The sequence below is a fragment of the Erigeron canadensis genome, chromosome 7 (genome assembly GCF_010389155.1).
Source record: "Erigeron canadensis isolate Cc75 chromosome 7, C_canadensis_v1, whole genome shotgun sequence".
Lineage (NCBI taxonomy): Eukaryota > Viridiplantae > Streptophyta > Magnoliopsida > Asterales > Asteraceae > Erigeron > Erigeron canadensis.
The window spans coordinates 25,811,306-25,883,394 of NC_057767.1; the positions used below are offsets into that span (position 1 = coordinate 25,811,306).

Genomic DNA, 72,089 nt, shown 5'->3' on the forward strand with positions numbered 1-72,089 from the left:
ATGTATGCACATTTATGAGTCTTAAAAGCTACATTTAATATTTTTTATTATTATTATTAAAAATATGACATCATGATAGTGAAACATTTATTATTTAAAAAATTGCAATTTTTATTCGATTAAATAAGACTTTTATTTAATATCTTGCCGTTTTTTAACAGTTCTCTACCCCACATGTCACATGACGTAAATAGTCAAACTCTCCAAATTTCACCAATTTTCATCCTTTTTCAATGACAACTTTTTATTCCACAAAAATTACATGATGCAAGTCACTCATCCCTTCTTCCATCACCACTCCTCTAGTCTTCTTAGTCTAAGGAGTAAAATGGATAATTCACATATTTAATTTTTAAAAGATCAATAAATGGTGTTATTATTATAAGAGGTTTGCTAAATACACCCCTTAGAGCTGTGTTTAAGGTGCATAAATTGTTTGTATATTTACCATGAAAATCAGGGGGAGGACTTTTAATATGGAATGTACAAGTTTTTTTATGCACGTTAAATATAGCCCTTGGGGTTGTATTTAGCATTTCCCTTATTGTAATTATAAGAGTTAATAGATTGCTTTTGTTATTATAAAATTTTGATTGAGTATGTATATTTTGATTCTCCCAAATTTATTTAGGGGGTACTAATCGTAACTAACTATGATTTGACAGTTAGAAAGAAAATATATATGTAGAAGAATGTGTAAGATAAAATACTCTCTGTAGAGTTTCCTAATTGTGATTCCTAATTGTGATTGTGATTCAAGTACGTCTACAGGTTTTGTTGTCCTTGACAAAAACAGAAAGAAAAGAGAACGTTGTCAGGAATAGTGGTTTCTTTAAAAGGAACCAATGGGAGGAATGTGTGAGAGAACTTCTCCGGTAACCGTGATGTCAACATGGAAGATGGAGAGGTGAATTTAGAAGAAGTGGAAGAGGGAGAAGTTGAGGAGTTGCATGGGAAACATAAGACCGATTCAATGGGGAGAGATTTTTCCACTTTTCCCGTGCAAAATAATTATGGGGTAGAACCCAAGGTAGCCGTTTTTGTTTCTGTCCCCACTAGGAAAAAGTTAAATAAAGTCAATTTAAATAAAAAGAAAAATGAAGAATTTTCTGATGCTTGGGCTGATAAACTAGGTGACCCAAACATGAGGCCCAAAAAAAGACGCAGGGATGGGGAAGAAGGTGGGCTTGAAGACTTGGCAACCCACTCATTGGTTGGTCAGACTAATTCAGGAGAAAAAGAAAATGTGAAGGTCAGTACGCAATCAAAAAAGATGGATCTAAATAATAGCCCTAAATCACTTAACACTTCAGACACTCACATCAGTAACACAAAGGATGGAAACCCCGAAGAAGGGGGGGGAAGATGAGACTGCTGAAGTTAACAAAATAGGAAGGAACATTGAAGAAGAATTTAATAACACAATGGACATGGGAAAGATTATTTGGGTTAATCTCCAACGCCAGGCTGACAAAGTGAAAGAGAAGATAATCAATGAAGGTATTAATGTTGTTAATCAATGAATTGTTTATCTTAAAATATTCGGGGAATAGGAGGGACGGGGAAAGCTGGATGGGTTCAGGGCATTAAAAAAAGGGAGGGGGTGTCTTTTGTTTCTCTTCAAGAAATTCAATGCTCGTCATTGACGGAGGTTTTGGTTGAAAGATTTTGGGGAAAATGTAACATGGGTTGGGAGCATGTCGATTCTGTTGGTAAATCAGGTGGTTTACTCTGTATTAGGGATCCCGGGGTGTTCTCTAGACTGGGAAGTATAAAGGAAACCAATTTTTTGGCGATTAAAGGAAAGATTAAAGGATGTTGTGATACTGTAACTATTGTCAATGTCGTGTCACCCCAAAAACTAAGGGACAAAAAAATATTGTGGGAGAAGTTGGCTGAATTAAAAAACAAGGAAGGGGGTCAATGGATATTGATGGGTGATTTCAACGCGGTGAGAATTCCAGATGATAGAAAGGGATCTGCTTTCAATCCTCATTGTGCCAGGGTGTTTAATGATTTTGTGTATGAGGCAGATTTACATGAATATGAAATGAGAGGGAATGGTTTTACGTTTATGAAAGAGGAAAACGGGAGAAGGAAGTTGAGCAAAATTGATAGATTTCTGGTAGGGAATGAAATTATCGACAGATGGCCTCTTGCTTGTTTGAGAGCTCTTCCTAGACTCTTTTCTAATCATAATCCGTTGCTCCTATCCTTTAAGGAGTCGAATTTTGGTCCTAAGCCATTCAGAGTTTTTAACTCTTGGCTGGATAAAGATGGTTTCGAGGAGGCTGTTAACAACGCGTGGAAGGAAGCTGTGGTTTATGGACCAGCAGATTTAAGACTTATGATGAAGATGAAACATGTTAGACAACAACTAAAAAAATGGAAGGAGGGGTGTTGGGATAGAGAAGGGGATGAAAGAGAACAATGCAAGGAAGAACTGGAAGAGATCGACTCTATATTGGAAGAAAGGGATTTAAATGAAGAAGAAAGCTGGATTAGAACGGAATGTGTTAGGCATATTGTGGAGATGGAACAATCAAAAGCTAAGGATTTAAAACAAAGGTCACGGATCAAATGGGCAATTGACGGTGATGAGAATTCTAAATTTTTCCATGGGATTATTAATAAACGGAAGACGACCAACAATATTCCTGGACTCCTCATTGATGGATCCTGGGTGGAAAAACCGAAAATGATCAAAAAAACACATTCTGGGCTTCTTTCGTGACAAATTTAGTGAAGATTGGGTCAATCGACCTAAATTCACTGAATGGGATGGCTCGAAATTAAGTAATAATGAGGCACAGGGGCTAATCTCGATCTTCTCTAATGAGGAAATCAAGAAGGCCGTTTTTGAATATGGGGACGACAAGGCGCCAGGGCCCGATGGATTCCATTTCAAGTTTGTGAAGAAATTTTGGAATTTGTTCGAAGGAGATTTTAGGGAGCTGTTTAACGATTTTCACAAATCGGGTATAATTAACAGAGGATGTGGCTCCTCCTTTATAACCCTCATCCCTAAGTTAAAGGATCCAAGCGGCTTAAATGACTATCGACCAATTAATCTAATCGGGATTATCAACAAAGTGATCTCGAAAGTCTTAGTCAATAGACTAAAAAAGGTGGTGGGGTCGGTAATTTCTGATGATCAAACAGCTTTCCTTAGTGATAGACAGATTATTGATGGGCCTCTCATTCTCAATGAAGTGTTTGGATGGGCTAAGAAAAAGAACAAGAAGATTTTTGCATTGAAGATCGACTTCGCCAAGGCTTATGATAACGTGAATTGGAGGTTTTTAATTTCAGTTATGGAGAAGATGGGTTTCCCACCCAAATGGTGTGACTGGATTTTCGGTATTTTGTCATTGGCAAGGTCCTCTATCCTTGTCAATGGATCTCCTACGTTTGAATTCCAATGTCAAAAAGGTATGAGACAAGGTGACCCCATTGCTCCTTTTCTTTTTATTATGGTCATGGAGGCTTTGTCGTACATGATAAAGAAAGCTGTTGCCCATGGTTCGGTGAAATGAGTTGAGATAGGTAAAGATGGTTTGGTTATCTCACACCTTTTGTATGCCGATGATTGTATCGTTATGGGAGAATGGTCTTTAGATAACATCAGACAGGTAGCAAATGTATTAAGAGTTTTTAATATTATCTCAGGACTAAAAATTCATCTTGGGAAATCCAATTTGTTTGGAATCGGGGTTAGCAATATGGAGGTGGTTGATATGGCAAGAGAAGTTGATTGTGCGGCCGGAAACTTTCCTTTTAAACACCTTGGCATCTGGATTGGAGCTAACATGAACAAGGCAGCCAACTGGAATTTTTTGGTCGATATTTTTGAAACAATGTTGTCTAAATGGAGAGCGTCTAGTCTATCCATCGCTGGTAGGCTTACTCTCCTCAAATCGGTTTTGGAAAGTCTCCCATCTTACTCCTTTTCCATCTATAAAGCACCAGGCGTGGTTATCGATAAGTTGGAGGCCATCATGAGAAAATTTTTATGGGGAAGCACAGAATCGGGTAGGAAGATTCATTGGGTCTCTTGGGATACTGTCGCTTCTCCTAAAAGTATGGGGGGGACTGGGGCTATGTAAGCTTAGGGAATCAAACATCGCTTTACTTTCTAAATGGCTTTGACGATATAAAACAGAACCCAACAGCCTCTGGAGGCGGGTTATTTGCGCAATTCATGACACTAAACGGCGTTGGAATCATATTCCAGTCAATAAGTACCTTCCAGGGACATGGAGTAATATAGTGAAATATGTGGAAGCTCTAAAAGTTAAAGGAGTCGGCTTTAATAATATGTTGAGAGGTGAAGTGGGAGATGGAAGGGATATCAAATTTTGGCTAGATAATTAGGTATATAGTGATCCTTTAAAGGTTCTGTTCCCGTTACTCTTCAAACTTGAAAAGGATAAGAAAGTATTGGTGGCAGAACGATTTAATAATGAACAGGGTTGTTTCGATGGGTCGTGGCAATGGTCGAAAAGACTTTCCAGTTTGAAGGAACTGTTGGAACTTGATAATTTAAAGAGAACTCTCGTTGGGGTCGCTATTAGTAATAGACAAGATAAATGGGCTTGGATGGGGGGCAAGGATAATGTAATGTCGGTCAGGAATGTAAAAGAGTTCATATTTGGAGGCTTGGATATGGGTAATAGAATGAAGTTTGAATGGTGTAGTTGGATACCTAAAAAGTGCAATATTTTTATGTGGAGGGCCGCATTGGATCGAATCCTGACCATGGCTGCTTTACAGGCTCGCAATTGTAATGTTGGAAATCAGACTTGCGTGTTTTGTGGTGAGGTACTAGAAACGGTGGAACATCTATTTTGTGAATGTTGGGTAGCAGCAAAAGTGTGGTATGCAATTAGTAAATGGTGTAGATCATCTCCATTCTTTGTCTTTAATGTTAAAGACTTGCTGGAGTATCACAAGTACTAGGGATGCAGCAAAGAAGTGGCACAAGCTATTAGAGGGATTATTATGATTAGTTGCTGGAACATTTGGAAGGCAAGGAATGACATCAAGTTCAGAAAAGCAAAAGAAATGTTATAAAAATTATTCAAGACATCAAAACGCTAGGATTTTTATGGTATAGTACAAAGTCAAAAAACAAAAGTATATCTTGGGATGATTGGTGTAAATTTACTTATGTGTAAATTCTTGTAAATATTTACCGCTGGTGTTTTGCCAGGGTATGGACTAATAGAAATTTTACTTTTCAAAAAAGAAAAGAAAGTAGTAACGTGAATTTACATCTGAGATAATTCAAGAAGTAATAAATGCAATAGATCGCATATGTGTCCTTGTTGAATAATCGTATTCCAAAAGGTATCCAACGATAAGCTTAGGTCATTCGTGGGATAATTTTTTTTATTTTAAATCTAAAAAGCGGTTGATCATAAAAACAATAATATAAAACTTCGTATTCACTTTAACGACATTTAACAATTTTCATGTACTAATAATAGTTTTATTAATGCAAAATCACTACTACAAATTTTGAGGAATAAAGACCGGTTGAAAGAATAGAGACCGGTTGTTCTTAAAATAGTGATGTCTAGATAGATAGGAATAAAGACCTGCTGTAAAAAGAATAGAGACCGGATGAGTATAAAATAAGTGGTCTCTAAACTTTAAAAAGAATAGAGACCGGTTGTTCTCTACCCAGACGGTCTATATTCCTCATATTTTTGTTCAAAAAGGTTAAATCAATACATAAAAAAAAAAAAAAAAATTCCCCAAAATTTCAAGCAACCGCCATTAGTTCTCACTACTAACCCAAAAATATTTCAATTTACTTATTAACTCATTTTCCCAATTTCCAATTCTCATATTTTTTATCTCTCATCTAAAAAAGACCCTAACTCTATCACCACCACCAAGTCGCACCACCCATTTCAATTACCCTTAATCCCCAGTCGCGATTGCTCCCATCAGATCCTTAACCCTGCTACTTTAAGCTCCACTACAGTCGGCAGCCGCACCATCTATCCATAAAAATGGTAAAGTTCACTGATTTTTAACATTTAAACTTATCTTTTGGGTGTTAAATTATCTATGCATTGCTGCAACATCTATTCATTAATGCGAAAAAGTAAGAAACGTAAGGGTGCGTTTGGTTACAAAAAACAACTCATGTTTTCCATTTTTGTTTTCCATGAAAAATGGAAAACAGAAAACGCGTTCTAATCTTAGTTTTCAAAAAAGTTTTCCAAGAAAACAAAAAACAATGTTTTTCACTTTTCTATAGAAAACTTGAAAACAAGTTTTTCTTGTTTTCCATTTTCATTTTCCATTCTCCTCCCCTCCCTTTCTACCATGTTTTCTAGTTTTTTAATTAGAACGCGTTTTCAAAATTTTTATTTATTTTCTAGAAAATAAAACTCTTTTTATTTTCTAAAAATCTAGAAATGAAAACTTTAAAAACATTCCAGCAACCAAATGCACCCTAAGCTTTTAAGTTTTCTTTTTTTCAACTATATTATTGTTTTCATCCCTTCTTTTTCCTTTTTACAAATCGTGAATCTTAATTGGATCTTCCTACAAGATCTGGTATAGTTATTAAGAGTTTTTGGTTAAAATCTAAGATCTAGGATCTTAATCTTCTTTTTTTTTCATATATAATATATTTATTATATATGCCTACCTTTAAGATTGTAATCATTCCCTATTCACAGGATGTGATATTTTAGTCTGGCTGATTCAGAGTTAGAGTTACCTCAAGAAGAAGATTAGGTCGGTTTAACATATACTTTTTGAAGTTTATTATATCTTATTTATCTATCTATATATATATATAGTATATATTTCATCCTATATCTTATTTTTATTTCTTTTGGATTGTGTAGGAACTATTAAAGTTGTTAATGTATTTTTTTGCTTTTTCTAAGCAACTATCGATCTGTTTTAAAATATATGAAAGAAAAAGCTTAAGACTCATTTTCTTAGATGCTATTTTTGGATACGAAGGTTTGGAGCAGAGTTTCCACATATGTTAGTTACTTTATTATCTTAATTATTTTTGTTTACATAATATGAATCGATAAATGTTTGTTTAAATTGTATTCTTTGGATCGAATGAAATTGGTTTCAAATTGAAATTGGTTTTGGATCTGTGATTCTGTGAATTGGTTTTGGATCTGTGATTCTGTGAATTGGTTTAGATGAAATTGATTGAAACATTAACTAATTTTTTTTTAATAAAAAAAATAGAATAGATACAGGTTTGTATCTATGTAAGTGGTCTCTATAACTAGTATAGAGACTGGTTGTCAACCGGTCTCTATTTGAGGGACCACGAGTCATAGAGACTGGTTGTACAAAAGGTCTCTATTCCCTTTATAACCGGTCTTTATAAGGATTTTTTGTACTAGTGAATAATGGTTTTTCGATAATAATAATTGTAGAACATTTTACTATAAGTTTTAGACTATCCATAATAAGGATGTACATGGACCATTTGTGGTGACATTTAGGGATGTTTATAGGAAGGATTTTGTTGTGGGTGATAATGTAGAGGAAATAATCTATCCTTAGGTGTTTGTAAGGAAGGAGAAGAGAAAGGATGTTTGTTTGTGTGTATATTTAATTGAGTATATGTGAGAAAAATGAATATGTTATTGTTGTGAATAAAAAATGTTTTTTGGGAAAGATAAGGTAAAGTTGATATCGCATGCTGATTAAGTTGTTTGTGGGAAAGACAACCTATAACTGATGGGAACTGTTACTTGTACCACAAATGTTGATACATGTATCACACATTTGTTTTACTGACTTGTACAATTTATTATAAGAGTTGTATTGTGTGGTAAATTTATCAATAATAATGGTACGATAATCACTTGTCATAAATGATATGGACAATCTTATAAAAAAAAATGGATACAAAATAACTAATCGTTCCAACAAACTAAGGATAAATAAAGTTTTTGACTTTATATGTTGGTTGGCGATATATAAATGAAGAAATTAAATTACATCAACTATTCAACTGCTTCTATGATTGACTGTAGACAATAATCATAAATAAAACTTGGAAAATGGTACAAAACGACAAGAAAAAGAACTACAACACCAAAAAAATATATAAAATGCAAATAATAAATTGGCATTAACCTATCCCCTGATATACTAAACACTTCTGCCAACACCCTCGGCTGCCAAATCGTTACACTCTCAATGACCTACCTAGGTTTACAGGTCGGCACCAATATGAACCGTATTAAAAATTGGCTCCCAGTCATCCAAACCTTTGAATCCCGTCTCTTACAATGGAAAGCATCTACACTTTCTCTCGGTGGTAGGGTAACTTTGATTCGATATGTGCTTGATAGTCTACCAACCTACTTCTTCTCGTTGTACAAGGCTCCGGTAAGTGTTATCTCTAAACTTGATTCAATTCGAAAGAATTTCTTTCGCGGGGTTTGACTGGTAATAAAAAGATTGCTTGGGTGTCTTGGCATAGGCTAACTTTGCCTATCGAATCGGGCGGTATTGGGTTGGTAATCTACACCTGAAAAACCTTTCATTACTTTCAAAAAGGTGGTGGAAACTTCGCATAAATCCCTTCTGCCTTTGGGGTCGAGTCATCACCTCCATTCACTCCTCGAAAAGAAACTATAGACCTCTTCCACTTCAACCCAATTTGATGGGAGTTTGGAAAGTTATTGCCAATCTAAACTCCCATCTCGATTCTTTTGATGTTTCTCTTGAGAAATTGTTTATAGGAAAAGTTGGAAATGGATCCCATATACGCTTCTGGATCGACACTTGGAATGGTGAGATCCCTTTCTCTGAAGCCTACCCGGATTTATTTAAACTCGAGAAGTACAAAGATGCCACCATCAAGGCCAATCTACTTGGGTGGAGACTTGAAATGAATAGAGTTCCAACAATTGATCTCATAATGAAAAGAAACGTCCCTGTCAACTCCACTACATGTCCTCTTTGCAACCAATATGATGAATCTGCTGAATATTTATTCCTGCGGTGTAACTTTGCAAATATCTTGTGGAGTCATATACTTTCCTGGTGCAAACTACCTCTCATCAACCCCTGCAGCTTCAAATAACTCTTCGAGATGCACCGAAACATCCGTTCAAGCCTAAAAAATGCGAAATCATAAGCCTTATCATCTTAGCTTGTTGTTGGATTATTTGGAGATGTCGCAATGATTCCATATTCTCCAACAAACATCCGTCAATCCATTTTGCTAAGAAGGAAATCAAGACCTTAAGCTTTTCATGGATCACAAATAGATCATCAAAACTTCAAATTGAGTGGTCAAATTGGAATAGTTTTAATCTATAGTCCTATGTCTTTCTTCTTCCCTGATTTGTACTCGTTTGTACTTCTAGCTTCTCGCTAATTTTATTTAATAAAAGACTTTTTGAATGTTCAAAAATAAATAAATAAATAAAATAGATAGAGGCAAGTTGCCAAATTAACCTTAACTGCATAGAACACTGGTTTTCTTTTATTGCGTATTTTAACATTTTATGATGTACTTCTTTTAACATTTTTCTTAGATCGCATGTTACATTGTGTATTATCTTGTTTCATTTTGTGCCAAACAAAGCATCCAAAAAGAATACGAGAGACTTGTTGTTTGCCCAGCTATGAGAGAACACTTCTTTTTGAATACTTTGTGATAAAACATTGTAATTGTAATGGTAAAAGTTTAAATTTTTAATTACCGATTAGGAAATATCTTTTAAATAAAACATTTTGATATCATTGATTCATTGAGGTAAAACCTTAGTGGTATCCCAGTCATCCCATGAGGCTTTTGTGCCTGGGGAGACCCAAGTTCGAATCCTGAGAGAGTAAGGTTTACTCATATTAATTGTCGTGCCGTTTGGTAGATTAATAAAAGGTTTTCTACCTTCGTGGTTCCCTGAAAATTCGTATAGCATCTTGCCCGAAAAACATAGATGCCGATAAATGAGACGAACAGACTCTGACCATTCGAATGTTAAAAAAAAACTAAAACATTTTGATCGGTAAAAAAAAAAAAAGGTTAAATTTGAATGATTGTATTTTGCTCATAAAATATCACACCAATATCGTGGGCATTAAGGTTGCCATAACAGGTTCGACACAACCTGTTAAGACACGAATATGTTAAGACACGAACCTGTTAAGGTCAAACACGAACACGACCTGTTAAGAATTCGTGTCATTTTTCCAAGACACAAACACGACACGAAAATTAATAGGTGCACCTTTTAAGAGCCTGTTAAGAAACCTGTTTATTTATTTATTTATTTTCTGGAGATAACACATTCATATTCATATCTATCAATCTTTATATCTATATTAAATCTTTATATCTAGAAATGTAAACAAAAATAAATACACGCAAAACACAAATTCAAAAGAAATTCAAATTCATACAAACACAAAAATATACATACAAATAATTTCTTAAAGTTATTAATATTATTTTTGATTAACTTTTTACTAATTTATGAAATACATGGTTCTAACAATGATGAATCATCAAGTTTAAAGTGATAAAGCCTAGATCTATAAAAAAATAAAGCTTAAAAAAGAATAAACCCTAGATCTATAGAAAAAAAATAGAAAGAGGAACGATCTTGGTGGTGTTGAAGATGGCGATGGTCGTTGCCTTTCCCAATCAGAAAGTAGAAATATATCTTCTTATGTATATAAATACAAAGTAATATGTATGGAAGAACTGATACAAATTAAAAAGAAAAAACAAAGTGAAAAGGATAAGAATGGGGGCGTGGGCTTTGGGGAACTAAATGTGAAAGTCAAAAGTGAAATTGAGTTCGTATCTTTTTACATCAACTTACCATATTATATTATACATTTATATAAATATACATATATTATTATGTTAAAAAATCTTAACAGATCCTAACAGGTATTAACAGATCTTGACCTATTAAGACCTGTTAAAATTCGTGTCTTAACAGACCTGTTAAGACACGAAACCTATTAAAACAGGTCGTGCCGTGTCATGTTAACAAATTTCTTGTCAAAATTGCCAGCTTAGTGGACATAAGCTGATGCTGCCATACCTCAATAACAGGAATTAATTAATAGAGCTAGAAACCACTTATGAAACATAGTTACATACTTGCATATATTTAAAGAATAAAAAAAATATATTATATTACATCACCATTTTTGAAATGTTATTATTTGGATTCATATAGTTCTTCTTTTGTTTATTTTTTTCATACATATTATTATTCCTATTGTTTTGAATTATATTTTATTTTCATTATTGCTACGTTTTATTGTTTTTTTTTTATTTTTAAATATGGGTCTGGATATATGACATAATGTATTTGTATTACACTAATACTTTTATATATAGTTTTTATCTAAAATTTTATCGCATAAAAACATGTCTGGTAAAAACGCGTGAATACAATGACTAGTCATATTAGTTTTGTAAAAGTTTACCAGCAATTTATTTGTAAAACTATTATTTCTTGTTTAAAAATGAGAAAGAAGTGGGAAGAAAAATAGTTTGATTTGTAACTAACGATTAACGAACTATTGCTTAATTATAGTTAACGGAGGTGACTGAAACAGATTGTGATCGTTCGAAGTTGGATTTTTCTCAAGTTCTCTCAAAATTAGAAATAAAAATTATTTGAGGAACAAAATAATGGGTCCTTATTTTTAATTGTTCGTTGATCAATCATATTTGAAAGCTTTTTGATTGGTTCAACTTTACATACTTTAAAAATTTCGACTTTGAATCATCACAATCCTAACTGAAACAATGTTTAGTTTCCATGCTTGATCAAGAAGAAATTAGTTAGTATGCTACACATTTGGGGAAGTTAGATATAGCAGGTTATTTTATACCAAGAACATATATACCATGTTGTAGCATTATTAATAATAGATACAAATCCGAAAACTAGGCAATCCAAAGAAGCAATATACAGTGTACTACTTATCAACTTGATTAAGTTTGCCTAATCCATTGCAATTAGCACAAACAATCTGCGCCTGGTCCTTCCTCGCAGCATTCGCCCTCAATGTCACACCGGATTTCCTCACGAACCCTGCTCCATCGCATTCCGGGCATCTATCACACATGTATCAAAGCATCAATCTCTATTATGCAACACTTTAACATTATTTTTATAGACAAAACCATTACATTTTTATATAATAATGATCACATTGATAAGCGCGAGAAACTTAAAATATATATGTAAGTGTAGAGATTAATTTGTAACACTTACGTATCTTTTCGTGAAAAAAGTATAGGGAAGGCGGTCCCCAAAAGCGCAATGGCGGCAGCCCCAGCGATTAGATAGGTTGTGCCTTCTGACGAGACATCGCCAACGGCTGCGACAACCGTAAGTGATCCTCGCCTATGGCTCGTGCCTAGAGATTGAACTCTAGGTGCAACCAACTTGTGACCAAAAGTAGCAGTTTTGTTGCAAGAAGAAAAAGTTTGTAGAGGTGATATTGAAGCCATTTTTTTTGTGTACGTTTATTTTAGACAAGTTTGCAATTTTGTAACATGGATCATTGTCTAATGTCCATAGATATTTAGGATTTGAGGATAAGGCTAAAAAAATCTAATGACATATGATATAACACATAGATATTGTTCTGGAACAGATAAGGATGGGCCTACATTGGGCTGTCACACTATGACTATGTCTATTCATTTTGTGCTTTATCTTTTAAGTAAAAAAAAGCATCAAAATAAGTTATTTTCAATATTTTTGTTATGTACTTATAATTTGACACACATTGAGGATGATGTATATATATATACTCCATAATATATCGGATGAAGTCAGCCATTTGTTGTGGTTTTCACATAAATAATAATAGTTTCATTATTTATTTTTTCGACCGATAATTGGTTGATTAACATACAAACTATGTATCATCGTCAAATGGAACAAGAAGAATATGTAGACACAAGTATACCTGATAATCTGCATTGAAAGACGATCTTTGATCTGTTTTTACTACATCATGTCATATTCTTTTAAACGATATTCGTATAGGAATCGTAAGATATATATTAGATGATAATATCTACTCTTAAATCTATTTTTAGTCTTGTAATTCTTTAAGCATCTCGACTTGAGTTATCCGTTTCCCTTTGATAATAATGTCAATCACATTCTTTGTAATTGCAATGTCACTAATTTTTCAAGACGCAAACTTTTCGTTTTAAAATTTGTTAATGGCACAATTAGTTAATCATACCATCTTTTACCGAACCCGTTTGTTCACCAATCCGGTTGTTTAGTTTATTGTTCCATCTGTCACAGATTCATCGAACCATAGACAGCATACAGGACAGCCTGTAAATTCTGATGGGTACATTTCAAGTGATGTTAACCAAGTAGTAGCCAACGAATATTACATTATTGCTATAACAGAGTAACCCACTTGAATCGAAACTTGATACGTGTTATTTGAATTTTCATAGGTACATCTCTGTGTTTAACACATGTTTTTATCACTGGAAGCAGCAAGGACAAGTTCAAACCATTTACACACACAAGGTGACTTGGGTAATGTCTTGTCTTTATCAGAACAAACGGATAGATCAAGTCAAACTAGATGGAAGTCATTCGAATTTCAAATATATGCATCAAATCTACGAAATTACTTGATCAGAAGGAAAAAACAAACGTTCAGTTTGTCATAATTAAAATTTTGTAATCAAATATAACAGTTTGTCATTATTTAAATTTTTATATGTAATCAAATTACTTAATCCGAATATCTCATGTATTTTTTTTTTTGTACCGTTTATATGTTTAGGTGGGATCTAGGAGTGTTATGTCGCTCTTATGTGATTGTTGCATGTTGCGAGGTCGTTGTACTATGTCATTCTATCATCTAGATAGAGTGCCTCAACTTTATTTTCTAATTTAATTTATGAACCAGGGGTGACGGCCTTTACCGAAAAAAATATAACATGTTGATTATATGTAAATTTTAGGGTTTACTTTCCAAGCCCAACCTGGGCATTTTGACCCAAAGCAATTTGACTTTTTACAAACCCGCACATGGTTCCATAACTAACTGAAGGCCTGAAGCCATGAACAGGGGTAACAAAATCAGTTGCTATTTCTTGGTAAAATTAGAAATCTAAGTTAAAGGAGCAATCAATTAGATCATCCTACAATATAATTGTAAAAGAGATACAATTTACTAGGATTTCACCTACAATTACTAAACTGCCAGAAGAACATAATAATGAATCTGTCGCACTTACCTGAGTTCTAGTGAATATACAGCACTTTCAATGTTCTGGCTTTCAAGCTCCATAATTACAGAGCACACAACCGTTTGAAGCTGCGCAAGCAATCAGCTCAGATTTTCTTTTTCTTTCCTGATGGCACAACCAACTCCGCGGATACCTGAGAAATGATAGCTTTAGATTGATCGATTCCATGCTTCCTTGGAAAGAAAGATGTGAAGTTGAGTTTTATTAGAGGTCAAGTACGTTAACTAGTTCAAAAGTCGCCTTATGTGTTTTAATACATATAACCTCCTAAATCATTTTATTTGAAAGATTAGATTATTGCTAAATAATATAACTTTGGTAATAATTATCTTTACCACACTAATTTGTTTCAAAAAAACCTTCGAAGTTAGAAGGATAACATTTGGGTCAACCCATCCCATCCATTTTGCAACCTCTACAGCTCAATATCCGTGTTCTTAAAATACAATAGGTTTAAATTGAGATTTATAAACGATATTACCAATTCCCAATGCCAGATTTGACATAAAAATGTTTGTTATAGAATTCAAACCACATGCAGACCACTTTAGTTTTTCTTATGTGAAATGCTCACAAATAGCAAGCTACCTTTCTGAACATGACCTAGTGCAGGAATGACAACAGTCCTCACAGTTGGGATCATGATTTAGAATCTTCATCAATACGAAATAATTGTCTTCTTAGAGATTTAACCAGATTTTCAGAAACACTTTCATTTTGAATCAGATAAGTTTCGGCTTCCATCTTACTGTTGAACACTTCTCCATTCATAAAGTAACAATTTCCTTCTTTCAGAACAACCCCGTGTTCACAAGCCAATTCTAGGACCTCAGACGCACGAGATATGCCTCTTCCAAACTCAATCTGTAAATCAGCCTTTTTCATTGCCGGTGCTAGTTTATTCTTTATCACCTCTATACAAATGCCAAGACCAGTAACCTGAAAACATATAGCACAAAAGTGTATATGATAAAAACTAAAATAAAATTTGAGTTTAAGAACTACAGGTGGGATTGGCAACTAGTCAAAATGGGTTCAGGCTGGAACAGATCAAGTTTTCAAGTAGGGATAATTCAAAAAAACAATATAAAATAAACAGTTAATGCATAAATTATGCTTGTAATAATAATCTAAATTTTAGAACAAAGTTATTTAAAAGGTTGTATGCATAAAAATATAATTCATGTGGCTGCAGCCCGTCAGCCTGCTCCCCTTTCAGGTAAAACTTTTGCTTTGACCCATTAGAGATGAAAGCACAACCCGATTTGCCTCTTTTATAAGCATATGGGTCAAAAGTTCCACGTAGAGTTGGCAACCCAGCCATCTTGCCAACTCCAAGAAACAATGAGGCCCCAATTCCATTAAAATGGGATCACCATTTTCCACCACTTCTGCTATATTTATCTCATGGTATTCATTTATTATCAAGTAATACCTTGTTATCTTCTCATGATTACAGAATGATAATGACTTAAGAGAATGACAATGCAGATCTTTACTAGAATTTCCATATAACAATGGTTATTTTGAAAGTTATCTCTCAACAATAAGTAAAAATGAAAAGATTTACCAAAGTTATCGCCCCAAATTACTTTTACCTTTTCGTGAGTCTTGAGTAACCCCTTTCTAGCAATTCTTAAACGCACGGCAGAATAAAATGGCAAGGCATTTCCGCCACAAGTCACCTCATTAACATTTTTAATTCCTTCTTCACGTGCTTTTACATTTGATCTCACCTGGGAAGAATTAAGTGAGTTATTGGACACAGTATATATAATTGAATAGACAAGTTTCTTAATTATATCCTAACCTGATTTATAAATATAATAAGAGTGTCTGAACGACACAATGAAAATTGAATCCTGCGGAGGGCCTGTGTCATTATTCGTGATTGTGTCTCAACGTAATCGTCACTTATTACACCCATAATTTCACGCTGAGGGATGAGTGCGGCTACCTACAAAAAGGAAAGTTGATGGCATTATAAAAGAGTTAAATCAATAAAAGCAAGAAACTACTAGGTGCAAATTATTATTCTAATGACAGGGTCCACTCATACTGTGTTCTTGCCACAAGAATAAGCAAAACTACAGATCTACCACGAAGAAAATATCAAATAATAATGTATAAAACTCCAGATACAATACAACTTTGAATAATGATTAATGACAAGATACTACGAATTAGTGAAGATTACAATGTAATCTATTACGTAGGGACTGTTTCAATCCGTTTATGTTTAAATGGTCGAGTGATGTTATATAACTATACGATGATGGGTATAAATTAAAACTCACGAAAAGCATACTTGACTCATTAATACAAACCAGATTATCATTTTTGCAAGAGTTATGTAGTTTAGTAGTTATATTTGATATGCTAAATAATAATCCAAACGACAGATAAACAGAATTGTTGGCAGATCAATGCAACAAGTTTTGATCTATCTTAAGAATTAAGCTATTTTGACCCAGAACCACTTTTACACCAACTCATCCGTATTTGACACCTACAGAATTACAGATTACAATGATGCACAGTTCCACCAAAGAAAAGAATCCCATACACTGTCAACAACAATCACATCAACTGCTCCACTTTTTGCAAGAGTATCAACAATACTCAGCACATTTTCCGCAGAAGTTGGCTGTGAAATGAGAAGACTTTTGGTATCTACACCAACCATTTTCAGCAGCACAGGGTCCAATGCATTCTCCACATCCAGATATGCACAATAACCTACCCAAAAAATCTTCTAAATGTAAAAAATAATGAAATTTGTTCCTTCCTTTTACTGAAAAAAAATATTGAAACCAAAGTGGAAAAATTTAAGACTTTTTTTGTTTTTGGAATTAGAGAACATTGTAGCATACCTCCAACCTTTTGAGCTTCCCTGATAACATTTAAAGCAAGTGTTGTCTTGCCTGATGCCTCTTGCCCATATATCTCAACAATTCTTCCCTGAGATGTACAAATTAGGTGTTATCTGGAGTTCACAATCATTAGCTATAATGCATTGCAATACAAAACCAAAATTTGTGTATGTATTACATAATAACACAATTCAATGACACGGGTTTAACTATACAGAAATTTCAGAAAAGATCATTGTATCGTCACCCAGAAAAGAACAAATTACCTTTGGTAATCCTCCAATTCCAAGAGCAAGATCAAGCTTCAACGAACCAGTGGATACTACAGGTTTCACTCTTGTACGAAAAAACCTCTGCAAAAACATCGTAGCCTCCCCATCATAATCACCTGCAAGTTCTGATAGGGCTGAATGTAGAGCTGTATGCTTTTCCGCAACTTTAATATCATCATGAAGTTTATCATCTTCAACATCTGAAGCTCCAACTGCAAAAACACGACAAAAGAATTAGACCAATGGTAAGACATGTTAGGCTTCTTTAGGGATTCTCTTTGTGTGGAGGTTGGGGGTTCGAACCCCATGGAGTTTATTTTGGTGTATTACTAACTTATAACTAACAAGATACTAACATTAGCCGTTCAAAAAAAAAAGACATGTTTAATCACTCATATTTAACTTCTTTAGTCTTCATGCTTTGCTTAGTAAATTTGTTTGGTAGGGTATCATATATTTTATAGCTAATTGAATTTGTTGTCAATGAGATAATTATGTATGGTTATAATTGCATATGTAAACGAACCTACTTGTTGGTATCAAGACATCAAGGCAATCATTAAGCTAAAGCCTTGTAGCAAGAAAGCTTATTGACTTCATACATATTCTATTTTAACAAATAACCTCTCAACAGGGAGGATTCAAGAAAGTAGTTGTATTGATGAAACATGGCCTCAATTTTGTTTTGGTCTGGGAATCTGCAATAAAGACAGGGGCCTTCACCATGACTATTTTTCCGATAACAATGAAGTTTTTGTTGCATATTAGCATATATTTATAAATATTGTGTTAAAGGCCACCAAAATCCATGGGCCACCATGTTGCTTAATCAGTGTGTGAAAGGTGAATACCGCAGGTGCCTAGTACCTCAGCACATGCCTTGAAAGCCAGGTTTGCTTATGACACTCAGGCTTTGCCTTTTCCGGTAAGGCCGTGTAGTTGTAAGGTGCAATAATATCACTAGGTTGAACCAACTCGAGTATTTTCAATTTACTTTAGAAAAGAGCAAATTTTCCCTTCAAGGTAGATGATTTAGATTTTAGATAGCCATTTGACATATAGTTGAGGTCACGGGTCTACTATGAATATAATTAGAAAAGAGCCATCTCTTGTTCTTTATCATACCTTATCTATCCCCTACATACTTGTACCAACAGCCATTGTTTCCAGACCAAAAAGATATCTAGACAGCGTGCGTACAGATTCGAAGAGTAAAACTTAGACAAGCGTGATTACGATTATAGAATACATGTTTCTAGTTAAGGGAACGTGGAACTACAAACGTTTTAGACCTTCTAGTTCGATTAAGACTTATCAGTGCTGCTAATTTATCATTATGAACTTTTTCCGTATCAGAATAGAAGATATATACGTTCCACTTCCATTACTTGATACTTATGCAATTACATTTTGCTATACATATCCATGTCAATTGTGTAATTTTCACAACCCATAAACTTTTACCAGCTTATTTCACTCAAGTCCTTTCCTTTTTACATTTCTCACCTAAAAGCAGGGACGGCTCCACAATGGGGGCAGTGTGGGCAACTGCCCCCATTCCAATTTTGGTACAATGTAATTTTTTAGAGGTATATTTATAGTTTTATTCCTAAATAATACTCGTAACAATAAACAGAAAATACATTATACATACAAATGTCACCATCGTTGTCATAAGCCTCTTCTTTGGAAGTATGTTACTTATGTTGGGAGCATTAGTTTTGAGATAAAATCTTCTATTGGTAAAGTAAAAATCTTCAGTTATTTTGAGTTTTAACGAAGTTGAAAAATAGAAGTTGAAGGAAGTGTTTTATTTGTTTGGGTAATTGTATCAAAATTTATCACATGCTCTAAAATTGCAAAGAACAATGTTCAAGTTAAAGATAGATGTTCTCATAACTGGCACCCAGACGAAATTATTTTAAGGGTCCATTTTTTCTAAATTCTCCGTTGAGAGTTAATTTTTGTTTAAAAATTTTTTTCCCCTCAAAGATGACTCTAATAAATATAATAAGAGACTTTTAAATTTGCCCCCTCACAAAAAAAGTTCTGGCTCCGTCCCTGCCTAAAAGGCGAGTTGAAGGAGAACTCGTCTCAGTTGCACTTAATCACGAGTTACGTATTGTATATGACATGGAAAACTATTCTAGAATGTATCAAACTTTCAATATTCCTATTGTATGCAAACGACTGACCCGTGTAACAAAAATTAAACCGATGACATGTCATCTGTTACGACAATATGGTAGTTAACGAGGGGCATTATATATGGTTTTCACGTCGCTTAAAAAAACAAACGACCCGACGAAGACGTCACGGGGTAAATATATAATACATACATAATACGAAAACGTGCAAAGTTCAATACATCCCCAGATAACTTTTACTTATACCATAACTGATCATATATATATATATATATGGAGTAATATGATAAATGTATTTACGAAATTATACTAAAATGATAAAATGAATTAATTACCTGAAGATGAAAAGTAACAAGTGTTTTTTATTATTTTATTCCAACTGATGCTTCCTCCCTGCCAATTCTGAAATCATTAAATTAAAATTAATATATAAATGAATAAAAATGTGATTAGTAAATAATTAGGAGGAATGAGAAAGTAACTAAGACCTGTTTGGGTTGTAGTTTGTGGGATGAAATGAGATTAAGGGATTTGATTAATAATGAAATAGGGGTTTTAGATGACGCCATTTATTTAAATTTATATATATATATTTATCTAATATATATTCTAGCAGGGTGTTTGGGTGTGTTCGCGGCGTTTTCTCGCCGGAGTATCACACGGCTGCGAAGTTGAGAACAGGGAAGGGAGTGAGACTACTAAGGGGTTAATTTTCTTAAAATTCCTCATAATATATCCAAATATATTCACTAGTTCACTAATTTTCTTTATTAATTTTACCCCAATTTTCCACATTTCACAATTTTATTAATTTGAAAATTTTTTAGACTAAACAATTAAAAAGTTTAATCATTACCCTAATTTCGTCAACTCGTATTCTACGTGTAAGCCGAAAAAGAAAAATAGGAAAAAAAAAAAACACTCACCCATTAACCGATTTTGGTCCAAGCACAATACATTGGTAATTATGACGGTGACGATGTGGTAGGAGGACCCTCGTTGGTGGTAGAATCGACATAGAGTATTGTTAATAATTATGTAACATTAATTAATTGATATAAATGATTAATTGGGATATTTTAAAAAATAAATGATTGATAGTGTAATTTAATCACACAATTTATCCACGTAACTTTCAACAAGGAGTTTATTTTTATAGTATAGTATAAATAACATTTTTTATTCTATTTTTTTAGAAAAAAAAATATGGTATACGCTTTCTCTTATCTCTTGCATCTTACGTAATGCAGTAGACTCACCTTGTGGGCAGGTACAAAAAGAAGTCAATGATCCATTATAATTAGTGTCTTTTATTATTATTAGCTTTTATTCGTCATTATCTTTTAGTATTTGTTTTAGAAGATATGTTTGTTTCCTTATTTGTAGGCTTAGAATTAGTATTTATATTGAGTTTGTTTTCAATTGTCAGATAGATTTTTTTGAGTTTATAAGAAAATTGACATTTTGTCAAGAAAACCTATATGATTTTGTTATTTGATTAATCGAGTATTCTTGAGCCATTTAATTGCTAAGAGAAATTGCATCATTACGAATTTAAACCCGAGTAATCTTTTAGTTATTGGTGGGGGTCGGTTCTTAGTTGGTAACACCATTTGAAATTCATGTACCACTTGAATTCGAATTCTAGTAGTGTCTTAAAAGGTTTCCTCTTTTATGTCTTGAGTGAATATAGTATTATAAATGTCCGATCTTTAAATGTTTTTGATAGGATTTAAACTCATGATCCTCAGGGATTAAAACCCTTAGGGAAAAACACCTTGACCACTCGACGAAGACCACAATGATAATATCATTTAATTTTGGATAATTAATAATTTTAAAAAGGTTAGTTTGTCTGATTATAAAATTAGATCTTAATTGATAAAGTAAAGAATTAATATTAATCTATATAATTATTAAAACAGTAGAAATCCTAGCCATCTAAAACACTCTTCAAACTTAACATTATGCTAAAAAATTGCCACGTATGATTTATTCTATGTGGCATCTTCAAACTTTTTTAACAATATTTTTTATTTAACAAAATCCAACATATTATAAAAAAGTTTAAAAGATCCTGTACATATTACGAATAAGAATAGCCCATTGTTTGGTAAAGATATCATAAACCAATATAATGAATAAACAAATTATCAAATAACCAAAAAAGACATTATCAAATCATATGCGTACTATCAAATCTTAAATTATAAGAATTAAAATCTTACCATGTAGCCGATCCTAAATTCAATGTACTTTGTTTCATATTTTGTTGATCGTTGTTCTACTTTTGTTGTTATATATAACACATAACGGAAATGCAATGACCAATGAAATTAATGCAAAACACTTTCTAATCTAGATTATTTTTCCAATTTTTTTAATGATATTTTAAACATCTAATACGATATTTATATAGCTGCACATCGTGCGGGTAAGAGACCTAGTATTAATATATATATAGATATATATATATTCAGCAAAAAGAAATAAAAAACTTGTAATTATTATAGTACTTTTGAAATTTAATTTATAATTTGCTTATAATTTATAAAGTTATATTTATTTATAATTTGTTTGTAATTTTAGTATTTTTTGTAAGTTCCAAACACTATTTTCACGCGACATTATTGAATCGAAAAGTGGTGTGTTTTTGTTGACTAAAGAAAGTCAATCTCCTCAAAATTACCCACCAAACACGCAGAAAAACTGTCCAGAAAGAAAACCCACCCACATTTCCCATTAAACATTTGACAGAGAAAACCATTTCCAAGATTTCAAAAATGTCATCAACAGCAACATCTCAATTATCATGTTTTGCCACCATTCAATACAACAACAACAATAGAATTCATCTCACCCATCGATCACATCTTATCCCTTCTCAGGTACACACACATATACATATATATAAGTATAGTTATATATATATATATATATATTTTTATGCTAAAGTCTTTGACTTTATTATGATTAAAATGATCTTGTATGACTATTAATTGGTTTTGTATTAACTTTCCATGTTGGTACCTTAGTTTTCCTGCCTGTTTTTTTTTTTAAAAGATTTTTTATTTTATTTTTAAATGATGAATTTCCTAGTGTCCCTTTGTTATATAGTATATTATTATTATTATATATATATTTATAGTGGGTAAATTCATAACTTTTTGTTTAGATCATGCTCATTAAATCTAGGCTGTTTCGATGTTATTTTGATCATGATCCGGTTAATTATGTATGTGAAATAGATTGTCAAATCTAAAGTGATATAAGACAGGGTAGTAGTGTAGTTATTCGGCGGATAAATTTGCATTTTTAAGTAAAGTTTGACGGCATTTCGTCAATTTGTTTTTTTCCCCCTAGTTTATGTAATATAGTACATGAATTATTTGGTTAGAGTAAAGTGTCACTTCTTAACCTCGAGGTGCTGGGTAGGATCTGATTATATTGATGCGGATTGTTACGTGACAACTTACTACATTTTTCTAAAAAAGGGACTAACTTATGTATCAAAATTACCCAAAATGTGGGAACACGCAAAGTATGTTAGTATGTTACCAACAATCGCAAATGGAAGACCTGGTTACAACGATGCAACATACTGTTGTCAAAAGGGTTTGGAAATCTAATACTTTCAAAATTTACCTCTAAAAATTACAAGTAGGTTTGATTCAACTTTTGGCCACTTGACCTCGCAACTTATAAGAAAGGATGCAGTAATTTATACGTCTACTTGTCTAGGCTGCCATGGCATGGCTGTTTAGATTGAGGAGTAATACATTTGCTAAAATATCAACTTTTTCTCCTCCCAGACTAGCATACGTATCAGTTAAATAGTTACTTTTTTTCCCCCATCATTTTCTGGTAGGTCTTCCTTAATAATTTCAGATGTGTTATTAATTTATTATTACTGTTTTTGAAGATTGCAAATGTTATTTTTGCAGTTATCCACTGTTATCAACAGTGACCGACATGCCATAAAAGCATCCCGTTCAGGTAGCAAGTTAACTGTAAAGTATATAGCAAAAGCATCACAATCAGACAATGATATACTAGTGAAACCCAATTCTAGTGTAGAAGAATATGTCAATGGAAAAGAGATTGACCAACCAGAAAGAGCATCAAAGATTCATGATTTTTGTTTCGGAATTCCATATGGTATGTTAAGTATTATTTGTGAAATTTGATAACTTCGACAAACTTTTCTGCACTTCTTCTTACTTTATGAAGTAGTTAAAAGGAAAATCAAGTAACACATGAGTTATCGTCAAATCAACAAAGGCTACAAAGTACTTGGAACAACATATTGTCTCAACTAGTCAACCTTCATAATGAGCAATATTAAAAAAAAAGAAACCAGATCTACATTTATGGATGGATAAGATGCACAAATTAGTGAAAGACTTGATTCCTTAATGAAGTCACCTCAACTGCTGTAAGGTAGGATGACCTAAATGACATTTAGAATTGCTCCTTGCTACTAAAAGTATTTCCCAATAGTCCTAGAAGACATGTCCTTGTCAGATAAAAATTGAATAAAAAATTTCAAATAAACGGTACACGTGTAAAGATCTTTCTAAACATATGACTAGGGAAGTGTACTAAACTAGTGCTCTTTATTCTTTCCTAAGACGAACTCCAACTTGTATATTGTTGCTCTTTTCATTGGGAGATGTTTAGGGGCAACAACTCTGACAGAATATCCTTGTCATATGATTTGTATCAACATAATTAAACTACTATACTATAATATTCTGGAGCACCTGATTATGTTATTGATGTCCAGAAAGCATTCACTTAACTTAAGTGTGATCGGACTGAAGGAAGTTGCGCTTTTTATGCCGAATTTGAAAGTTTATGGTGAAGGGTAGTGCATCTTGCTACTTAGAGGACCTTCTCATAACTTAGCCCTACTTCACAAATCATAGTCACTATCAGTTATCTGTCATGATTATTAGTCAATTGACTAAGCTTAGACCATATAAAATCATGAGATACAAATACACCACCTGCTCCAACACATTAGGACTAAGCTGGGACCTTATAAAATTATGAGATACAAAATCCTACATACATCTTAGAGTGAGCTTATCTTTCTTAAGTGTCACATTATTTTGGAACAAATGGAATTTGTACAAAAAATCGGAATCCGTAGGAACTGCAGTTGAATTGAATATGGTTTGATCTTGTGTTCGGTGAGTAGAGAGAATGGTGTAGTTTTCTGTTTACTTTAATACTTTGTGTGTATGGAGCTGGAAGTTCTTGTTTGAAAAACATATTTGAACATGATCTTTAAATACATGTAAAATTATTTTAGTTCATATTCATGCTATTATGTAACTGTTTCCAGAATTTTTATCTACAAAAGCTAATGTGATTGCAGTTATTTGTGGGTATAGTCTAGGAAACACATAGGTAATTTCTAATTTTATAGTTCTATATAACTTTAAGCAACATTACCCCTCATCAGTCAAAAGATTAAAGGCATGATTTTTCTATATTCTTACGTATGCGTATCTGACTCGCAGGTGCAATTGTTTTTAGTGGGGGGCTTGTTGGCTTCTTGTTTACAAGAAGTCCTGCTACTTTGATATCGGGTGGACTTTATGGTAGTGGTTTACTGGCCCTCAGCATGTTCAGCTTGACAGTCTGGAGACAAGGACGATCTAGCTTACCATTCATACTTGGACAAGCAGGTACCAAATATTTTGGCAGGCTTTATTCATATTCTATGTTGGTCATCTCGTCTCGCTGTCGAGAAATCGAAACTACCTTTTGATAATTATATTTGTGATAAGTTGTGAAGTGAATTTTCATTGTAACTGTAACGAGTGACACCACTAAATCATGATTATTATGTAGGTCACGTTTCATAGTTTTTCTGAAGTGACAAACTTCTTAGATAGCATACACATAGAGAGGTCAATGTAGGAATGATGTATAATAAAGGGCAATGAAATGACTTTGTCTACCAGATGAGAGTCATGTGTTCCAATGAAATGACTTTGTCTACCAGATAGCATACACATAGAGATGTAAATGTAGGAATGATCCATTTTTCTTTTGGGCGAGTTTACTGAAAGGCCCCTCTTATAATGTGTACAGAATAACATATCAATATAGACGGTGTTGCGGTGCCAATAAGGTCTCGATTGTACAGTTGAAACATGTTTAGACTTTGAACACGTGTTTAAAACTTTTGGAAGAAATTCATTATTTGGGTGTAAGCATAGAGATGAAATTTGTAACTTTAATTTCACTTTACATTTCTGTTTTTTATTCACGAAGGCAATGCTACAAGCTTTCATGTGTTACCCTTCTACATTTACTTTATTTTACTTTACATTTCTGTTTTTTAGTCACGAAGGCATGCTGCAAGCTTTCATGTTTTACCCTTTTACATGTTTTCCTTCTCATGATGCAGGAATCGCTGCCGCCCTTTTATGGAAAAACATGCAGACTTATAAATTGGTATTACTCCTCTTCCCTTTTTAATGCTAAATAGTTAAAGAAAACAGAAAAAAGTTTGTTTACGAGTTACTATTATTTGTGCTATGCAGACGAAGAAAATATTACCAACAGGCTTGAATGCTGTCATAAGGTGAGGAACCCAATCTTATATAAATTTGTTCATAGGTTGGCCTTTTTGCTTCTAAAGTTAGTCTTGTTTGGCAGTGCTGCGATGTTGTGCTTCTATGTGTATGTGGTGGTATCTGGCGGAAACCCACCTCCAAAGAAGTTGAAGACTGCTGCTGCGGCCCCATCTTAGTGACGACCTGAACTCAAAATATAGTTGAAAGATTACCTTTCTTTTGTTTTGTTTCTTTTTCTCCTTTGGACCGGTAGAGTAATATTTTTTTTTTTAAAGTTAAATGAGGTTTCAGCTTTTTTTATAAGAAATATGAGTGCATATATAGACATAATGTTCTTTTGACAACTTTGTTAACTAAGTAACCCATAATCTGTCATCATCATTTTTTTTAGGTATGCTGTGAATCGTACTTGTAAGACATGCAAAATCTTTTCCTCGAATAAGAAGTATGGTACATGTTGGAACTTCAAAATTCATCCATTTCACTAGAAAAGCCAAATTATAACTAGCTACAATTGCATTCTGAGTTCAGTCACTAAAACTTGTCTAAGAAATCGGGTCTGACAAACAACGGGTAAATGGAGAGGTACTAGATTGATCCCAAATTGATTGTCAACCAGAAAATCTGTAACTCTATCACCCAGATTCAGTAACAAGCACGATATCTTTCGGTTGACATGAGTAAATTAAAAGAGATCATATTCCTCCCAGTTGGTCACACCATTTATGCATTTACAGATGCCGAAATTAATTATATACAAAATATAGATGAAATTGCCGACAGAACAAAATACAATAAAAATCCATGGACTCCTTTTGAGACGACTATATAAGTTTTTGAAATATACATCTAGAATTTTATAGAAGCAAAATCTGTTGGTAGTTAATAGCAAATCAAGAGCTCATATTCTCAACATTGTAAATTCTGAAAATCTAAATTCTTCCATGGGTCTACAGTATACTATATGCATAACATAATTATAAAAAGTCAAGTAAAATACATACATATTACCATACAGTTCAGTTTCTAGTTTGCCATAAAGGTTGTGTATGCAAGAAAAACCAGCTTTAGGGTTTTTCTTGGTCTTTCGCATCTTTCCAGCCTAGACCTGGTCTACTGATATCCTTTTGTGGCTCTTCATAGTCTCGAGCATCACGTAGAGTAGCTTCAAAGTCAGTTGAATCACTTGCTACAGGAAGAAAACTACTTATATCATCTCGAGCACCATACCCACCTGCCCGCATGACATCGTCAGCTGAGATGGATGCCTCCATATTTACATCACCAGAATCCACATCTGCATGATATTCACTTTCACGTGTGTCAACTTTGCTTCCTTGATTTGTGTCCATAGAGGAATGATGCTTTCTGTCACCAGCCAAAACCGTCTCCAGTTGAACAGGATCTGAGGTTTGATTCTTTATGCTGCCATCATGGGTGTCTAGAGCAAACAGTGTAACATTCTGGAATTAATCAAAAAATTTAACATTTTGAAAAGAGCATCTATATTTATTATAGTGTTCTTCCAAAGAGATTACACATAGAGCTGCAACCACTAATTTTCTATTTTTGGGTAGTCTATGGCAATATGGCATTAACACCACCTTTAGAGGGGCACTAATACATGGCATATATGCGACGTTCCCATTATTTTGATCATTTCTAAAGAATTTGTCAGAATTGGGTGATAACTGCACTCACTGCAGTATCTTGTTGTTAGGGTCAGTAAAGGATGATCGATTTATAGAAGAATTTGGCTTTGCATAATCTTTGAAATGCATTTTAGTATATAATTTTAAGTGCAAAGTTATATTATATATGTCGAGTACATTTAAGATTCCATAACATAGTATGCATCAATGTGTGCATATATCCCTGTCAGCAACTGCTAATAGGCAGGATGGACAAAGCGTTGACTAATGAGTCTATACATTGCTGTAAGCAAGTGCTAATATAAAGTGCGACAAATACATTCCAGATGGATACGTGGTTGCAGAACTCGTGATGCTACTAACTCGGCTGACTAAAGAGTTGCGAGTACTCGGGCCTACGCGGGAGTACTCTGGGAGTCGAATCAACCAAGATGGGGAGTACTTGGCCGACTCGGCACCCTAACGAGTAGCAAGTACTTGTCAAGTACCCGGCCAATTTGGACAAGTATTGCAACATTGGATGGTAACTACATCCTTCACATCTTGTATCAATTAAATACAAGCTTGTAAAACTAGCTAGGAGGTACTCGGGCTTCAAGAACCATATAGTGAGTAATTGGACTAGTCAGGGACTACTCGAAATAGAAATTTTGTTTGTATTTATCAAAATTAGTCAGAATTTTTATATATAAGTTACATGTATTTCATGTTCTGATCCCTAGATCATAGAAACCTAAAAAGTCTATAATTATGGTTGCTTCTACCAATTCTATCTGAAATATAATAGAGGAGATTTAAACCGATTTTCCTGAGATTTAGACTAAACCTAGTTTTGAGCGGTGCCTGGCCTTTAACATCTAATCGAGTACTCAACTTCCTAGGCCGAGTTTCATAGCACTGACTAACTGTCATTTTACCTTTTCATAAGTTCATCTAGCAAACTCCTTTGGCAAAATTATTAAGTTAGTACTTGTAGCACAGTAAAAACCATTTCAAGTATTATTTTAATAGTTGATGCCAAACCCAAACATACAAAGAAACATCAGTTAACAAAATTTTTTTACAGAGGAACTCCGTAAGCAATTGCAAACTCTTCTGCACAGAACCACTAATATAACAGTTATATATCACAAATTAATTCAAATTTCCAGTTGGACATTATAGAACTAGCAAGTAGCGCCCCCTTTTTAAGAATACCGGCAAGAAGTTTTTGCTCAGAAACTAATTACAAGAAAAATTAGGGTATAAGCATATACATAGAAGAGCTTGACAATACCTGTACCATGAACAACGTTAGCAGAACCAAACTCCATTTTGTTAAAACTTCTACAAGAACACCAATTACTATCTTCTGCTGTCGTATAAAAACCCTAAATACAACGAGCAAAAGCATGTATTTAGTTAAGAACAACGTTTTGTATCGTAGCTACTATAAGCAACCGAGGATATGACAAAGAAAGCAAGAAGATCAAGAATATACAAAATATGATAATACCCAAGAGTTTCACACATGTGAGCTCAATGAGTTTTACAACACGAAAACATTAAAAGGAATCCTACTACATTAACAGATGTGGGTTTGGCTGAATATCGGTCCTAACAACTAGTAGCCGTTAATCCGGTTATGGATGGATGTTGTATAAAACCCAACCGGGGACTACCCCAAAATGGCCAATACATCCTACATCTCAACTCATAACGATTTCAACACACTGCCAACTAGTTTTATTTTATTAATATTCCGATTTATAACGATATGCATCAAAATGTCGTCTTTACAAACAACATCAAGCTCCACAAACACAACACAAAAATTAATGAAGAAACAATCATTCATCTATACTAGCATGGTACCCACGCAAATGCGGCGGCGATGGCCACAATGCGATGGTGACGGGCGGCGTTGGCGATTGACGGTGGTGACGACGAGTAGTGTGGGCTATTATGTAAATCTAATTAATATAATGGTTGGTATAGTTATTTTAAAGGTTGAGGAACTAATGGTGTTTTTGTTTCATTTAGAGTGGGAGGTATTGTTTTAATGGAGGACAATTCTGACAATTATTCTTTTTAACAAGGAGTATAAATATATTTAAAATAAAAGCTACATACTTATTATTATTATTACAAAATTTATGTATAGTTTAATTGACTTTGAGCATGATTCTACAAAGGGTCCGGTAATGGTAATACTAATACTAATCTATATATATAAACATATATGATTAAAAGTGAACTTAAGTAATTGAAAAATCTATATGCAAAAGAAGGAAAAAAATACTGTAAAATAGAAAGTAAAGATTAAAAGGGTTCAATTTATTAAAGGTTACCAGCTTAATTGAAGATGTAGTAGTAAATATTTGCTCGTCTGTTTCCGATCTCTCAGATGCTCGGTCACCGTGCTATATATATCTGTTATTGCTACGTGTATAAAAAGACTAATAAGTGTTTAACCGTGTGCGCCATGAATACTTTGTATATATATATATTATTTTTGTTTTGGCGGTTTTTATAGCGACGACTGAGTGGTGAGGTGGGAGTGCTGTTGGTGATAGTGTTATATACGTGGATTAATGTTAATAATTGATGTAAAGAGTTAGTGTGGATATTTAAAAAAAAAGTTGATAGTGTTATATACTTATTAATGGTATTTTAGTCATTTCCTCATGTAACTTTCAACATAAAAACTATTTTTTTATTATATATATGGGAAGTAAAAACCGAACCGGAAAATTGAAACCGAAAAACCCGACAAAACGAACCGATAAAACCGAACGGTTTAGTTTTAGTTTTATAAAAATCGAACGGATCGGTTCAGTTTACGATTTCATATACAAAAACTGACCCGAACCAAATACTATATATATGTATATATTTTAATTTAGTATTTATATCATTTTGTATCTATTACTAGTTTAGCTGTACAATACGAATACGAAAAGTTAATTTGTTTTTGCAACATAGTAAACTTACATAAATAAAAGTTATAATGTTTTTTGCAGGTTACACATTAACATAAACCGACCAAAACTAAACCGTCTAGCTGTAACGGATTAGGATCCTCTAAAGTTATTACAACTTTATAGGTAAAGTTGAGAGTATCCTAACCTTTGGATTAAAATCAAAGGTCAAGATTCAAACTTGGTTTTTTGAATCTTAACCCTTGATTTCAATTCAAAGGTTGAGATCCTCTCAACTTTACCTATAAAGTTGTCAACTTTAGAGGATCTTAATCCAGCTGTAATACCCAAATTTTAAAAGGTATATTTTAATTGTTCCTAGGTAGATAAGTTATAAGTATTATAAATACGAGGTATTATGTAGTTGGAACCATAGTAGATAGGGAATATATATATTTTATATAACAAAAACACCACATACATGGCCTCAATTGTGAGATGCAGACAATTAACACATACATACTATCATCATCTCTAAATCTCTAGCTTCTTCCTTTGTTAGAATAAACATGATTTGATTTAACTAATAATACTCACCAAAAAATCATGTGTAACTTGTAAAGGCATTAAACATAGTTGCCATTCGTTTCGGGTTCTCAAAACAAGGTGATTGAGTAATAATGGGATGTGTAATTCGGTTGGTACTTGATGCACGAATTTAGAGAAGAGAGACACACAAATTTTAGGAAAGAATATAGTAAGTGAGTAACCTTAACTTAGGGTTAATGACTCTCTATTTATAATGAGAGTATTTTGATGGTATTTTTTTTTTAGTGTTTAAATTTATAAAAGTTGTACAAGTAATTATCTCAAAAACACACACTCACCTTAACGGACAGGGGACCCGATCATATGTAGTATAGTCTAGTGATAAGAATAAGATCGTTCGCAGGGACGCGTTGCTTTACCTAATCTAGTAATACGTGTAATTCTATCGGTTGTGGGGTTGACACGATTTCCTATTAAACTAATTAAAATACTAAAAAGTAAATAGAAGCCGCAACCGCTTATTCAGCAAGAGGCTTAGTTTGAAAATAGTTTAAAAAAACAAATAACAGTAATCAAATTAAAATACTTGTTTGGCATCTCAGATCTCATGGTATAACCAAATATCATTCTACCACTTGCTAGATTGTTGGAAATTTAATCACGGCTCAAATTCTCGTTAGATTCACTTTACCTAAGTAACTAGTGTTGTCCCTAGACTCACACTACTCTATAAACAAGTTCTCGTTAGATTCATTGTTTAAACATTAATGAACTAAAGTTTGTGTTACTAATTCAACTTTAAGTTACCCGGCTCTTAAGCCATAACTAGATAGTAATTTTCTCCGGTGATCACAGTGCTCGTTTCCAAGTCACTGGATCGCGTCTGACATTGTTAAGCATCATGTTCTATTCATCCTAATTACTATGATTCTGGATCCCTCGGTTACAAGTTAATCACCTTTTACACGTAGTTAAAGACCGACTAGTGTTTTCCATCCTTATGTATTAATCATACTGTATGATTATAGACCGATCATCAGAATTAAACTAATACATGCAGATATAGAACCAATAATCGTATGAAGAACTAGTAAAACATGGGTCTACGATAAACAATAAAACACACTCCAATAGATCTAACAAATAAAGTAAAATAGATAATCGCCTACATGATCACATCGATCCAAACAAAGGAATAACAAAGTCTGAAAAGATGAAAGACAATGTTTACCAACTGAAAGTAAAATAAAAGAGTAGATCTAGGTTAAGGATGAAGATCAGAAGGTGTTAGAAGCTCCAAAACCTCATTGGAATCTGCAAAGTCGACCCAGGGTTTGATGTGGGCGGATAGGGCTGCTGAATCGGCTCTCTTTTAGGGTTTTGAGGGCTGTTTCGGCTTAAATAAGGGTTAAAGTCGGTTGCTGACTGGGCCGCTCAGCGGGGCTGGATGGGCTCCAGCAGCGCTGAGACTAGGCCAACGGCGCTGGAAGCTTCTGCTGCTTCTTGTTTCGCTTTGTTCGGCTTCCGAATCACCTCCTTGTGTCTTGTAACTTCATAGGCTTCCAGTTTGAGTCACTTGATGCCATTTACCCTCACTCGCATCTTCCGTGAACCTGCGTAAACATAGAATCCATTAAATATCGATAGTTCCGGAATATTAACTCAATTAAGACATTGAAATAAAGCCTTTCGATAGAGGTTTTTATCACAAAATGAACGCTCATCATATTTACACATTCAGCCCCTTTGGTGTTTAATGTGCACACAGTTAGTCCTTTTAGCTACAATCACCTAATGGGAAACCCTATAGTATGTCTTTAAGAGTAAATAAGCCCATCATATATTTACTAGACATAGGGATTTCAGTTATCGTCAATTATCATATTAAGAACGATAAACAATTGGTAACGGTCACACTAACGTGGTTCCAACATTCTCCCACTTGTCCGAGCGATCATTTATCTATGAATATTCAAATAAGTCCGGATTAATACTCATTTTGTTTCAAACCGAAATCATAGCGAATAAGTACAGTCGTAGAGAAGAATATTAACATAGGACCCCCACTAGTCAAACTGTGACTCAAACTTAAAATTAATAAGCAATGATCCTAAGACAAATTTTGTTACAATAAGGTCAATACACCAATATGAGTACTCAAAGTATAATTAATAGACAAACAAAATCTGAATAAGGGGGAAAATTTTATTAAAATAATAATAATAATAATGACCAATAAGTACAATATGCTATTAAATTAAATTAAGTCTTTAGTAAGCCCCATCTTCAACACGTGTCCTACGAAAACATTAGGAGGAAGACGTTTGGTCATCGAATCCGCTAGCATATCATTTGTACTTATGTTCTCAATGCAAATAACATTTTCCTCAACCCGTTCACGCACAAACAGATACTTTGTATCGAGATACAACCCAACGCCAGTTGAACTGTTACTGTTTGAGAAAGTTACGACAGCTAAGTTATCACAGTAAAGCTTCAATGGTCTAGAAATAGAGTTGACGATTTTGAGTCCACTAACCAAGTTCCTAATCAACATCCCATGACAAGTAGCATTATAAACGGTAATGTATTCAACCATCATGGTGGATGTTGCAGTCAATTTCTGCTTATGACTCCACCAAGAGATAGGTCCGCTAGCTAACATGAAAATATACCCAGAAGTAGATTTCTTATCTTCCTTGCTTTTGGCAAAATCGGAATCAGAATAGCCTACTACTTCTGTATTGCCACTTCTTCTATATTTTAGTTTGTAGTCTTTGGTCCCTTGCAGATATCGAAGAACCTTCTTAGCCGCTTTCCAGTGTGCTAATCCGGGATTAGATAAGTAATGACCAAGCATACCAGTGATGTAAGCGATATCTGGACGAGTACAGACCTAAGCGTAAATAATGCTCCCAACTACTAATGAGTAAGGTATCATCCTCATTTGCTCCTTTTAAATCTCAGTGCTCGAACTTTGGAAAGTATCGAATACGTCTCCTTTAACTACTGGAGCTACAGTGGGTGCACAATGTTGCATGCTATAGCGTTCTAAAATCCGCTGAATATAGGCCCTTTGAGAAAGACCTAAAATACCATTATGTCTATCCCGATGTAATTTAATACCTATGACATAAGAGGCATCACTGAGATCTTTCATGTCGAGTTTCTGAGAAAGCATCCGCTTCGACTCATGCAACATATCCAAGTTGTTACTTGCTAGTAGAATATCGTCTACATACAAAACAAGGATTATAAAATTACTCCCACTGATCTTGAGATAGGTGCATTGATCCATTTGATTCTTTATGAAGTCTTGTCCTTTAATGACTTTATCAAACATAAGGTACCACTGTCGTGATGCTTGCTTCAACCCATATATGGACTTCTTTAACTTGCAGACCATGTGCTCTTTACCTTTTGGAATGAATCCTTCAGGTTGCCACATGTATACGTCTTTTGGCAAGTCTCTATTTAAGAAAGCTGTTTTGACATCCATCTGATGTAACTCAAGATCAAAGTGAGCTACTAGTGCCATAATGCTCCTTAAAGAGTCTTTACGAGACACAGGAGAAAAGGTCTCTTGATAATCAATTCCAACCTTTGAGTAGCCTTTCGCAATCGATCTGGCCTTAAAGCGTTCGTCGTTTCCTTTCTGGTCTAATTTGGTTTTGAAGACCCATTTGCAACCGACAGTTTTAGATCCTTCAGGAAGTTCAACCAATACCCAAACGTCATTATGCTTCATGGAATTAAGCTCGTCAATCATGGCTTCATTCCACTGAGTGGCCTGATCACTATTAATGGCTCCTCGATAGGAAGTAAGATCAGTAAGTTTTCCAATATCCTCAACTTCAGCGAGATAAGTTATGAAGTCATCAAAATTAGTGGCCCTATGTGAGCTTGATGATATCCTGAGTTGATTTTCTAGATTTCAGAAGATCCTTCATCAATAGCGATCTCGTTATTAGTATTAGGAGGAGTTGGATCAGTGACATTCGGAGCAGCGTTTTGTACAAGAGGAATTATCGGAGGAGTAATAATAACCGACGAGTCGTTTCCCCCCGCTTCTTTTACTTCTTGCAAATCAAAGTTATGATTTGTCGTGCTCCCATTGATCTCTAAGTTCTTAGAAACGTGGCATGCTGCGTATCAATGATGCAAGTAGTATGGGAAAGACAGTAAAACCGATAACTTTTTGAGTGATAGGGATAACCGATAAAGAAACATGTAACAATTTTAGGATCCAGTTTCTTTAAGTTAGGGTTATAGACTTTAGCTTCGGCAGGACAACCCCATACTTTCATATATTTAAGACATGGTTTCCTACCTGTCCAAATCTCATGAGGACTTTTAGGGACAGATTTTGAAGGAACTCTATTGAGTATATAAACGGTTGTTTTTAAGGCCCCAGTCCAAAGGAAAGTAGGTAGGTTAGTTTTGGCAAACATCTCACCATGTCCATTAGGGTTCTATTTCTTCTTTCAGCAACACCATTTTGTTGAGGAGAACCAGGCATGGTGTATTGGTTAATTATGCCATGATCCTTGCAAAAGTCATGGAAAGGACCAGCGGCTTGACCAACATCAGTATGTCTACCATAATACTCACCTCATCTATTTGATCTTACAACTTTTATTTTACGATCAAGTTGGTTTTCAACCAAAGTTTTAAAATCAATCAAAGTTTGTAAAAATTCAGACTTTTCCTTAATCAGATATAGGTGCATATAACGTGAATAATCATTAATGAATGTAATTTAAATTATGTATGTCCTGTAATGGAAATGGGATAGGGACCACTGATATCAGTGTGAATTATTGCCAGCAAGTTGGAACTTCTAATGGCTCCTTTCTTATCCTCTTTAGCCATTTTGCCTTTGATGCACTGAATACATGTTTCTAAATCACTAAAGTCAAGAGAAGGTAAGATTCCATCCTTTACGAGTCGTGTCATGAGATCTCGTGAGATGTGGCCAAGACGTTTATGCCACAACATGGAGGCTTTCTCTTTCTGCTCAAGTGATTTTGTCTTTGTTTTATTTATATCATCAACATTAAAAGACAACAAAGATTGTGAGAAATTATGATTTAGTTCTAATTTATAAAGTAATCCATCCAATAAACAATGACCAAACAAATCATTATGAAGAGTAATAGTAATTTTGCCGAAACCATGAATTATTATAAACCCTTCAATGTCTAGTCTAGAAATAGATACAAGGTCCGAGTAATCCTCGGTACATATAAGGTATCTACTAGTCTAATACACTTTCCAGTGCTCATATGTAAATGAGTAAATCATAAGTTCCCATGGCTTGGACTTTTAAAAATTCACCGCTTCCAACTCTAAGTTTTCTTTGGTCCTTTGGCAGCTTCTGGATTGTATGGAATCCCTATATTGAGTTAGTCACATGAACCATGGAACCAACGCCACTCCACCATGTATTAACAGGAACATCAGTCGTAAAAGAATCAAATATTACATAAAGTATATTACCTTTCTTAGCTAGCCATTCCTTGAATTTAGGGAAATCTTTCTGAATGTGCCCTTTGACATGACATAACTTACATTTGTTGTTCAAGGCATTAGAGCTAGATCCAACTGCACCAGGACTGATCTTTGAAGCTTTATTTCCAGTCTTATTACTGTTGTTACCCTTCATTTTCTTGGAATTAGTAGTGGTAGTAAGGTGAACAACTTCAAGTTGCGCTACCTTGAGGCGATCCTCTTCTTGTTGAACATTGTAATTAGTTCACTCATCTTCCATTTATCCTTCATAGAGTTATAGTTAATCTTGAAGGCATCAAAACGAGCAGGCTTCAGTATGAAATGCAAAAGAAAATTATCTGAGACTTCCATTTCAAGAGTCTTAAGCTTGTTCGCCATGTCAGTCATTTTCATTATGTGTTCACAAACACCGCTAGTTCCATCATATTTCAAAGTAAGCATCTGTAACATTAAGCTACTTGCATGCACTTTACACGATCCCTTGAAGTAATCCTCAACAGATTTGAGGTAAGTTTTGACTTTGTCAGAGTCAGGGATAGCTCCTTGAAGACCAAGGGGAATGGAGTTCTTGACCGTCATTAGTGACAAGCAATTTAACTTTTCTATTTCTCATTTGCCACTTTCTGTTTTGCAGTAGATTTCACAGTAATAGCATCGGGTTCATCATGACGAATGACATAGTCAAGGTCTAGGTACCCCAAAGTAAGATCTAATTCATCTTTCCAAGCAGTATAGTTTGCACCGGTAAGTGACTGAATGCCAAGGGTAGGTGCTACAATGTAAATAACGAGGATATAAAATTAGGATACAAGTAATAGAAAATTATTAAAGTAATGCCTAAAAACTAAGTAGGCTAAGAGTAATAAGATTATAGTGACATAATTAGCTATCTAAGACAGACTAAGCAATATCTATAAAAGTAATGGAACTAAAGTAATGCCTAAAATACGTAAAGGCTAATAGTAATGTTCCTTATAGTAACATGATTAGATATCTAAGGCTTATTAAGGAATGTCTCTAAATGTAATGGAACTAAAGTAATGCCTAAAATAACTAAGGGCTAAAGTAATGTTCCTAAAAGTAATAAGACTAAGGCATTATAGTAAGAAAGCTAGTGATAAGTAAGCCTATTGTAAACACCAAAACAATAAGCTAACGTAAGGCTCTACTTAGATGTTACATCATCTTTGGGTAGAAATAACTAATATCTAAGTGACAATGAGCATTAGGTCATGTAACACAACGCTTATCTTTTGACCTTTGGGCACAAAATTAAGAATCGTGTATATTATGCATGAAAATGTTCCTTTTAACACATAAAGTATATTAAATCACCTTTGCGCAGAATCAATACACTTAGTGTTCATTATGCAAGAGGAAAAAAGAACAAAACATGAGAATCACATTTGACCTTTGGGCACAAATGATGAAACCATGTATGTTAGTGCAAATCCCCTAACATTACGGGGGTCCGGGGGGCAGCTGTAGCACCCCAACTTGGCGGAATCATGGGATGTCACACGAAAAGCACATCACGACATGGAAAATTAAGTAGAGACAGTACTACATGCAAATAAGGATTTGGGCAATCCATAAACTAAGTTCAAATACGAGTACAAGTACAACGAGGGATCACAAGATGCATAAGGAGTACATAGCCATCAAATGTTACAAAAGAAACAATCCAAAATGATGGCCATTAATCCTAAGCATAACCCGTCAAAGGGATTAATGAATCACGGATCCAATAGTCAAGCCCAAATCCTAGCAAAATAATGTAATCATCCATTTCGTCCTTGATTAACTTGATTACATGAAAAGTGTACTAAATGGGTTAACATAAAGTTGGTGAGTTTCGTAGGTTTAAACGTTAAAATCATAGTGTCGGGATAACAACCGTTAAGAATATTTAAGAATGAAGATACTTACATCATCATCTATACATTCACAATTCATTATATCAACATTACGTTTCAAATAAACGTTCATGCACAATATACACGTTAAACAATATCGTTAATCACCACGTTATGCCACAAGTGTGGACTTAAATCGTTATGCCACTAACGTGGACTTATCGTTATGCCATCAGCATGAACTTATCGTTATGCCATAAACATGGACTTTATCGTTATGCCACTAATCGTGGACTTGTCATTATCTCAGTCATTAACCACAACAAACATTTATAAATACGTTAATGGAAGAACATGTCAAACGTGTTCAATAAATCAACATTTCAAAACAAATCGTTTTAAGTAAATCGTTTAGCGTTTAAGTAAACATGTACACTTTTCACCCCAAATATGTAAGGAAAATGGTGCTACGAAACTCACCTCCGCCGAGCAACAACAAGTCAATAGCGAGCTATATAGGTCCTACGTTTGTCACACGTTCACAACCTATCAATGCGTTTAACATATATTTAGTAATATATATATATATATACTAATCGACCTCCAAATCGAGTTCTCGACTTGAAACAACTTGCTTTGCTGGTAAGCAACACTTGAAGAGTCGAGAAGGGAGTCTAAGCGAAACTTGAATCGATCCTAGGTCAACCAAAATGGAGCTAGAAAAGGTTTTAGGAAAACATGCAAGGGTTACCACCGTCCCACACGCTTACTACCACCGTCCCACATGCCCAGCCAGAACTAGCCTAGTGTCCCGCATGGTACCCACCAGCGTCCCAGACGGTGGTCTGGAAAAGGGGGTTTCACCGTGCAGCTTAGCGTAACACAGAAAATTTTGGCGTCTTGCTAGCGTAAAGGGAAATAGAACAAAGGAGGCCATCGTCCCACACGGCCCTCTTCACCGTCCCAGACGGTCCAGGCGTGTGACACGGTTCAAGAAAAGAAGGCAAACGGTCACCCAAGGCTTGCCCAGCGTCCAAAACGCTAATGGGCACCGTCCCATTTCCATCCAAAACTACATTTTGACTCAAGAATCGGTTTAAAGAGCTTCCAAGGCCATTTTTGACACAAATACACTTAATTTAAACATGAGAATGCATAACCCACCATGGAAAACGACCCATAACAACATTTTTGCCCAGGAATCACACTTGCCCCGTTTAGAACCCTAGAGAAACCTTAATTTCGATTTAAGCTCGTTTTGACTCAAAAAGAGTTGGAAATCCACAAGTTTAGCTAAGAGACAACTTAAATAACACGAAGCAATGAATTTAGGGTGAGAATTACATACCAAAATTACCTAGAACTTCAAATTCGGGTTTTGTGGCTTTTGGTGAGGAAGAACACTTCAAGACTTCAATTTCTTACACAAAGGTCACCATTTATTATTAGGGTTATTAACTTTGGTTAGTTTTTGCATTAAAACCCAAGATATCATAAATTATTATGAAGAATTAAATGTTAGGGTTTGAAGGTAGATGAAAGAAATAAATGAGGGAGAAAGAGAGAAGGTAAGAATTTTGGTAAAGTGAAAATGAGTGGGTGAGTGAGAGAGGGTGAGTGGTGGGCGGCTAGGGGGTCTTAACTATGAGACCCCGCTTCGCTAAATTCGACAAATAGTTGGACGTTATCCATTTAATCACTAAATCAAGCCCGTAAACACAATTAATTTTAACGTTACGTTGTGACACGACAAAACGTTCGGTAATTCATACGAATCTATGAAATTGTTTACATTTAATTTTATTAAATTAGAAGTCAACTGAAGTCAAAATTTAAGGATGTTACAGCAGCGCAGTATAACCCATCATCGTCTTTTCTATCAAATTGTTCTTCTAGGCCATGTAAAGCCTCATTGATGAAGTTTTTCGGCCTAGTTGCTCATCTTTGAGCCTCGATAATGGAGTCACAAAGAAACCACCCGCTTTACTTGCAATTTCTTGTGGTCGGCTTAGTTGTTAATCTCTTGTAGTCAGCCTTCACTTGCAACCCCTGGAAGCGGGGTACAGGGGGCGGCAGCCGCTGACGGGGTCTAAGGTAAGTAATGAATCGTGATAATGTAAGCACGAAGACATCAATAAGTCATGATGATGTAAGCACGAGTCTGCGTTTGAAGATAGGTGAAGTTCGTGTGATGACAAAAGCGCGAAGCTGAGCACAAACTATGATGATGTCAGCACGAAGTGGATATAAGTTCGTGATGACTTCAACACGAATTTTGTGATGATGTAAGCGCGAAGAGGTGCAAAAGTAGTGATGACGTCAGCATAAAGGTCATGAGTCGGTGATGACGTTAGCACGAATTCATGATGACGTTAGCACGAATTCGTGATGACGTTAGCACAAATTCTTTAGTTCTGCAGATTCTTTGTTCGCGAAAACCAATTCGAAATTGAACCAAATCATCCCAGATCGTTTGTATCGCGGCTCTGATACCATATGTTGGAATAAACATGATTTGATTCAACTAATAATTGTAACATCCCAAAACTTTTTGACTTAATTGATTTACGTGAGATATGTGTTAAAGTGATTTAAAGTAATGAAATTAAAGTTGATAATGATTAATAAAGTCAAGTAATGTTCCCGATAAGATATAAGGGTCGATAAGTGTTCCCGTAGGCGTTCAAAGAGCCGTTAAGGGCCGAAACGAGTTGTAACGAAGTGCGAGGGCCTAGATGTAAAGTTTTGTAAGTTGATCCAGTATATATACGGCCTTATGCAAGACCTAAAGGCTGGGAAATCAGATTAAAACCCTAAAAAAGTCTTTCACACAAAACCCTAGGTCAATTCTTCAAGTTATAGTCGATTTCGGGGGATTTCGGAAGGGTTTTTGCTTGGTTTTCGGTCCATTGAACAACCCTACATGTATTATATCATCAATTCATTGTTGATTAAGTTTTAAAGTAGGTTTTGTCCCTGTAGATTCGACCTTGAGGGTTGGGGTTGTTGGAAGTTGATGTTTCCGGTTGAAAACGACGTTTTCATGAGTAAAATCATTAATAGAGTTGATTAACTATGTCAAGATGCAAACTTTAATGTTGAATAATGTTGTTTATATGTAAATAAGTGAATCCCAGGTGTTTAATTAGATCCATGTGTGTTCAATTGGGTTTTTGAATCAAACATTGCGGTTTCGAGTCGTTTTGATGATCAAAAAGAGGGATTCTTTTAGATTAATTGATGTTTTCAAATGCTTAATTGTGACCTATTTGATGTCAATTTAATGGGTGTAATTCGTGGTGGAGGTTTAGGAACTGTTTGGAAGGAGATTAAAGAAAAACAAAAAAAGGTTTTGCTGGTCGGCACCCGAGGTGCGGTGCACCTGGGCTGGGTTTGAGTTTTCTGTTTGTTTGGTGCGATGCACTAATGGGGGGTGCGACGCACTTGCAAGTCTAGTGGTCGTTTAGGCTTGTTTTAGTGCTCATTTGACCCATAGACCTTAGATATAAGTTATGTTGATGTTTAGGGAGCTTGGAGATGTTCTTTAAGGTCCCGTTTATGTTACATGTCGATTATATGTGTGTTATAGGTAGTCGGGAACTCGAACAAGATACTTTAAAGTTGCTTATTGATCGTTGTGCTCGTCATTAGGTAAGATACATGAGTTTTCTCACGCTGGAGGCACAACAAAATGTGGTTTTCTTTAATTAACCTCTTAATCGGATTATCATATGTGTGTTGGGTTTTCCGGGTTATGCAGGAGGTTATGTGGGAATATATGCATGTTGAAATGATTTATGTTGATAAAATAACGTTTAAAGTAGAAGTATATATGTGCATATGAAATATGATGCTTATAATGACGTTGCTATGATATGTGTAAGATGTGTGTTGTTGATAATGTCGTTGATATGCCTTGATGTTGATATGTGATGACTTATATGTGGGACTTAAGTATGAAATGTCTAGTTCACTAGATACACTTAAGAAATATTAAGAGTTGTGCACGTTAGTGGGATTAAACGTTAAAGTAGATGTGGGATTAGTTAGGTAATGAATCTACCTAATGTTAAAGTAAATTGTGAAATGTGGAAAATCGTTCTAGCCTTAGTGTTAGTGCGTAAAAATAAGAAAGATATAAATATATGGGAAAAGCTATAGCTATTGTTATCTTATTAACATCACCCAAATTGGGTATATTTTTTAGATAAATTATTTTTCTTGATGGTGTTTGGCTAAGTTGTTTTCATGAGATTAACTAGTGAAGTTCTTTACTTATTAAAGTTAATGTTTTGATGGTGGATAAATTGAATGTGTAATTTATAAATGAGTTGAGCCAAACACTGATAATCAAGAGATACATTGAGATAGGCTTGAAGTGAGATAGTAACTAATAAGATTATGGTGAATTTGATAGGTGCATACTTGAGGAGATAAATTTGATTGTAACTTGTTTATGATTTGTGGCCAAGGTGAGTATAGATATATATGTGCAAGTAAAATGGCGGGTTAACATGATTTGGTAACAAATCATGTTAACTATACTAACTGATGAGCTTATGAGATTTTATGAGTTGAGGCCATAAGCCTTGGGTGACGACTCAAGTGTTTGTGGTATAGTATGGTTCCATATTAGAGTTATAAGGCATTAGAACGTTATGTAAGACCTGAGCGGCATTAGCGATTCTAATGATTTCTATGAGTTGCCATGTTATTTGTATGCATATTACTATACTGACTAATCCCTTGCTTATTTTTAGGTGAACCTAGTGATAGCGGGAAGAAGAATGTGGAATACAAGACTTGCTTGAGGTAGTAGCACTTGAAGTGCACTCTTTTGAACTCTTGGGGTTAGATATCTCTTTTCATGAGCTGTTGAACACGCCAACTCGTCCGAGTTATATTTTGTGTATTACTATGTTGTTATTTTGGGTTGGTGTGTGTCTAAGGCGTCTTTCATGTGGATTAGCGTCGTTTAATTTGTGTCATAGTTGTAAATATAATATTTCATGTTATGGAAGTGTTTTGTGTAATGGTTTGAAGAAATGACTATGATATGTAAGTGTAAAGTGTGGAAACTAGTCATTCGGGTTAATGGCCCGTTTGGTAGTATTTTGGCTCAAAAGAAGGTTGAACAGGTTTTATACGTTTATTATGTTTATATCTTAAAATCCCTAGGTTTGTGAAGTTTGAAATGAGTTTTTGGTTACGGAATGGCTTAGAAGTGTCAAAATGTCAAAAATCTTATGTGTAGGCCTGCCCGTAAATTTACGGCTCGGACCATAAATTTACGGTCCTTTATAAAAATTCCGTGTGTCAAAACAGGTGCAAAAATAATCTAGGAGCGAATTACGGTAGGTTTTTAAGGCTAGTTATATATTAAGCCATAAATTTACGGTTTCTTTTTACGGTCAGATATATTTTAGGCCATAATTTTACGCCCGACAGCCATAAATTTACGGCTGGTTATAATTTTTCACGTGTTCTTCGTTTTGAATTCGGGTCTTATTGTGTGTCCTTTATATATGTTTAAAATGTTTTTAATATCCTTAAAAGAGTATATAAATGATACTTGGGTTGTTATTTTATAAATGATACTTGAGTTTTTTTTATATGAAAGATATTAGAGTAAAAAAAAAGTCATAATTTATGGGGCGTTACACTAGCTTCTTTAAACTTCATAAAAGTTTACTACATAATAAACATTTTGTTAGTTAACACTATATAATAAAGCAGATATTAAAAAAAGAAAAGAAAATCGGTTACTGGGAACCGACAAACCAAACCGAATCAAAACCGAATCCAATGGTTTATGGTTTTCAAAAACAAAAGTTTCGGTTCGGTTTTTGGTTTTGGGCCAAAACCGACCCAATCTTACCCCTAATGTTTATGCGTAAGATAACCATGAGTCCTTCACCAATTAGTTTTCTCTATGCATATGAGATTAAGAAATCTCGGTTTCTTTTTTTCGGTTTTTGATTTCATTTTATCGTTGAGAATTTTTTTTATAAGGGTTAAATATCATATAGGAGGTCCTTCAGGAAGAACCTCTCTAAATTATACCTCTCCCATATCCCGTTTTTGTCGAGATTGGGTTCCGTTGTTGTTGTTGTAACCACCACTATATAGTTTAATAGTAAGGAGACTTGTTTTCTCACAAGAAATTTAAGTTTGAAATCTATCCTAGGCATACATGAGGGTGCTCACATGGATTACAAGATATGATTTCTCTATTTACCTTTGACAAGTTTTAACTATGTAACCTGCAACCTTCATTTACAGACCGATATCGTCACATAAAGGGATGATACCACTCGTTTCAACACCAAAGTATTAACATCTCAGTACAATATTTGTGTATAATAACGAACCGTGTAATTTTATTTTTATTATTTGGGTATATATGTAACTTGTACATTTTTTTTATTGTGTGAAAAAACTTTCGGCAGGTTCATTGTATATAATTAACCTGCATAATTGAATAAATCGTGTAAGAAATTAGCAAGACACTAATGTAACACTATCTAACACTTGGGAATCGGTTTGAGGATTACTAACGCGGCCTGCCGGTTTGAAACTGCTTTGGTACCGACATAATTCCCCGAACCTCATTAATTACCGATCTCAAAACTGCATTTGTAATATTACATCACATATATACATATGGTACATATACCATATAAATTTATAAATTTAATGGTACTCAGGTAGCAGTAGCACATGTCAGTTGTTAGCGACTTAGCGTGGGCTAACTAATCAACATGAATTATACACTCGCACTTATACATTGTGGCTTTCAAGGGGGGAGGGAGTCGACCGCGAGCTCGTTGCGAGATGGAAGAGAGATGGAGAGATTTGGCTACCACTGCAGCGAGTTGGAGCGAGATGGAGGGAGGGCGAGATCAAAGCTCGCTGAAGGTTGGATGAGGGCTGCTCACGTGGACTGTTAGAAGGGGGTGAAGTGAAACATTCAAGTTACCATTTTAGGGGTTCAAACTGCATCTTTTTCGAACTTGAGGGACTATTTTTGTTGGAAAAAAGCTGAAACCTCCATTGATAATATATATATATATATATATATACACGATTCATATATATGCATACACAATTGATATATACATTGATAGATTGATAGATTGATATATAGATTACGATTGATACATGTATGCGTATTTGATATACATACATATTGATATATAGACGAATTCAGGGATGGCTCTACAATGGAGGCAGTGTGGGCAACTGCCCCATTTCAATTTTGGTACAATGTAATTTCTTAAAGATATATTTGTAGTTTTGTTCCTAAATAATAATAATAAACAGAAAATACATTATACATACAAATGTCATCATCGTTGCCATAAGCCTTTTCTTTGAAAGTATGTTACTTATGTTGGAAGCATTAGTTTTGACATAAAATCTTTTATTGGTAAAGTAAAAATCTTCAGTTATTTTGATTTTTAACGAAGTTGAAGAAAGTGTTTTATTTGTTTGGGTAATTGTATCATACATTGATAAATAGTATAGTTGTATATGAAAATGTTATTTTATTTTCAAGTTATTATATAATAGTAATCATAATAGTCAGGTCAAAATTTATGTAGAGGCTAAATTGTAAATCATTGATTTCGATGTACTTATTTATGTTGTTTAATATAACGTAACTCCTCCGTTATCACATGCTCTAAAATTGAAAAAACCAATGTTCAAGTTTAAGATAGATGTTCTCATAACTGGCACCCAGACGAAATTATTTTAAGGGTTCATTTTTTCTAATTCTCTGGTGAGAGTTAACTTTTGTTTAAAAAATTTTTTCCACTCAAAGATGACTCTAATAAATATAATAAAAGACTTTTAAATTTGCCCTCTCACAAAAAAATTTCTGACTCCGTCCCTGAACGAATTGATGATGAAATTCTGTATTTTGGAACATATATATAATCTGTGAAGAGTGATACATATATATACGATATATATATATATACATTGTTTTGTTCAAGATTATATGAATTGCTAGATATAAATTTAGTTTTTCTGTTTTGTTTACATATATATACGAATGATATATATATAGATTTAGGTTTTCTGTTTTGTTTACATATATATACAGATTGTTATTAATTAAGGTGTAATTTTGTTTTGTTTAATTATATTTTTAAAGGGTTTATAATGCAAAATCATTAATATTAAGGATAAATAATGAAATTTTAAAGAAAAGGTTGAGAGTTAAGGTTGAAAAAAGGTTAGAGAGGTTAAAATGAAGTGGAGTAATTTGATTAAGTATTTGAAGGGAGATGAGAAGGTTGAACCTTTGAGCTCCCTCCCCCTAAATGTTTCTAATTAAATTCTGATTACATAATAAAAAACAAAAGACCACCTTATATACAAAGCCTCACATAACTAGAACGTGGGTATACTAAAACCCAATAAAAAATAACTGCTAGTTTATACCCAAAACCCAATAAAAAATAATTGCTACTTCAAAACTAGGAACAAATAACCAAAATAGTCGTTCAAACAAAAAATAAATATATAAAAACTAAACAACTACGACAAAGAGGATTGAAATCTTCTAAAGTTAACATGAACTTTAAATATTTTATATTTAAACTTGACGGATATGGACCATTGGATTAAAATCAATAGTTATGATTAAAAATTATTTTTGAATCTTAACCTTTACTTTAATGAAATTAATCACTGAAAACCAATGTACTTTTCCTTTTGTACATAGTTACCCAATAAACTATGTTGATGTGTATCACCCAAAACTTGTACATTTTGTACATGGTTAGACCAAAATGACCTGCTGTAGCCGGTTACACTTTATTGAGCTGACGTAGGAACTTAGCTGGTCATGACGTGATAACTTACATGTTAAATGTACTTTTTCTTTTGTACATGGGTGCCTAATTTTTTTTTTTATTGATGTGTATCACCCACAAACTTGTAAATTTTGTACATGGTTGACCAAAAACACATATTATAGTCGTTAAATTAATAATATGGGTAACAGGTGTGCATTATACATGATTGACCAAAACTTTTTATTATTATTATTTAAATTAATAATATGGATATTAGGTGTATATTATACTGATAACATGGATCCTAATAAACTAACCTTTTTCACCCAATACAGGCGTGGTCTCGTGTTTTTTTAAATAAAACAACTAACAGATGAAACAGACCTGGCTGGCTATTTTATCCTGCTGATGAAACAAACGGCGGGATGAAACAGCCAACCACGTCTCTTTCATCCTGTGGTTGTTGAGTTAATAAATATGAGACCATGTGTGTATTTGGTGAAAAATATTGGATCATTAAAATCTATGTCATCAGTATAACACAGACTAAATATCCATATTGTTAATGTTAATAATGAGAAAAGTATTTTCACCATTTCTACCAGCTACAACAGGTGTTTGGTCAACCATGTCAAAATTTACAAGTTTCTGGGTGATACACATCAATTAAAAAGTAAATTGAGCAACCATATACAAAAGAAAAAATACATTTAACAGATAAGTTGCCACGTCATGACCAGCTAAGCTGCATGTCAGCTCAATAGAATATAACCGGTTATAGCAGGTAGTTTTGGCCAACCATTTACAAAATTTACTAGTTTGTGGGTGATACACATCAATATTTTAGTTTATTAGACAACCATGTATAAAAGGAAAAGTATATTGGTCTTCTATTGATTAGTTTCTATTTTAATTCAAAGGTTATGATTATCCTAACTTTATCTATAAAGTTACTATAACTTTAGGGGGAGTGATATATCTACAACAAATTTTAGTTATCTACAACAGTGCACAGGCCGGTCTACAAGGGGGGCAAAGTGGGCGACGGGCCGAGGCCCGGTTTTTTAGGGGACCCGATTTTTTTTTTTATATTATATATATATATAATTAAAATTTATACCGGCTTTATAAAAAAAAAAAAACCTACGCAGTCAACTCAATTCGACAATTCTCAAACAGTCAAGCGGTGCTCTGTGCCTCTGTCAAAGTGATCACATCATCTGATCATCACACAAATTGTCTTTTGTCCCTACTTTGCTTTTAAGTTGCAGGTAATATTTGTATTTTATGGAGATAATAATTAATTAACCTTATTAATGTTTAACTTTATTAGTTATTAATTATTATAAGAAAAAAGTTTAATATTTAATACAATTAACCATAGATATAATAAAATTTGTTGCGTTTAGCTTATGGGTCTTTTTTTGACGCTCGGCCAATATCTATGAATCTTCAGGGACGGCCCTGACAGTGCATGTTTTATACAGTTGTACACTGTGCAGTAAAATATGTATTTTATAGATGGCTAAAATATGTTGTAGATATATCATTCCCTTAACTTTAGAGAATCTCAATCTCAAGCAAACACATGGTAAATTTAAGTAAAATACAAATGCAATTGCTGAAGTGCCACGTAATTTGATGTTGTCCTTTACAAGTTTCATCAGTGATTTGGTTGTTAATTTGAGTCAACATATAAACACTTCGTAAATTTGAGTTGAAATCACATATTTCCATACTCACTCACTATGCATTTTTTTTTAGGAATGGTGGCGCAGAAAGATCAAATTAAGTTTGACCCCCATAATTGTAGGTCCAAACTTAAAGTTAGTGTTGTATAAGAATACACGTTTTCTAACTTCTTTCCATATTTAGCTAGCTTAACTAAATCACTTAGTTACAATGATGTTGTAAACACGAAAAGTTCGTATTAAGATAAGTAAGTTATCATAAGACAATATGACGGAACTCATTCGCATATATAGCAAAGTTTTGAAAATAAATAAAAAGATACGGTAAAATAATGCAATGGGTTGAAGATTACAAAAGTTTATCTTAGGGACGGAGGTGATCCTTTTATTTACTATTTTACTTGTTATACTACAAATCTTTTTTAATGACAATTTTGCCCTAACATTTATTTAAAAAATTTTTGACTTGATAAATTTTAACTCTTTTAATTATTTGATTTTTCCACGTGTGTTACCTTACTCCTTTGTGTTAAAATCTATGTCACAATTAAAGGTATAATACAAAAAAGGTATATTATTAACATTACGAATGGTAAGTTAAATTAGTTTTGTTACATCAAAATTGTTACTTTCATTATGCTTATAATAGTATATTACTATGAATTTTTACTTCATCAATAATCGTGTTACAACTAGAAAAAAACAGTTAGCCATCACTCATTAGTGTGCGTGTTAATTTTTTAAATTATCAACAAGTTATTTAAAAAAAAAACCATTGAACAATTGATTCAAAAAGAAAGTTGTGCTTAATCATTAACTAAAAATTAACGGTTAAGTCACTGATTTTTAAAGTACATTGTTCATTAACTTAAAAACAATGTACTTTTTTAATTTTTTACATGGTTGACCAACTGCTGACTTGATGACCTGCTATAACAGGTTAATGTCTATTTAATTGCCCATTGAACTTGATGACTAATGTACTTTTCCTCATTTACATAGTTGATCATTGAACTGAATTATTAATATACATCATCCACATACTTTTCTAATTTTTACATGGTTGATCAAATGTTGACCTGATGAAAAGTATGGGTGATAAATATCAACAATCCAGTTCAATGGGCAACTATGGAAATGAGGGAAAATACATTGTTCATCCAGTGACTTAACTCAAAAATTAAACATGAAATGCAATTTCTAATTTTCAATATAAAATAAATGTTTCAATCGTAATGCATATATACATCCTATAAGATACATGTTGACGTGCGGACTACGTACGGCAGGATTTAAACAAGAAAAGGAGTTGGGCAAAATTAAAAGAGTTGAAATTTATCACTAAAGGCAAAAGGTCTTAATAAATAATAAGGGAAAAATGGTTATTAAAAATAATTTGTAGTATAACAAGTAAAATCATAAGGGAAAAAATCATCTCCCTTTATCTTGCTTTGCATTCAATCCAAGAATGGAATAAAACAATGCTCTAAAGTAAGAAATAATGTGCCTTTTGAAGAATCGGGGTCATTTCTTAATGCATGTTCATATTCTTTTCGTGTAACTAAACATATTCTTATCCTTGTTCATTCCATTCTCATTTTCGTTTAATAGTTTTCGCAATGTATATAATATATATATATATATCACCAATATATATATATATATATATATCACCAATCGTGCAACTTCGAGAAATACGTGCGTTTCATTTACAATATATAATAAGGTGTGTTGTAACACCCCGAGCTAGGGCTCGAAATATTACGGAAATCATATAGCACAAGGAGGGATTATCGTAGGCAACTAAATGACATTAATAAATTCGGTGAATCCACAACAAGTCAAATATTCAAACAATGCACAAGGAGCAAATGACCATCAAAGTTTACAAAAGAGAATTCTAGAGATGGCTATCGATCCTAAGCATTAATCCAAAAGTGGGCGTATGAATCCTTGATCCATAAAGTCCATGCCCGAAACCAAAAGCTACACCAGATCATGCATCACATCCTTGAACCACCTGATTACCTGAAAAGTGTTCTACAAGTCAACACGAGGTTGGTGAGTTCGTAGTGGTGGCCCAAGATGAACCACCGACCATAACCACATGTCATAAAAACAAGAACAATTATCACATACAAGTAGTCTTACACGTCATCCAACCAATGCATCACTATATAACAAACGTATAAGAACAATCAATGCAATGTCAATGCCATGATGTGAATGATATGCATGCCAAACCAAAATACATATAATATGTAGGGCTATTATGCCATCTATGCAACGATACTCACAGGTCATCACCATGACCATTGTGGCATCTCAAAAACGTCGGCGAATATACGTCTATAACCCGGATGACCAACACCAGTGTATACGTCTATACCTGGATAAACACATTTGTCTCAACAGACAACCAAATCATCTCAAAGCAACCAACACAATGCAAGCCCAACAATCCATCAATCCAACATCCAATAACCAACAATATGATCAAACTATACATACATACACTTGAGAGGGCTTGCTTTCAAAGAGTCCTCGATGTTTGTATACAGGGTGTACCAGCGGCTAACCCTCCACATCTCAAACCTTTTGAACGCGAAGTCGACTTCCATGTATGTACATCTAATCTAAATATAACCTTTCTCAATACCAACATACACAAAACATTTCAATGATTCATCCATCAATCATCATTCAATCAACAAACAATTAATTCAAACAAATAAACACACAATGTACACTTTTCAGCCCGAATCTCAATAGAGTAGGGAGATACGAACTCACCTTGATTGGCAAAAGAGGCTAATATCGAATTAAGATGAGATTATAGGTGATTATAGTGCTCCACGCGTCCACAACCTAGTAATGTTTACAAGACATGCATTATTCACCAAAGACGATTCTCTAACTAGGTTTTAGCTTTAGTTTATGGCTTTGAAAGACTTTCGGGACCCAACATGGTCGTTAGGGAGGTCATGTAATAGTTTGTAACCAAAATGAAGTCGCCCCAAGGTCGCCTCATTCTCAAACATAAGTTATATGTTTATTTAGTTTATGTTAATGTCTTGAATTAGGTTCCAAAGAGGACACCCAACTTTAAACGACTCGTTTGTCATGTGTAGGGCACCAATAAGGTCATAAGAGTACATTCCGGAAAGGTCGGGACGATCCTAGGATGTTAGAACTAAAGCTAGGAAAAAGTTAAGTGATTTAAGCCCCCAACTGCGCCGCAACTTATCGCTGCGCCGCAGCTGAAAAACAGACTCGTGAAGCTGCGCAGCAGCTTAACTAGCTGCGCAGCAGCTGAAAAACAGAATTGTGAAGCTGCGCAGCAGCTTAACTAGCTGCGCAGCAGCTCACCCAGTTCAGCCTCAGCAACCCATTTCGACCTAAACACACCAAAACTAACCCATAACTCATTTTTGACACCCAAAATCGATTTGTGAAGCATCAAAACTCAATATGAAGCATAATTAAGCATGTTTACACATGAATAACCCAAACCCACTTTAAAATCTTTCTTCAAAACACCAACTCAAGTTCAAATTCGGTTAACCCATTACTAACCCTAGACAAACCCTAATTCGACTTTTGACCCGATTTGTGACCCGAAAATGTTTTGGCACAACTATAGGTACATTTACTAACATGAAGTGAAGGTCATAGAGTAGAATTTACTTACCAAAAGCTTCACAAATCCTCAAACCCGAATTTTGATTCAAATGAGGTCATTTCTTACACTTTGGAACCCAAGTTTTTGATATGAAGTTAAAATGGTGATAAGATTTATTATTCTTGCATTAACTAAGCTTGAATTTCCATGAACTATGAATTAAATTAGAGAGAGAGAGTGAAAGGAGAGTGTGTTCTTGGGAGTAAAGAAGAGAGAGATAAGAAGAATAAGGGAAGGAAAGGATAAGGTGGGTGGGGGTTGGGTTGACTAAGGTGGGTCATGGGTCAAGACTTTGATCCATGGGTTGACCCGTCAACATAACTAATTAGTTCAAAACCCACGACATTACATCTAGCACACCGTCAACCGGCTCATTGAGTATACAATTAGTCATTTAACCACAAGATGGATTTAAAGATATCATTAACTACTATAATTCATAACATGATACTTAAAGTCAACGGGTCAAAATTCATGGATGTTACATTATTCCCCCGATAAAAGGATTTCGTCCCGAAATCTAATAAAACACTAATTATTAAACAAATCCGGGTACTTGGACTTCATATGATCCTCACGCTCCCAAGTGAACTCGGCTCCGCGTCTAGCATTCCATCTAACCTTAACAATGGTATAATGCTTGTTCTTGAGCTTTTTGGTTTGACGGTCCAAGATCTCTACCGGCTCCTCCACAAAATTTAAATTCTTATCCACCCGAATTTCATTCATAGGCACATGTTGTGTCGGGTCCGCCAAGCATTTGCGTAGGTTGCAAATGTGGAAGACATCATGTACTCCCCCAAGTTCTTGTGGCAATTCCAACCGATAAGCAACCTTCCCAACCCGTTCAATAATCTTAAAAGGACCGATATACCTTGGCCCGAGTTTGCCTCTCTTCACAAAACGGATAACACCCTTCCAGGGCGACACCTTCAACAATACATAATCCCCCGCTTCAAACTCTAGCGGTCGCCGCCTCACATCGGCATACTTCTTTTGTCTTTCACGGGCCAATTGCAATCTCTCCTTGATTTGGTAGATCACCTTTGTTGTTTCCACCACAATCTCCGGTCCAATGAGTTGGCTTTCACCGATCTCCGCCCAAGCTAGGGGAGATCGGCAAACCCTACCATATAAAGCTCTAAAAGGCGCCATTTGGATGGTGGCATGATAACTATTGTTGTATGAAAATTCCACCAAAGGCAAGTGATCTTCCCAACTCCCACTAAAATCAATGGCACATGCCCTTAACATATCTTCAAGCGTTTGTATTGTTCTTTCGGTTTGCCCATCCGTTTGAGGATGAAACGCCGTGCTCATATTTAGTCGCGTACCCATTGCACGATGAAAGGCCCTCCATAAATTCGAGTTATACCGGGAATCTCTATCGGAGATGATAGAAACCGGAACTCCATGTTTAGACACCACTTCCTTGATGTACAAACGAGCTAAGGTGTCAACACCATCGGTTTCACGAATGGCCACGAAATGAGCCGACTTCGTTAACCGATCAACTATCACCCAAATTGTATCGCGACCACTTCTTGTCTTCGGTAACTTCGTTATGAAGTCCATTGCAATGTGTTCCCATTTCCATTCGGGGGCCTCGGGTTGCACTAATAATCCGGGTGGCTTCTTATGATCGGCTTTCACTTGTAAGCAAGTAAGGCACTCACTCACATACCTAGCCACATCTCGCTTCATACCCGGCCACCAATAGAAATCTCTTAAATCAAAATACATCTTATCCGACCCGGGTGGACCGAATAAGGTGATCGATGAGCTTCATGCATGAGAAGAGTTCTTAGATTGCCGAAAATGGGAACCCAGAGCCTTCCAACTAAATAGAGCCCATTATCACTCTTCCTATCGAATTGTTGCTCCATACCATCCAAATTCTCATTACCAAAGTTTTCTGGTCGAGTGGCTTGTACTTGAGCCGCAATGATTTGATCGCGAATGTTTGGTCCTACCGTGAGGCTCATAACCCTAGCACGTCTTGGTTTAACTCGTTCCTTCCGGCTCAAGGCATCGGCTACCACATTGGCCTTACCCGGATGATAACGGATGTCACAATCATAGTCACTAAGGAGTTCAAGCCAACGTCTTTGTCTCATGTTCAATTCACTTTGATTAAAAATGTGTTGTAGGCTTTTGTGATCGGTATAAATCACGCACTTGGTGCCATAGAGATAATGCCTCCAACACTTCAAAGCAAATACTACCGCTCCCAATTCTAAGTCGTGTGTCGGATAGTTCTTCTCGTGCACCTTCAATTGGCGGGAGGCGTATGCAATAACTTTGCCCCTTTGCATAAGGACACAACCCAATCCTTGCCCCGAAGCATCACAATATACTACAAAATCTTCAACTCCATCGGGAAGGGTTAGAATGGGTGCTTCACACAACATGTTCTTAAGAGTTTGAAAGGCTTGTTCTTGTCTATTGCCCCATTCGAATTTCCGTTCTTTTTGAGTCAAGAGTGTAAGAGGTTGTGCAATGCGGGAGAAATTTTCGATAAATCTTCTATAGTAACCCGCCAATCCAAGGAATTGACGGATTTCGGAAGGTGTTTCGGGTCTCCTCCAATTCTTAACCGCTTCGATCTTACTTGGGTCAACGTGAATACCGTCTTTGCTTACCATGTGACCAAGGAAGTGAACCTTCTCCAACCAAAACTCACACTTGGAGAATTTAGCATACAATTTCTCCTTTCTTAACAACTCGAGTACTTCTCGCAAGTGTTCGGCATGTTCTTCCTTCGTTTTAGAATAAACAAGTATGTCGTCAATAAAGACAATGACGGACTTGTCCAAGAAAGGGCGACACACCCGGTTCATCAAATCCATGAATACTGCTGGTGCATTGGTCAACCCGAAAGGCATAACGGTGAATTCAAAGTGCCCATACCGAGTTCGGAAAGCCGTTTTATGAATGTCATCATCATGAACCCGGAGTTGATGATAACCCGAGCGGAGATCGATTTTGGAAAAGTGCTTGGCACCTTGAAGTCGGTCAAAGAGGTCATCGATTCGAGGGAGAGGATATCGATTCTTCACCGTAAGCTTATTCAACTCCCGATAGTCTATACACATTCTAAACGACCCGTCTTTCTTCTTGACAAAGAGAATGGGAGCACCCCAAGGAGATTGACTAGGACGGATGAAACCTTTCTCTTGAAGTTCCTTAAGTTGAGCTTCGAGTTCTTGCATTTCAGTGAGGGCAAGTCTATAAGGAGCTTTTGCCACGGGTGCGGCTCCCGGAATAAGATTGATACGAAAGTCAAGTTCACGAGATGGGGGTAATCCCGGTAATTCTTCCGGAAAAACATCAGAGAATTCACAAACAATAGGAACAGTCTTCAATTCTACCTTTGAGATGGTAGCACTAAAGACTTTAGAATTTAGAGAATCGGAAGTTTCACCTTGAACTCTAAGAATCTTACCGCTAGACAACGGTATTTTAACAACTCTCTCCCCACAATCAATAGTTGCATTTACCGCCGTTAACCAATCCATTCCCACAATAACGTCAAAGCTACCGATTTCAAAAGGCATAAGGTCGATGTAGAATTCGATGTCGTTTAGAGTCAAAATACAATCACGAAGTATTTGACTAAGTTTTGCTAAGGTGCCATTTACCGTTTCTATATCGAGTACATAGTTTAGGGCACACGGATGCACATCAATCAAAGGAATAAAGCGAGAGGACACAAAACTATAATCGGCTCCAGAATCAAATAAAACCGTTGCATAATGACCATTAAGAAGAAAGGTACCTGCAACAACATTGGGATCATTACGGGCCTCATTTGCATTGACCGCAAAGGCTCGGCCACGGGGTTGCACTTGGTGACCTTGTTGTCCCCGGTTTTGGTTAGGTCCGGCAATTTGTAGTTGATTGGGGTGAACGGCCACTTGAACTTGTTGTCCCACCCATTGAGGACAATTGTTACGGTAATGATTTGGGCTACCGCACACATAACATTCGCCTCTTCTTTGATTGCCTTGAGGAGGAAGAGCTTGAATAGGAGCTACATTGAGCGGACCCGTACCCCCCCTTGGTGCCCTACATTCTTTCGCCATATGCCCCAAACGGTTACAATTAAAGCATGCCCCACATTGAACATTGGCGGGGTGGTGTCTATTGCATCTTCCACAATGTGGGTGGGGCCCCACATAAGGCTTCTTCACCGGCTCCACCGCCGCCATCACCCTACCCCGATTAGCATTCTTGGAGTCAAACCTCCCCATCTTCCTTGGACCACTTGTTTCCCCAACCTCCTTTCTTTTTGATGATAACGATGATGATTTACTCAAAACTCCACTTCTTAACAAGTCTTCGGTAACACTACCGGCACGGTTAATAGCCTCGACCATGGAAGTAGGCATGACCGGATTGATGAGAGAACGAACTTGTGGAGTCAAACCCAAAACAAACTTCTCAATGGCCCGAGACTCGGTGCTCACTAGGTGAGGAACAAGGGTAGACAACTCTTGGAATCGTCTAACATAGCCCTTGTAGTCGGCCCCGTCCATTTTGAGATGGACAAACTCGATGGTCAAGTTTTGGAGCTCATAAGGTGGGCAAAATTTCTCTTTCACTTTGTTCTTGAAGTCGGCCCATTCCAAATTGTGGGCCCGACCCAAGGCCTTCTCTTGGTTCCACCAACTTAAAGCATCCTCCTTGAACATACCGGAGGCATAATAAATTCGGTCATCATAAGTACAATGACTCCTTTCAATCACCGCTTCAATCCTCTCAAACCATTTTATACATTCCACGGGCCCACCCAACCCATCAAACTCCGGTGCCCCACAATTCTTGAAATCTTTGAATTGACAACCTTGGCGGTACACTCCGTGTTGGTTATACCTAGCCCTATAGTTATCCGCTCTTTCGAGTTCTTCTTCTTCTTCTTCTTCTACTACAACATGAGGTTGAGCACCCTCATCATTCACATTTTCCGGGTTTCCAACGTTTTGATGCTCATTAGGTTGTACCCCATTGTTCCCATCAAGAGTTGCTTGGACTTGGGCAACAATAGTCGGCATGATATTGGAGACCGTTTGAGCAATCACATCCGCCAAGTTAGGCCTGGGAGCCTCACCACGACCCCTACCTCGGCCCCTACCTCGTCCTCCACCACGACCTCTACCACCCCGGCCCCTACCTCTACCTCCTTGCACTTCCGGTTGAGCTTCCGGTTGAGGTTCTTCCGAGTTAGCCCTATAGTTAGTTCCAGCTCTTCTTGGTCTTACCATTTCTATAAAACAAGCAAGGCGTTGACCCGAAAGTTAGTCTCAATACTCACATGTTAGTCACACAAGTTGTCAATGCCCTCAAGTCGACATAACATACACATTTCATACCATTAAGCTAAGGCAAAAGCGATAGATTTCTAGGGAGAAATTATTACTTACCATACTGAGCTCACTACAATCATTTATCATACAATCCTATAATCTAGCACGGATGGTTCAAAGTATAATCCGAATCCAATATGCTTTCTAGTTACTGATCGAGTTTGTGTACAGGGTGTACCGGCGGCTAACCCTCCACTCAATCAACTTCCCAAAAAGCATATCGATTCCTTATTATGCTTTAAACCAAGCGTGCGCAACCCGTGATGTCATTAAATTGCTATAACATCGGGTGACCATAAAATAGTTGATCACGCTCTTTTAGGGTTGCCACAATGTTACATCAAGTTAACGCCATAACTTCACCTCGCCCTAAATCAACAACTATTATCAAACAACAATCCATCTCAATCACAATCAAACTCAAACCAAAACCATATCGTACTCAATTCATCACATAATTGGTCTCAACTACGAACTCCCAATGTACACTTTCTAGGGTTCACAAAATCAAGTTGCACACAAAATTCCTAGCCATGCATGCTATATGAAGAGTTTTAACTTAAGCCGTAGTCTAGGTCAAACCACCTAATTCTCTACGACCTGGCATGGGCCACCATTCTGTAACACCCCGAGCTAGGGCTCGAAATATTACGGAAATCATATAGCACAAGGAGGGATTATCGTAGGCAACTAAATGACATTAATGAATTCGGTGAATCCACAACAAGTCAAATATTCAAACAATGCACAAGGAGCAAATGACCATCAAAGTTTACAAAAGAGAATTCTAGAGATGGCTATCGATCCTAAGCATTAATCCAAAAGTGGGCGTATGAATCCTTGATCCATAAAGTCCATGCCCGAAACCAAAAGCTACACCAGATCATGCATCACATCCTTGAACCACCTGATTACCTGAAAAGTGTTCTACAAGTCAACACGAGGTTGGTGAGTTCGTAGTGGTGGCCCAAGATGAACCACCGACCATAACCACATGTCATAAAACAAGAACAATTATCACATACAAGTAGTCTTACACGTCATCCAACCAATGCATCACTATATAACAAACGTATAAGAACAATCAATGCAATGTCAATGCCATGATGTGAATGATATGCATGCCAAACCAAAATACATATAATATGTAGGGCCATTATGCCATCTATGCAACGATACTCACAGGTCATCACCATGACCATTGTGGCATCTCAAAAACGTCGGCGAATATACGTCTATAACCCGGATGACCAACACCAGTGTATACGTCTATACCTGGATAAACACATTTGTCTCAACAGACAACCAAATCATCTCAAAGCAACCAACACAATGCAAGCCCAACAATCCATCAATCCAACATCCAATAACCAACAATATGATCAAACTATACATACATACACTTGAGAGGGCTTGCTTTCAAAGAGTCCTCGATGTTTGTATACAGGGTGTACCAGCGGCTAACCCTCCACATCTCAAACCTTTTGAACGCGAAGTCGACTTCCATGTATGTACATCTAATCTAAATATAACCTTTCTCAATACCAACATACACAAAACATTTCAATGATTCATCCATCAATCATCATTCAATCAACAAACAATTAATTCAAACAAATAAACACACAATGTACACTTTTCAGCCCGAATCTCAATAGAGTAGGGAGATACGAACTCACCTTGATTGGCAAAAGAGGCTAATATCGAATTAAGATGAGATTATAGGTGATTATAGTGCTCCACGCGTCCACAACCTAGTAATGTTTACAAGACATGCATTATTCACCAAAGACGATTCTCTAACTAGGTTTTAGCTTTAGTTTATGGCTTTGAAAGACTTTCGGGACCCAACATGGTCGTTAGGGAGGTCATGTAATAGTTTGTAACCAAAATGAAGTCGCCCCAAGGTCGCCTCATTCTCAAACATAAGTTATATGTTTATTTAGTTTATGTTAATGTCTTGAATTAGGTTCCAAAGAGGACACCCAACTTTAAACGACTCGTTTGTCATGTGTAGGGCACCAATAAGGTCATAAGAGTACATTCCGGAAAGGTCGGGACGATCCTAGGATGTTAGAACTAAAGCTAGGAAAAAGTTAAGTGATTTAAGCCCCCAACTGCGCCGCAACTTATCGCTGCGCCGCAGCTGAAAAACAGACTCGTGAAGCTGCGCAGCAGCTTAACTAGCTGCGCAGCAGCTGAAAAACAGAATTGTGAAGCTGCGCAGCAGCTTAACTAGCTGCGCAGCAGCTCACCCAGTTCAGCCTCAGCAACCCATTTCGACCTAAACACACCAAAACTAACCCATAACTCATTTTTGACACCCAAAATCGATTTGTGAAGCATCAAAACTCAATATGAAGCATAATTAAGCATGTTTACACATGAATAACCCAAACCCACTTTAAAATCTTTCTTCAAAACACCAACTCAAGTTCAAATTCGGTTAACCCATTACTAACCCTAGACAAACCCTAATTCGACTTTTGACCCGATTTGTGACCCGAAAATGTTTTGGCACAACTATAGGTACATTTACTAACATGAAGTGAAGGTCATAGAGTAGAATTTACTTACCAAAAGCTTCACAAATCCTCAAACCCGAATTTTGATTCAAATGAGGTCATTTCTTACACTTTGGAACCCAAGTTTTTGATATGAAGTTAAAATGGTGATAAGATTTATTATTCTTGCATTAACTAAGCTTGAATTTCCATGAACTATGAATTAAATTAGAGAGAGAGAGTGAAAGGAGAGTGTGTTCTTGGGAGTAAAGAAGAGAGAGATAAGAAGAATAAGGGAAGGAAAGGATAAGGTGGGTGGGGGTTGGGTTGACTAAGGTGGGTCATGGGTCAAGACTTTGATCCATGGGTTGACCCGTCAACATAACTAATTAGTTCAAAACCCACGACATTACATCTAGCACACCGTCAACCGGCTCATTGAGTATACAATTAGTCATTTAACCACAAGATGGATTTAAAGATATCATTAACTACTATAATTCATAACATGATACTTAAAGTCAACGGGTCAAAATTCATGGATGTTACATGTGTCCTTTTATGTTTGTCCAAATTATAGAGTTATATTATATGTAGCTTCAATTGAAATAATTATATATATATATATATGGCTACCATAGCCAAGAGAAAAAAATAATTTATCTTTTAATCTCAACCCTTTAAAATAAACTAAAAATCTAATCCTCACCATTGAAAAGAAAAAACTAATCTAGGCAAGTTAGTTATTACACCCAATGTTTTGACTTTAACATTAATTTGAAACAAAAATAATTAAATATGTTAGTAATGGAAATTGGAAAGTAAAGAAAATCATCGATATGAAGTAAAAAAAGACATTTCACCCATTATGCCATCCTTGTCGACAAACTAATCTGTACAACTGTAATTATATATAAAATCTCTAAGTCATTTATTGTTTGAGTTTTTTTTTCCATTGTTTGTGATAATGTTTGGTTTAAAAAATGCGTAGTATTTGATTAAGTTCAGGATATTTTGGTCAAAAAATGTTGACAGTATAATAACATTAAAAGACATATGATTTTTGTAGGTTTCAAATTATTTTAATAAAAAAGAAATAATAAAAACAAAAGGGATAATGGCACGAGAGTGTAACCAACTATGACCAAAAGGTTATGTAATGTAACCAACTATTCGATTAGCTATGTAGTGTAACCAACTTTGTTTTTTGAGTTATGCAATGTAAGCAACCGAATACAAAACAAGTTACCGGTTACCACTTTTATTATATATATATATATGGCTACCATAGCATAGAGAAAAAAAATCAACTTCACAAAATGCTCTAAGCCATCTAAATTTACAAGCAAATTAATCTTGACCCATTAAATTCAAAGTCAAATTATTCCAACTAAAAAGAAGTCAATTTTCTAATTAATAATGTGGTATATACATATTTTTACACCTAATATGTATTTAATTAACATGCTAACACAATAAAACACTTTCCTAATTAAAAATACAATAAAAATTGTGACACAACTATTTTGAAGTTCTAATTACCCGTATCAAACCATGTTCCCTAAAGTGGAGTTTTTCTCCTAATACATATAAACAAAAGTCAAAGTTTCTAATTAGTAAAAAATCCTTACAAATGTTAAAATTATTTTTCTATACCATTACAAATACCACAAATAATTTTTTTTTCATTTTAATACATCAAAAATTTCAAAAAAAAATAATAAAATAAATAATAATCAGTAAAGTGTTTTATATTCATATCTCTTCATGTTTTCTCCATATTCATGTTAGTTCATTTATGTTTTCTCCATATTTATATTAGTCATTCCATACGAGATAATGATGATGATGATATCCATTGATCAAACGTAATATGAATCAAGTGAAGCTGAAAATGAATATGTTCCATCTAATAGATGAAGACTAAACTATCATCTTTTCATGTTATCAAATAAAATATGTTACTTATTTATTCCAATAATGCTTTAAATCTTTTAAACCATTTTATTGTGAATGGATCGAAGTTTTGATGTATCTAAGATGTTAATTTCTTATATTCCAATATTTTTTTTTTAAATTTATTTTATACATTTGTTTGTTTCTTTTTAACCTCATATAATTACATGGATATATTTACTTAAGATTTGAAATTAATAAACTGTCAGTAAAAAGGAAATTGTAAAACTTCAAAGATGGAGAAAAGGGGTAAGTGGGTGGCCACCCTTTGGAGCTATGTACCTATTGGTACCCAGCGCGTTTACCGCATATACGCATATGCCGGTGAAAACCCTGAAGACTTGGTTTGCAAGTCCCCATTTTTAGGGGTACGGTACCACTAGGGTTTTTAACCCATCGGTAAAAAAAAAAAAAAAAAAACTTCAAAGATGCTTCAATGACATTCTTAATTTCTTTGTTATATTTATTTTTTACGTCCAATATAGTTGGAAGAACAAATTTTGATTGATAACAATAGTTAGATGCACATTTGTATTTAATTGATATATATAGATGGTTGTTGTGATGCATAAAACAAATATAATTCACCATTATTGTACAATATATCTTTCCATTTAACTTAGAAGTTTATATAGAGCTAGGAGGCATGGTATAAAATTTGATGTAAATATATGATTTGCTAGAAGTCAAACTTGCAGACATGCATGGTATAAAATTTGCATGTCATGGTATATTTTGGTTAAAATGATTGGTCAAATTTGTAAGAAATAAGCTACACCAATTCATGATGCTAGAATAAATAGTATATGTTTGCAAGAAATATGATACATGACCTGTTTTCAGCTGGCTAACCTTGACATGGCAATGCGAATGGCTTGTCAAGTTTGGACAATTGGTCAAAACTCAAATATAGATGAATTATAGCTCATTTTGACTATTATTTTTTCTATTTTTATCTTTTTATCAGGGAACAAAATTCATTGTTGGTGTCAATTTATCTAAGGATTAGAAATACATACATTAATGCACAAAATGACTTGGAACTGTGAAATTACAAAAAGGTTTGGGTTTACAACTATCTTAAGTTTGGTTTTGCAATGCTTTATGTTAATTCTTACTAGACTTATGTCCGCACAATGTGACGGCGGTGGGGGTAGTGATGGCGGAGGTTGTGTTAGTGACGGTGGTGTGGGCGGCAGGGGGACGGTGATGGGGGCGACAATGATGCTGAATGTAAAAGTAATTGATGTTGAAGGTGGTATTGTAGTTATTTTAAGTGTTGAAGGATCTACACCTGAAAATTATTTATTAAAGGTATTATATTATATGTATATTAAATGAAGATGTTTAAATTAGTGAATAAAGAAAAAGAGTTTTTTTTTTGGTTTTTCAAATGTAGAAAGTTTAAGGAAAATAAATACAGGAGAGGTGATTTATTTTACTCGATATTATAGACTAATAAAAGTTGAATATTTGTAGTTTTATCAATTTATGGTATTTTTATATACAAAGTTGAACATGTTTCACGTACTCTAAAATATAAATTTATTGTTCATAACCCGGTCAACGACCGGGTATAGATCTAGTTATATATATTTTACTTGTGTTATTAATGTATGCTTACATGCTTTTCTTGTAGTGTTTTTGCAGAATCGATCTCTTAAAAATTTCATCATCAGCTTTATTAGTTACAATGGAGGAGAAACTTAAGCACTTCCATCATGATCATCTGCTCCACCTTGTCCATATGCAACATAACAAAAAAAATGAAGACTCTGAAGAGGAAGAGGAAGAGGAAGATGAAGAAGACGAATTATCTGTGGAGGAACCCCGTGGCCAAAGTAGTTATGGAGAATGCAAGATGTGTAGGGAACCAATCTATTCATTTCAGTTGTGTTACTACAAGTGCATGCAATGTGCTCATTACTCGATGCACAAATTCTGTGCAGAATTGCCTGAAACCTTAGAAAACCATCCATCACATGATCATCCAGGCCACCATCTTAGCATTCGGGATACTTTGTATATAGGAAGCAGATGTGATTTATGTCGTCGTATACAGAGTAAGTCTTCATTTTACTACTATTATTGTTCCCTCTGCGACTTCGTAATGGACAATGTTTGTGCTACCTTATCAAAACAAAAGATGGAGCACCCAAGTCACCCCGATCACCAACTCCAACGTATGTTGAAACCGATGGTATCTAGCTGTCATGCGTGTGGTAATGAACACCAAGGGGTCTTCTACCACTGTACCACTTGTTTTCAGTTTTGGATCCACCTAGATTGTGCGTTGTTGCCCAAGAAGCTGCGGATACAAGACACTACCAGTGAGATTTTTACTCATTCTCATCCACTCACCCTTACCTATTCCTTGCCGATCCTTGAAAGAATAGCTAGGTTCAATCCCCGTTGCAAAGTATGTAATGGATACTTTGAAAATCGCTTATGGTATTACAAATGCGATAAGTGTTGGTACTACACTCATGTTGATTGTGCAACGACCAAGCAAGCTGTGTGGTCTACAAGTAAGCGCTATGAATCCTTTCTTATTTTATTTTGTTAACTAGTTTCCTACTAGTAGCATGTGTGCCTCTGCTGCTAGAAAAATTTTATACTATATGTTTACCTTTGTGTTTTTTTTTTTTTTTTTGAATGCAATGGTATCATTTCAAGACTAGTCTTTGGTAGATGAGTCCATTGGGTACATTTTGGGGATTAGTCATTGGAGTGTTTTTTGCTGATGTGGCGCTAACTGGGACTAGTTTTTGGTGGATGAGTCCCTTCCACTGGGGAGCCTCTTATACGCGTACATATTTGATGTCTCCAATTCGCGGCGTTCCCATTGACATTTTTGCAGATTAAGACTAGAGTTCACAACATCAGTCTAGCTTTTTTGTTTAGGGTTGGTAGGTTGGAAAACCCATATTTAAACTCTTCTTGAAATATTAAAACCCATATTTTATATATTTAACACAAGTATAAAAATATCATAAAATTCAAAACATGAAGAATAGAGTAGTAAAAGTAAGGGTTTCAAAACGTACGTGGCCCCTATTTTCTCCCATCCTCGCCGTCTCCATTGACACATGCCTCCAAAATGGCAGAGTAAAAGTAAGGGTGTGGAGAACGGCCAAGACACGACGATCACGATTTTGTGGTAAAACTAGAGGCGTGAGAACGGCGAGGATTTGGCTCCCATGACGCCATATTAGCATGGGCTTATTAACATCCACTAGTGTTGACCATGTGATCCTAAGATCTAAGATATTATCATATATGTTTTACTTTATTACTTTATTCAAAGCTAGTTCCACTTTTGCTTTTAGTTCTACATTTAACAAAAGTATAAAAGGTGTTAAACACATATACATTTATATATATAATAATATACAATATAAAAATCGGATAAATGGAGTTAGTCACACATTGATAAATTTAAGTGGATGACATCCATGGATTAAAATTTTTGATTCATACCATATAAATAATTAAACATCTACCGCTTTACATTTACTATTTATCTTCTTAACGTCATTCATATCCATTAATAATGGTACATTAATGAGAATGTATGCGTGAATAGTACTCGCCTGCTTGGCGAGCTAGGTGAGTACTATTCATCCATGCTACACCTTAAACTACTATTCGAATTTTACCATATCGCATTTCAATTGGATTTTTAACTACGGGTTAATTATTGGTTTTTTGCACATTTTTTTTCTTTGGGGTTTGCAATTAATATATGCAACTTTTTTGTGTCCATGTTCGGTATCATTATGTGTACCTTACCCTGAGCTACTATTCGGATTTTGGCTTATCGCATTATCTTCGGTCTCTAGATGGCAAAGTTCAAAGTGGAATTGATCTGCACATACGAATTAATTAATTAATGGTTTTTTCACATATTTTTTTCCTTTGGGATTTGCAGCCAATATATTGCAACTTTTTCGTGTCCACATCTTGTACCATTATGTGTACCTTATAAACACGAGAAGTTATTATTCGTCTACGCTACAAATTTTGCCACGTCACATCCTGTTCGAATTTTCAGCTACAGGCTAATTATTGGTTTTTTACAATTTATTTCATTTTGGGTTTCAACAAATATATTACAACTTTTTGTGGTCACATCCCATACCGTTATTTACCTTTATTCGCTTTTTTTCACGTTTTTATTCTTTTTAACTAATATATTGAAACCAAAGTTTTTAGCTAACATATAAAGTGACATGTCATCAATAATTGAAACCCCGCAATACTCAGAATGAAGCTAATGTGGTATTTCTCTTTAATAAATATATATTTGAAACAATCATATCAATGACATAATAATATTTAATTTAGTTAGACGGTTGAAATTCATCAAAATACATTAAAATAAGCAAACATTTCAACCCGACAATTAAAGCCCTGTATTATGGGGCCGAACTTTACTAGTTCACATGATTGAGAGGGTTACAAGTTTTGATATATAATAATAGGATATTAGATCTAGACATGTGTCAGATCTAGGAGATCTTTGTGACATTATTATTATACTCACACACAACCTTCACATTTTCTTTTAAAGCTTAATTCTTTTTTATTTAATTTACTTATGATTTCATAAATAGTTTCTTTTTTAAAATTTATTTTATTTTGATTATTTATAATGTAATCTTTGTATAATAAATATTTTTATTTTTTTTGGAAACTCTAATAATTTTATCACAACTTTAATGGTGAATATACATTTTTTTTAAAACTTTTATTAATATGCCTAGGTTAAACCTGGGTTAAAATCTTGTTTTGATATATAATAGGATATTTGATCTAGACACGCGTCAAATCGAAGAGATCTTTGTGACATTGTTATTATATTCGCACACGAAATAATATAACGTATTTCATCAGAAAATAATAATAGAAATTATATATAGAAAGTTATATAGATATGTCCTTACACAACCTAAAATTAGTTAAAATTCACAAATATCTAATCAACAATTCAACCCATTTTCATCGAAACATAACATCACTTGTATTAACTCAAACATGCAGATCGATGTATAATATATATATATATATATATATGAGAACATATTTTTATATAAAAACCTTGATAACTCTTAAATTATGTATTGGATCGCATGTTTTTTTTTGTTTATTCACATGTGAAACGTTATAAAAATATATGTTGCAGAAGAAACTTTGTTTCAAAACCTTATATATGCCCGTTTAATTACATGTGAACGAAAACGTTAACATATTCATTCAAAAGTTCACAAAAGGTTATTTTGAAGGATTTTAAAAAAGTCTCTTCTACATGATACTTTTCTATATCATTTCACATATTAATGAAAAAAAAAAAATGTGATCCAATACATAGCTTGAGAATTCTCATGCTTCTTGTAAAAAAAAAAATCTCAAAATAAGGAAAGTATATATATATATATATTATATAGGGGTTTGGTATTGTAAAACAAGTATTAAAGTAAAACAAATAAGACAAGATCTTGACCATTAGATCATGCTAAAAGTGATGCATGATGATTATCACAGAAGAAAAACCTATTGTTTTATTTGTTTTACTTTAATAGTTGTTTTATTTTACCTAAAACCATATCTACTAATATATATGTATATATAACAAGGTCTTAAATTCATTCATAAACAAATAGAAGCCCTTAGATAATGACTTTTATTTATTATATCTTTATATTAATACAACTTAGAAACATGAATAGTAACAACATGACTAGTAATAGCCTCCTTGACGAGTTAATATTCGTCCACCACATATCCTGAATTATTAATTATATTTTGTCATTTCGTATTTTGTTCCGGTTTTCAAAAACGAGTTACTTATTGCTTTTTGAACACTTTTTTCCTTTTGGGTTTTCAACCGTTTTCTCAAACTTCCAACAGTTTTCTCAAACTTTTCTCCTTTATTGTTTTTAACTAAAATATTGAAAATTGTTATTCAAAAGTTTTTTTTCTTTTTTATTTTGATTTTTGGTTTACTGTGCCTATAAAATTTGTATTCGTTACTATAAACTTTTAAAAACGTTTGTAATTTTGACTTTTGACAAATATGTATTCTATATGTAAAAGTTTTAATTAAAATATATAGTGCAGATCATCAATAAAAAACCTAAACATAATAACTGAAACTCCTTAATGCGCAGAAATAACCTAATGTGGAAACTTTAAAATAAATATATATTTTAAACAAACCTATTAATCACATAATGAACTTTAATTAGAGGTTGAAAGTTCGATGCAATTACACTTGAATAATGCAACTGAATCAACGAGACCGTTGAATCCCTGAACGCGGGGTATAATTTTATTAGTTTAATATATATTATGCAAATAAATAAAAAAAATATTATTATGTGTATTATGAAATAGATTTATTTTTTCATTAAGGAATTCATATACAGGTGTTGGCAAAACTTCAAAAATTTTTGAAGACGATGATCATCCTAATCTGCTTCGTCTACCATTTGTTGATGAAAGTGACAACCTTCTAAAGCACTATTTCTTTAATGAAAGAAACCGCCAGCTTATTCCAGATGAAACAATGTATGGAAATAAAATTATACTTAACCATGCTAGCCATCAACATCCACTGTTTTTATTGGATACAAATACATCCCAACTGATCGTTGCAGATAAATTCCCTTCTCTCCACGACCCAATGAAAAGAAATCGACTTTTATGTGACGGATGTGTCAGACCAATCATGACGGTGCCATTTTACATATGTTGTGACGAATCATGTGGTTTTGTTCTTCACAAGTGGTGCGCCGAGCTACCGTCCAGATTACATGACCACCCAGGCCATCCCGAACATACACTTTTCCTCGTATGGTCAAAGTCAAACGTCCCTAATGAGTTGGCTGCCGTGATTGAGTGTGATTTTTGCTTGTTACCTTCAAATGGGTGGGTATATGCATGCACAACATGTGATTGTTATGTTGATATTACTTGTGCATGCATACCGGAAGAAATAACACACGAAGCTCATCCCAACCATCTTCTTTCTAGGACACGGAAGCTATCTGGAAAAAGTTGCTCCGCATGCAATTGTTCAATGGTAGATCAAGGGGGATTCGGTTGTCGCTATTGTGACTTTTATGTGCATATAGCGTGTGCATTCTTATTGCCAAGCAGGATCAAGCATAAGTTCGATAAACATGCTACATTGAATTTAAGATACGGTCCAGTTGAGAACCACGTTAGTGAATACTTTTGTGAGATTTGCGAGAATGGACTCAACCCCAACCAGTGGTTCTATCATTGCACTATATGTGCTCATTCTGTGCATGCTGCTTGTGCGCCCATAATACTTGAGAATAAGCAATATACATATCCCCAGTACATCGAAGGGGGTGTCTTCAGGTTTATCAATGTCAAATTTGAAGGAACACGTGAAATCATGGATCACCTGCACTCACACCGTCTCACCTATGTTCAAGGAGTTGAGAGTGACGGGCGATGCGTTAGGTGTAATAAGATATTGCAGCACGAACTCATCTTTAAGTGCATGGATGAGTGCACCTTTGCAATTCATCATGCGTGTGCCACGTCAAATGGCCATAATTAATTTGTCATCCGAGTGTTTATTTTTGGATTATGCTAATCGGATGTAGTTAATCACACTCTAGTACTACATCGAGTGTTAATGGTAACTAATAAGGGTTGGATACAACAATTAAAGGTGCGCGCGTTGGTTGTATATTTATAGAGGACGGCATTAATATTATCTTCTTGTGTGTTAATAAGGGTATACATACATACATACCCATTGTACCTAAAATGTACTAATCGACACTCTGCGTGTGTGTGTGTGTGTGTATGAGAGTTCATTTGATTTGACAGAAATAATATTTTTCATTCTCACTTTCTAAATTTCCGGAAACCGCCATTTCACACAATGATTACTTCTCCATTAATTGTAGATGTAATTTGGTTAATTTGCTATAAGAAAGTCATTGCTGTTAAATAGTACTTTTTTTTGAAGTTTAGTTGCTGTAAGAATGTTTTGTTACATATATTTCATTGTTAATTTTAGCTCAAAGTTGTTTGAATTTTGTGGCGATCGGTCATTTGATTAAGTTGTATGTATTGATTTGTTGGAAGACTGATTGTGTATATATAAATATATATATATATGTATGGCTGAATTTTATTTGCAAAATATTGGAATGCCTCTGCAAACTGTTTGTTATAATGCCTCAATGAAATGTGTTTGGCTCGGTGTTTACATCAATTTACTCAGTAATATTTCTTCTTTAATTTGCTGGAATATTAACTTGTGCCCCGTGATTAGATTCTTACTTGGTTGCATTGAGCTCGGTGATTGGTACTCGGCTTTATTGGACTAGCTCTTTGCTTTGTATTTTACTTAATTAGCCTTGGTGATCTGTAGTTAACCAACAATTTAAGGGCATTTAATTATTGGTTTATTTTGCAGTTGTCTTGAATGTTTGTAAATATGAGCTGAGCGATATGTGTTTGTGAAGTTGAAAGTGAGAGCTATAGTATATGTAAGACATATGTGTTTAAATTTATACTAGTAGTTTAGTACGTGTTAATCGGTATAGTTTTTACATAAATCATAGTGCTCATTAAGTGATTCACCTCTTTATTGTGTGAGTGTTAGAACTTACTTTCACGAGACACATGTCAATGACAAAGCGTCATATTTTACGAAAGTGATTGGAATCCTACATTGGATTTACAAGCAATCGACATGGCTCATCGGTTGGGTCAGACTAAAGATGTTAAGTTTTGTTTTAATCCACTATTGCATTTAAAAAAGTTCAAGTAGTGTGTCCATATAAACACTAGTATAGTAATGTGTAAATGATTTTGTTCCATCGATAATACATAAAACATCCTTTTGTAATGTAAGTTACGGTGTTTAGGTTAATTTGTAAAAAAACTGTTGAAGAGAAGATTTTACAAAGAGCTAGCCAGAGGAGTACCGTCCAGCAACTTGTCATGACTGGTTGATGCTGTTTCTTTGCTGATTAATGATCCGCAACAGGAGCAGAAACTAAGAGAAATTCCAGCACATGTGGTATCCACTTCACTTATGGCCTAAATTTTTTCGAATAATTAATCTTTTAACTTAAGAATATGTTGAATGGTCGTGTCTTGTTCTATTTTCTTAAGAGCATCAACTGAGGCCATTGGTGTTTTCAAAAGTATATAGCAAAAGCATCACCATCAGATAATGATATACTAGTGAAACCCAATTCTAGTATAGAAGAATATGTCAATGACAAAGAGATTGACCAACCAGAAAGAACATCAAAGATTCACGATTTTTGTTTCGGAATTTCATATGGCCTGTTAAGTATTATTTGGGAAATTTGATAACTTAGACAAAACTTTTCGGCATTAATTTTTACTTGTTAGTTTATGAAGTAGCTAAAAGGAAAACCAAGTAAGTAATA

At 34.7% G+C, this 72,089-nt stretch overlaps 4 protein-coding genes across 6 annotated transcripts; 1 reads left to right on the top strand and 3 right to left on the bottom strand.

Moving 5' to 3' along the window:
• Positions 1–11,836: 11,836 nt before the first annotated feature.
• LOC122606994 lies at positions 11,837–12,558 on the bottom strand. Its single transcript, XM_043779911.1, has 2 exons — positions 12,258–12,558; positions 11,837–12,097 (listed from the first exon to the last, which is right to left on the bottom strand). Exons 1-2 carry the CDS (start codon positions 12,494–12,496, stop codon positions 11,959–11,961), a joined length of 378 nt encoding a protein of 125 aa, XP_043635846.1. The 5' UTR covers positions 12,497–12,558; the 3' UTR covers positions 11,837–11,958.
• A 1,554-nt stretch (positions 12,559–14,112) lies between these two features.
• Positions 14,113–20,260, bottom strand: LOC122606993 (DNA repair protein recA homolog 2, mitochondrial). Of its 2 annotated transcripts, none has more exons than XM_043779910.1 (9): positions 20,059–20,260; positions 19,906–19,963; positions 17,418–17,635; positions 17,152–17,239; positions 16,845–17,017; positions 16,089–16,235; positions 15,877–16,014; positions 14,867–15,217; positions 14,113–14,411 (listed from the first exon to the last, which is right to left on the bottom strand). In XM_043779910.1, the coding sequence occupies exons 1-8, from the start codon at positions 20,137–20,139 to the stop codon at positions 14,918–14,920; spliced, it is 1,203 nt and encodes a 400-aa protein (XP_043635845.1). In that variant the 5' UTR covers positions 20,140–20,260; the 3' UTR covers positions 14,113–14,411; positions 14,867–14,917. The 2 variants fall into 2 exon arrangements, with proteins under 2 accessions (XP_043635845.1, XP_043635844.1); XM_043779909.1 differs by having other exon boundaries at positions 19,906–19,972.
• Positions 20,261–22,251: 1,991 nt separating this feature from the next.
• LOC122607376 (protein FATTY ACID EXPORT 1, chloroplastic) lies at positions 22,252–26,541 on the top strand. Its single transcript, XM_043780339.1, has 6 exons — positions 22,252–22,458; positions 23,515–23,728; positions 25,099–25,266; positions 25,995–26,041; positions 26,131–26,171; positions 26,246–26,541. Exons 1-6 carry the CDS (start codon positions 22,354–22,356, stop codon positions 26,337–26,339), a joined length of 669 nt encoding a protein of 222 aa, XP_043636274.1. The 5' UTR covers positions 22,252–22,353; the 3' UTR covers positions 26,340–26,541.
• A 504-nt stretch (positions 26,542–27,045) lies between these two features.
• LOC122607959 lies at positions 27,046–30,262 on the bottom strand. Of its 2 annotated transcripts, XM_043781042.1 has the most exons (3): positions 30,146–30,262; positions 29,092–29,185; positions 27,046–27,604 (listed from the first exon to the last, which is right to left on the bottom strand). In XM_043781042.1, exons 2-3 carry the CDS (start codon positions 29,126–29,128, stop codon positions 27,231–27,233), a joined length of 411 nt encoding a protein of 136 aa, XP_043636977.1. In that variant the 5' UTR covers positions 29,129–29,185; positions 30,146–30,262; the 3' UTR covers positions 27,046–27,230. The 2 variants fall into 2 exon arrangements, with proteins under 2 accessions (XP_043636977.1, XP_043636978.1); XM_043781043.1 differs by lacking the exon at positions 30,146–30,262 and having other exon boundaries at positions 27,046–27,626; positions 29,092–29,172.
• Between the last annotated feature and the right edge of the window lie 41,827 nt (positions 30,263–72,089).

Bases quoted from the DNA above. Each gene is read 5' to 3' on its own strand.
- LOC122607376 (XM_043780339.1), top strand. From the start codon at position 22,354: ATGTCATCAACAGCAACATCTCAATTATCATGTTTTGCCACCATTCAA. The intron at 25,267-25,994 runs GTACCAAATATT...CTCATGATGCAG, and splicing joins ATTCATACTTGGACAAGCAG to GAATCGCTGCCGCCCTTTTA. The intron at 26,042-26,130 runs GTATTACTCCTC...TGTGCTATGCAG, and splicing joins ACATGCAGACTTATAAATTG to ACGAAGAAAATATTACCAAC.
- LOC122606993 (XM_043779909.1), bottom strand. From the start codon at position 20,139: ATGGCGTCATCTAAAACCCCTATTTCATTATTAATCAAATCCCTTAAT. The intron at 19,973-20,058 runs GTCTTAGTTACT...TAATGATTTCAG, and splicing joins ACAAACTACAACCCAAACAG to AATTGGCAGGGAGGAAGCAT. The intron at 16,236-16,844 runs GTATGGGATTCT...TCCTTTTTGTAG, and splicing joins ATGTGATTGTTGTTGACAGT to GTAGCCGCACTCATCCCTCA.
- LOC122607959 (XM_043781042.1), bottom strand. From the start codon at position 29,128: ATGGAGTTTGGTTCTGCTAACGTTGTTCATGGTACAG. The intron at 27,605-29,091 runs GTATTGTCAAGC...TGTTTGCTCTAG, and splicing joins TAACGTTGTTCATGGTACAG to ACACCCATGATGGCAGCATA.
- LOC122606994 (XM_043779911.1), bottom strand. From the start codon at position 12,496: ATGGCTTCAATATCACCTCTACAAACTTTTTCTTCTTGCAACAAAACT. The intron at 12,098-12,257 runs GTAAGTGTTACA...CATGTGTGATAG, and splicing joins CTTTTTTCACGAAAAGATAC to ATGCCCGGAATGCGATGGAG.